The 72089-nt window shown below is 45.8% G+C and overlaps 1 protein-coding gene across 1 annotated transcript in view; it reads left to right on the plus strand.

The window, feature by feature from the left end:
• Positions 1 to 1591, plus strand: part of NSFL1C (NSFL1 cofactor) — a 52296-nt gene extending 50705 nt beyond the window's left edge. Inside the window, exons 8-9 of the mRNA XM_082273051.1 lie at positions 461 to 625; positions 1074 to 1591. Coding sequence (XP_082129177.1) covers positions 461 to 625; positions 1074 to 1236 — 328 coding nt within the window. The 3' untranslated portion in view covers positions 1237 to 1591. The remainder of the gene's footprint in view (positions 1 to 460; positions 626 to 1073) is intronic.
• Positions 1592 to 72089: the final 70498 nt, after the last annotated feature.

The following is a 72089-nucleotide window of genomic DNA, read 5'->3' on the forward strand; positions in this document are numbered from 1 at the left end:
GTTTATTGAAAAACTGTTTTTGTGCCCGGAATTCCGCTTTAAAGCCCAGTTTACGCTGCCATGCACTTTAAAGTCGACATCCCAGCGCGACTTTGGCACAACTTGCATATGACTTCTTTAACAGAAGTCGATGCAAGTCGTGCTGAAGTCAGACCAAAAGTAGTGCAGGAACTTTTTTTCTAAGTCTGAGCAACTCGAGTCTCTCCAATTAGAACAGTTCCATTGCACTTAATGGGGTGCGACTTGTGATGCCACATGTGCTCTCAAAGTCGGAGCACATGTTGCACCAGTGTGAACCGGGCCTTATTGAACAAGCTGAAGTTGGAAGCTGACTGGTTAATCTGCACAGCTGCACTAGATTGAGTGCTCCAGTTTTAGTAACTATACCCCAAGGTATCCTGTGTGATGGGACATTTCTAGGTCCTAAGTCATCCTTACATTGTTTATTTTGATTTCTCAGCACTGCTCCCAATATTCTGAGCTTGGGCTCCCCATCCCAGCAAGCAGAAAACGAGGCTAGAGCCAGTTCTTCCATTACCCTCAATGAGTCTGAGCCCGTCACAAACATCCAGATCCGCCTGGCAGACGGGGGAAGGCTGGTCCAGAAGTTTAATCACAATCACAGGTAAGAATTTTTAGGTCAGGCAAAATAATTCTGTCTTGTCCTGAGCAACAGAGGCTGTTATCACTGAGCTCTTAATCAAAAAATGCTTTTTCCTGGTTGGCATACAAAACTTCTTGCATCCATATTTTTTTTTTTTTTGGAAGTAAATAACTGCAGCCTCCTTATTCCTTTCATGATAGGTTGATAAAAAGTTGTGGTGAGAGGTGCCAGGTGTCTCTGGTCCAGCAGGGGGTAATGTTGTCTGCTTTTGGGGTTTGAACAATACCCCCTGCTGGACTACAGAGGCTGTGCACATTTTGTACTTTGGTAAAACACAGCCATTGCACCCTTGCTTAACAACTGAATAAGTGTAATGTTTAAAAGACTATTTTAAACTGAAATTTCACTTTAAAAATAGTCTGCAGCCAGCACTTTTTAAATAAAAAGGCAACCTGCTTCCCTTTTTCAGGATCCGTGACATCCGCTTATTCATCGTCAGCGCCCGACCGGCAATGGCCGCCACAAGCTTCGTGTTAATGACTACGTTCCCAAACAAGGAGTTGACGGATGAGGACCAGACTCTGAAAGAAGCTAATCTCCTAAATGCTGTCATTGTGCAGCGGTTAATATGAGACCACCCCCCGCCCCATTCCCCCCCCCTACCCCAGGCTTTCTATTCCACTTCCTCCCCATACACTGCGCTCCCCTCCGCTGGTGACATACAGTCATTCTGTCTTGTAGTCCTGGGATCTCAATGCTTTTCAGGTGGACTTCTCTTTAGACGTACATTTTGCAGGATTTGTTATAAGCGTTGGACTTTAAAAAAAGGATAAATAAATAGGAAACAAAATGCCTGATTGCAGTGTAATATTTACGACAAGCGGTAACTTGTTCTGTCCCTTTATCGGCTTTATGGGATGTAAGGAACTCTGAGATTCGTAAAACGTATTGCTTTAAACCAAGGATTAAAATCAACAATGTGTCTGATGTTGTTGCGTTTTTTAATGTACAGTTCTGGGTCCCTTCTCTGGAATGTTTGGAAGGTGGGTGTCCATATTATCAATTGAATGACCAGTAGCTTTAGAAATTAGGGCAAAATACAATCTCATCTCTGTACAGGGAATGGGATATAATAAAGTTACTAAACCCACAACAGTAAAATCAGTCTGTATATGCAGTAAAGCATGCTTGTTATACTCACTGTGGAACCTAAGGGGTTAATCCTCTGCATTGTGTAAAAAGGCTGTTTAAACATGTCCTCTCTGATCCTCCCCTTTTACTGACCCCTAATCCATATGCTGATAGTACAGAGTTTTGGGGGCACTCTGCACATGCTCAGTTTGGTGTGTATTGCTAGAGGCTTTTTTTCTTTCTTGGGAGAGAGCATGTGATCAGCACAGGTCAAATCGGCACTGTCCAGACTAAGTCGGGGGTCATGCAACCTCATAGGACAGTCAGAAGGGAATGAAAACTCCTCCTACAAGCTTTAACCAGACACTGATAGAAGTCACAAGACTGCTATATACTGCTGATAAGAGGTATTTAGCAGTTTATATTTCCTAAAATAAGTGCATTTCCATGTTCTGTGTACTGTGGGGGACCAGATATAGTGACTGCAGAGTCCTGGGGAGACCAGATATAGTGACTGCAGGCTCCTGGGGAGACCAGATATAGGGACTGCAGGCTCCTGGGGAGACCAGATATAGTGACTGCAGGCTCCTGGGGAGACCAGATATAGTGACTGCAGGCTCCTGGGGAGACCAGATATAGTGAATGCAGGCTCCTGGGTTTGGTAACACTTTAATTTATTATTTTGCTGTGCGCTTTGGTGTTGGTGCTGCATTAATGCATCTTTGGTGTCAATCAGGCTTAAGGACTCCCTGTCTCCAGACCATTTCAACACCAATCTTCCCATAAAGTGATATGCACGAGGCTTGCAGTGCCGCTCCAAGCTGAAATGTAAAGGATTTACCTGCTGGTCATGTAGTTAAGGAAGCGAGCAGCTAAGTACCATTTAGAACTATGAGCCTGACATGATGGGGAAAATAAGTCACCGCTCAACCGACCCGGCGCTTGGGCAGTGTAAAGCTGGATACACACTATACAACTTTTGTTGTCAGATTTCCTTTAGATTTACCTTTTCTATGTAGTGCAAGGGTCTGCCAGATTGCATACAAATTGAAAGTGTTTAGGTTTGACCTCATATTCTATGGTTTTGGTAAGTCTGAAGGAAAAAATCTAAAGAAAATTGTATAGTGTGTATCCAGCTTAGATTGTATGAAAAAATCTAAAGAAAATTGTATAGTGTGTATCCAGCTTAAGTGTATGTGACCTCAGCCAACGCCGCTCCAGCCACGCCTCCTGTCATGTTTTTACCCTGCCCTACCGATGGGGTTTGGTCACAAAGGTCTGAGACCTCTGTAACCAAGCCCTGGTGGGTGGAATGAAAAGCGCCAGCTGGCATCGCTTTGGCTAAGGCCACATACACTTACACTACCTAAGCACTGGATCGGTTGATTGGGCGGCATATACTCTTTCAAGTTGGACTCGATCTTCCCATAAAATATACATGCATTTATTGTATTTTTATGCATGTTATTTACCTGTGTAAGCTTCTAAAATCTGTGAGACATCAATGGGTGTAGCCATCATGCATGTGGTGATTGCAGCTCCACCAGGTTCAGAGCTTTAGGAAGTTTAGTCAAAATCGAACTAAGGCTAAACCTACTCTCACCCCCACTCTAAGTCTATTCTACCTAAACCTGTAAAGGAAAAGATCTGTATAATTGCCTATTCTGAAACAGCTCCAGTCTTGTCCCATGATCAACACTCAGCCGTGTAGAAGAGGGACAGCTGACAATAGATGCACCGTAGTAGGTCTATAGGTGATGTTATCTCCCAGGCATATGCAGCTGTTGTCTGCAATCTCTCCTTTACTTAGAAATCTGCCTCTAGAGGGATCATGTAACCAGACCAGAGGGGCTTAAGAATAGGTAAGTATACAGATATTTTCTTTACCGGGCTAGGTGGAATGGGATTGTGAGTAGGTTTTGGCTAACGGGAAACCCACAAAAGGGAAGTAAGGGGTTAGCTCAAATCTCGTCAGGAGGCAATCACGATGATATACAGCCCTTCAGTTGCTAACCCCCCTTGATAGTGAATATCTGTGTCCTGTGGCAGAGTCGCCCCGTCTGCATTCAGTTGTCATGTGTTAATGCAAGCAATTGTCAAATGTGTTTAGGTGGTGTCAGTAATTTCCATGCGCAGACTTAACCCTGTCAAGTGTCCAAATGAATGAATGAAAAGGTGTTTACATGTCGTCTAAATGCAAAATATCCAACTGTCTGGTGTCCAGGGTGGATGAATGAGTGTCAGTCTGGATCATGCAAATGCAAGGGCCCATATTTCATCATAGAATGGGCATAAGCTGAAATAAATATGAAATGTAATAAGACATGTTAATACAATCTTTCAACCCAACCTTTGATCCCAACTTTATTTATAACGGTGGGATCACTTAGAGTCTCTGAATAGCACTATGTGCCCTTCTGGGATATATGTCCAACTATGAATGAGCTGGACATTCTTGACATACCTGGGTTGTGTTTTTGTATGAGTGCATGTCATATTATTGGTAACTGACTTGCATAGAACAGGTGACATTATATTCTAAAGTGTATGTAGGCTGGTGACTTGGTTGTGTGCACATAGGGATATAACTTCTTAGAATTCTATCAAATCAAAAACAGACATGTTCAATGGGGAGGGCCATAGCTTGCAAGAATCCATGGCCTGAAAAATCCAACTCCATATTATGGAAATAAAGTCACTACAAATAGACCATGGCAGCACATACCACCTGTTGACTATGGCATGTGATTTTTCAACATGTCCTAAAGCCTTTGCCAGGAAAGGGCAAAAATAAACCCCCCACATTCAATGGGAGGAAAAAATTCCCTTTCAACCCTTGTCGTCAGAGCGGTCAGACGAAGTCCCTGGCGGTTACAACGTAAAACACTGTCCTTTGTGTCCAATCGGCTTGACTTCGACTGTAAAGTGGAGACATGAATGTCTCGTGTCTCTCTCTTTTCCTGGGGTGAGGATGGGCAAAATGAGGAGAGGTTCACTGGGTTGGTGAGCACATGTTGCAAGTAACCAGACAGTGGCTACTAGTGCTCAGCTTGCTGTAAACAGTACCACTGCTGCAAAAATGGGAAGTTTTCCAGGAGTAGGGATGTCCGTTGGCATTGTACCAATGCCTCTGTCTGGATCCAACTGGAATTCCTCTGGTGCTTGTCACAATCTCCGGTCTGCAGTCGTGGGGTCCAGGGGTGGGGCTTCCGTCTGTCTGGATCCAACTGGAATTCGTCTGGTGTTCGTCACAATCTCCGGTCCGCAGTCGTGGGGTCCAGGGGTGGGGCTTCCGTCTGTCTGGATCCAACTGGAATTCGTCTGGCGCTCGCCACAATCTCCGGTCCGTAGTCGTGGGGTCCAGGGGTGGGGCTTCCTTCAGTCGCGATGCGTGGATCCAAACCGGGGAGTCGTCTGTCAATACCGCTGCTCTGGTCACTGCTTGAACTGTCGCAGGAGGTCCGTAGGGTGGGTCTAGCGACGTCCGCTTATGGAGGGGGGCCTTCACCAGGACTCTGTCTCCAGGCTTGAATGGGTGGGTTGGTGCACCTGTTGGCAAAGGAAACGAGAGCGAGATATCACCATAATCACTGTTTAATTTTTTTATTAATTCTGCCACATATTCCTCTTGCAAAATCTCTAGATATGAGAATAAATGGACTCATGGGGTTGAGACGGGTCTCCCCATCAAAATTTCAAGGGGAGATCGCTTGGTACTTGGTCTGGAGTCATTCTGACTTCAGCAAGAATAGCAGGTAAGGACAAAGACAAGAATACAAGTTTTACAAGAATGGCAGGAGTATTTTGCGGCACTGGGCTTCTGGCCTACAGGCAGGCAGCAAAAATAAATGCTAGTAAAACTACTCGCAGCCCTGGGGTTTAGGGCCTACAGGAAGGCAGGTAATTTTAAGACAGGAAGGATACCTAATGGCACTATTTTGGGAGAACACAGCATGTCTACGCATGCAACAATGGTGAGGGCCCCTGGAGGGGTTGAACTGCCTTTTATTCCTCCAAAGGTGGAGATGGGTTGGCTTGCAGTCCTCTGACTCACCCAAGCAGGCAGCTACCTAGAACTGAGAATCCCTTGCATGGCTAAGATGCTGTGATCACTGAACAGCAGGGAGTGAAATTCAAGCTGTCTTGCGAACATGGACACATAGAGACACACAAAACAGCTAGAAGTAAGTACTCATGCAAACATAAATTTATAAGAGATTGCACAGTTTGCTCAGTGACACCAAGCAGGAAATTGAAAACATATAGCCTTGGAGACACAGGATCTGACTTCAAGGACTATTTATATGCAAAGCCTGGGCAATGAGTCACCTTTAGAATGAAAAGAGATCAACTAATTGAATTCACCACAGGAGGTTACCTTTAAAATTTTAAATCTTTAACAATATCAAAGTAGTAACATATCAAAGTAGTAACGCTGGCATAAATTCATTCTAATTCTTAGCACACTATCAACAAGCCATCCACTTCCATCCTATTTTTTTTTTTTTTTTTTTTTAAGACCAATATACTAAAAGAAAACTTTAAAAAGACCAGAGATGCTTCATTATCTAAAGCATAGCACCTCATTAATGCCACAGCTCATATATGTCAAATTGGAACACATCAAATATCTAACACCCAATAAAAACAGTCTAATCCAGTGGTTCTTAACTTGGGTTCGATGAGTCAGTCTCCGGGGTTCGGCGGGGGGGACAAAGGGGCAATTGCTCCCCCTGAGAAAATATTACTGATTGTGAGGCCGAGCGCACCCCGGGAAATCAGAGCTGCGGTCGGGACAACTCACAGCCATTACACATAGACACTTGACACTCCGCCCCCTGTACCTCCCCCAGCAGGTTTCCAGCCTATCTCCTGCAGGCTGCTTGCTGCGTGAGTGGGCGGGATGGGGATGTACCTGACCACGGAGATCGCGCCCGCCTAGAAGAGGGAAGTGTGAGCAGCTGAGCAGAGGGAGCTGAGTGAATGTTCCTGGAGGTAGGCTCGGCTAGCTGTACATGGTGGATTCGTTTACAAGGACCTCTATGCTACGTCTGCTGAGTTACTGCAGCTTAGCATAGAGGTGCTGTTAGCTGACAGATGGAAATGCATGTCCTTTTCATTTAGCTCAATAAAGCATTGTGAATACCCCCTGGTGTGTGCCCTCCTGACACCCCATGGAATGCTCTCCCAACACCTCCCCCAAATGTGTGCCCTCCTAACACCTCCCCAAAGTGTGTTCCCTCTTGACACCCCATGGTATGTCCTCCCAGCCCCCCCAGTGTGTGCCCTCCTGATACCCCATAGTATGCCCTCCCAACACCCCCCCCCAGTGTGTTCCCTGCTGACACCCCATGGTATGTCCTCCCAGCCCCCCCAGTGTGTGCCCTCCTGATACCCCATAGTATGCCCTCCCAACACCTCCCCCCTCAGTGTGTTCTCTCCTGACACCCCATGGTATGCCCTCCCAACCCCCCCACCCCAGTGTGTGCCCTCCTGACACCCCATGTTTTAATGGTTTTGTTCTTAATGGTTTTGTTTTTGGAGATAGTCGCCAACACTTGCAGGGAGGCCCCAGCGAGATTTGAACTCGCGACCCCTGGTTTACAAGACCAGTGCTCTAACCCCTGAGCTATGGAGCCTTTTTTTTTTTTTATGGTTTTGTTTTTTTATGGTTTTTTGTTCATTTTGTGCACCTATGTATAAATATATACCTAAATATGTATAAATATATACCTATGTTTTGAATTTGGAAAAATCATATTTTATTTTTTCAATTAAGAAGGGTTCGGTGAATGCGCATATGAAACTGGGTGGATTCAGTACCTCCAACAAGGTTAAGAACCACTGGTCTAATCAATCAGAAAAAAAACCAATTTGTAAACAATACTCCCATAAGGTTGAGTTGTCGTTGAAGGCTGTGATTGTTCTCCGTTCTGAAAGTCTCACATTAAATTTTGTCTGAGAAATAAGCATCAAGAAAAATTCAGTAACAAAACATTTCACTTTTACTCCTAAAAATAAACCAACGGTTAGAGGAATTTAGCATACAGTAAGCATGTCAAACATTTTCCTTCCTAACAGTGCACTTCTCTAATACCAAAATTTGTTGATGTCCGATTATTACCACGTGGATTTTCTATATATTTTTTATATTATGGTATACCATAAACTTAAAGAAAAAAATTATTATTGTTCACCATGGTTAAAAAATGAGCAGCTCAAAAATAAACATTAGTAATTTCACATTTGGATACGAGAACCCATACGTCACCATCACCATTCTTCTCACCCATTTGGAACATCCTTCAAAACTGTTTTCCTTGCTTCTAAAAGCTGCCATGACCAGTATAGTACGGATTTGTTACATTTTTCGTGGCAAAATCACATCACTTTAAAACATAAGAAATAAACACAAAACAAATTATTATGCAACCAATATTCATTCAGTGTTATGAAATGCTTTGCTGATACAGCACCTTTAGGAACAGTGTTAAAACGAACACAACATAACGATTCATGGATCTAAGGTTGCCCATACGCAATACAATTTTCATACAATTTTCCCAAACGTAAATTTCATCATTTTTTCGGGATTACCTTGAAAATTTCCCATTATCTAAGCTCAGAATACAAAGTGAGATCAGCTGAGTTTGAAGGTTTATATATATATATATAGAGGGATGGTGAGGTCAGTATTTAGACTTTATTTAAAAACCTAGTTTCCCAACTTATGTGGTTTCCTGCTACTTTCTAATCAGATTTATATACACCCGACTCATGGTTTTCTGTTAACTATCCTTGGTGGGCAAGTGTATACCTTCAAGCTCAGCTTAATATCACATACAATCTCCACATACATCTATACAATGGCATGCAATCTTATATCGACTAAAAATACAGTTAAATGTCTATACAGCAATATATACAAGTTTTAGAGGGAGAATTCACTATCACACACAGTACTGCTTCGTAAACGGGTTTCGGACCCTGGGATATCAGACCCTATCTTATCTTTGGGGCTTCAGGCCCTGGAGTATCAGACCCCATCTTTGGGAATATCAGATTCCTGGGAGGTGCTAAAATTAGCGGTTAACTGGGTACCGTTTATCTGCTCTGACAGTATAGGGTAGTAATAATAATAATAAAAAATATAATTACCCCATACTGTTTTTTGGCAGATCCAACTTTCTGACACCAAAACTGTTAGCTCAAATCTCGTCAGGAGGCAATCAAGATGATATACAGCCCTTCAGCTGCTAACCCCCCTAGATAGTGAATTTCCCCTCATCCGGCCGGGAGTTATGATGACACATAGCACTCAAACTTAGCGCAGTCACAACTGATTTTATTGCAAGTTTCGCTCATATTTAAGGCACGTTTTGAGCGGGAAAGACTGCTCCAAATTGGTTTACAATTCATCAGTCAAATTAACAATAGCACATATCTCACAGAACAGTACATGAAAGGGCCTTTGCTTTCGCCATGCATCTGTGTCAATATGAGGTGTTCCCGTATCTGAATCTGTGTCCTGTGGCAGAGTCGCCCCATCTGCATTCAGTTGTCATTTGTTAATGCAAGCAATTGTCAAATGTGTTTAGGTGGTGTCAGTAATTTCCATGCGCAGACTTAACCCTGTCAAGTGTCCAAATGAATGAATGAAAAGGTGTTTACATGTCGTCTAAATGCAAAATATCCAACTGTCTGGTGTCCAGGGTGGATGAATGAGTGTCAGTCTGGATCGTTACCATGCAAATGCAAGGGCCCATATTTCATCATAGAATGGGCATAAGCTGAAATATATATGAAATGTAATAAGGCATGTTAATACAATCTTTCATAAGGTGAAGCTGGGACTTTCCGGTACCAAAGAGAAGAGTGAATGAACAAAGTGTGAAATAGCATAAAAAAACCACACTATTTTATTACTGAAGTAACATTAATAACAGCCCCCTGAAGCTAGTAGAATACACATGCAAAGATAAATGCATATTAACACGGCTAGAATTATGTGCTATAAGTACAAACGTGTTCTGGTCTACAACAGTAGCCAAGCAAGAAAAAGAACACTAAAGCGCCGTACACACGCACTGATTGTTGGCCGTAAATTTTCGGTCAACGTCCGATCGGCCGATTGTTGGCTTGTTAGTATGATGCTTCCGACAACCGACTTTGAAATTTTTGTTGGCCGTTAACAGAACGGCCGCTTGTTCGTCAGTCTACAGATTTCGGCCGACAAAAATGTGATGATCAAGACTGGGCATGCTCAGTGAAGAAAAAACACACGAAAAGTAGACCAGAACATGACATCACTTCTGCAGTTGGTTGTTGTTGGCCGACAAAATTCGTGTGCAGTCCAGAGCACATTTCAACCAACACAACACTGGACAAAAGACGGCCGATCGGTCGGCCAACAATCGGTGCGTGTGTACGGGGCTTTACTCGTCTCGTTTCAACTTGTAAGGCCTCCCCAGTATCATTAGGATTTGGCATCCCTCAACATTTATTTGGGTATAGAAGCATGTGACATTAGGTTTTGGCTGAACTTCCACTTTTAAAGTGGTTGTAAAAATTATTATTTTTTTATTTATTTATACTTTCCCTGCATTCTTTGCATGAACGTTAAAAACCTGTATGCAGCAGCTGCCCCCCCCCCCCCAATACTTACGTGCGCCCCCTCTAGATCCAGCTATGTCCACAAAAGCCTTGCACTCCTGATTGGCTTTTGGCAGCAGCGGGAGCCATTTGCTCCCACTGCTGCCAATCAGGAGATGGAGGGGGTGGGACCAAGCCGAGGCTCTTTGGGCACCTGGCAGGAGGGAGGAACCAGGAGTGCCGCTGAGGGACCTGAGAAGTGCAGGACTCGGGTTGCTCTGTGCAAAATCTTTACACAGAGGAGGTATAAAAAATTTTTTTTTTTTTTTTTTTTTTTTTTTTTTAAAAAGGCTTTAATATCACTTTAAATGTTACCCTATAGCAGGGATGTGCAAACTGTGGCCCTCCAAGCTTTTGAAAAACGACAAGTCCCATTCTGCGTCTGGGTGTCATGCATGGGGCTGCCAGTCTGGCTATGCCTCGTGGGACTTGTATTTCTGCAACATCTGGAGTGCCACAGTTTGTATATCCTCCCTGCCCTATAGTATTCCCATTTTTGCTGCTCCTCCAGCAAATAAATAAAAGACTATGTAAGAGGGCAAGGGACAGAGCAGCTGGCCCTGCACAAACAGTGTTTTTACAATGGCAATGCGATACTCCCAGAATGATAGAGTGCTATGCCTTCAAAGGAGGAGAGGGTTGTGCTAGGCTAGTCAAATTTGCGAGCTAGTTCTAAAGCATTTTACAAATGAAGAAAATTATTAATGGAATGGAAAATCACTGTGAGTGTTTAAAAATAGTTGATTTTCTGTGTATTTTTATTTATTTTCCTGTTACTGTTAAGGCCTAGTGCTTTCTATTAAGCAGCCACATCAATGCACATAAGACTGCAGCACACAAACGCACAGATGTTTGCTCCTGTGCATGACAATGCAAGTGCATTGCTACAGTGCCTTGCAAAAGTATTCCCCCTCCCCTACTCTTGGACTTTTTACCTATTTTGTTACATTACAGCCTTAAGTTCAATGTTTTGTTAATCTGAATTTTATGTGATGGATCAGGACACAATAGTCTAAGTTGGTGAAGTGAAATGAGGAGAAAAATATATACATAAAACTATTTTTTAAAAATAGAAAACAGAAAATTGGCATGTGTGTATGTATTCACCCCCTTTGTTACGAAGCCTATAAAAAGCTCTGATGCAACCAATTACCTTTAGAAGTCACGTAATTAGTACTCACTTTTGTTGGCAGCGATTTACACATTAATGGCTGTGTGTTGAGTTATTTTGAGGGGACAGCAAATCTACACAATTAATACAAGCTGTACACTCACTACTTTACATTGTAGCAAAGTGTCATTTCTTCAGTGTTCACATGAAAAGATAGAATAAAATATTTACAAAAATGTGAGGGGTGTACTCACTTTTGTGAGATACTGTGTGTGTGTAAATGTATGTATGTATGTATGTATGTGTGTGTGTGTGTGTATATATGTATGTATGTATATATATATATATATATATGTGTGTATGTGTGTGTGTGTGTGTATAGTCAGGTCCATAAATATTGGGACATTGACACAATTCTAATCTTTTTGGCTCTATACACCACCACAATGGATTTGAAATGAAACAAACAAGATGTGCTTTAACTGCAGACATTCGACTTTAATTTGAGGGTATTTACATCCAAATCAGGTGAACGGTATAGGAATTACAACAGTTTGTATATGTGCTTCCCACTTTTTAAGGGACCAAAATGTAATGGAACAGATTAACAATCATAAATCAAACTTTCACTTGTTAATACTTGGCTGCAAATCTTTTGCAGTCAATTACAGCCTGAAGTCTGGAACGCATAGACATCACCAGACGCTGGGTTTCATCCCTGGTGATGCTCTGCCAGGCCTTTACTGCAACTGTCTTCAGTTCCTGCTTGTTCTTGGGGCATTTTCCCTCCAGTTTTGTCTTCAGCAAGTGAAATGCATGCTCAATCAGATTCAGGTCAGGTGATTGACTTGGCCATTGCATAACATTCTACATCTTTCCCTTAAAAAACTCTTTGGTTGCTTTCGCAGTATGCTTTGGGTCATTGTCCATCTGCACTGTGAAGCGCCGTCCAATGAGTTCTGAAGCTTTTGGCTGAATATGAGCAGATAATATTGCCTGAAACACTTCAGAATTCATCCTGCTGCTTTTGTCAGCAGTCACATCATCAATAAATACAAGAGAACCAGTTCCATTGGCAGCCATACATGCCCACGCCATGACACTACCACCACCATGCTTCACTGATGAGGTGGTATGCTTTGGATCATGAGCAGTTCCTTTTCTTCTCCATACTCTTCTCTTCCCATCACTCTGGTACAAGTTGATCTTGGTCTCATCTGTCCAAGGATGTTGTTCCAGAACTGTGAATGCTTTTTTAGATGTTTGGCAAACTCTAATCTGGCCTTCCTGTTTTTGAGGCTTACCAATGGTTTACATCCTGTGGTGAACCCTCTGTATTCACTGGTGAAGTCTTCTCTTGATTGTTGACTTTGACACACATACACCTACCTCCTGGAGAGTGTTCTTGATCTGGCCAACTGTTGTGAAGGGTGTTTTCTTCACGAGGGAAATAATTCTTCGGACATCCACCACAGTTGTTTACCGTGGTCTTCCGGGTCTTTTGGTGTTGCTGAGCTCACCAATGTGTTCTTTCTTTTTAAGGATGTTCCAAACGGTTGATGTGGCCACACCAAATGTTTTTGCTATCTCTCTGATGGGTTTGTTTTGTTTTCTCAGCCTAATGATTGCTTGCTTCACTGATAGTGACAGCTCTTTGGATCTCATATTGAGAGTTGACAGCAACAGATTCCAAATGCAAATAGCACACTTGAAATTAACTCTGGACCTTTTATCTGCTCCTTGTTAATGGGATAATGAGGAAATCACACACCTGGCCATGAAACAGCTGAGCAGCCAATTGTCCCATTACTTTTGGTCCCTTAAAAAGTGGGAGGCACATATACAAACTGCTGTAATTCCTACACCTTTCACCTGATTTGGATGAAAATACTCTCAAATTAAAGCTGAAAGTCTGCAGTTAAAGCACATCTTGTTTGTTTCATTTCAAATCCATTGTGGTGGTGTATAGAGCCAAAAAGATTAGAATTGTGTCAATGTCCCAATATTTATGGACCTGACTGTGTGTGTACACACACACACTCACACTCTCACACTCTCACACACTCACACTCTCACACTCTCACACTCTCACACTCTATCTCTATCTTTATCTATCTCTCTAATATACCATCTTATTCATCCATATATACCTCTCTTAGACAGGGGCGGGCTGGGCAGGGTGGCAATTTTCCCCCGGGCCGATCTGATCCCCACCAGAAAAGTCCGCTCAGTTTCTCTTCATTAACCACTTACCGCCCGCCCGCCGTCATATGACGGCGGGACGGTGCGGCTATTATCCTGGGCGGACGTCATATGACGTGACCCAGTAAATGCACGGCAGGCGCGCGATCGCGGGCGCGCCACCGTGCACTGCCGGTGTCGGCGTGTCCCCGGGACACAGCCGGTCACCGGCAGGGGGGAAACAGCCAATAGGCATGGCTGTTTCCCACGTGATCGGCTGTGTTCCAATGACACAGCCGATCACAATGGAGGCGCCCGGGAGATGACCGCGCATGCGCGATCGGGAGCGCGCAGCGCGGTCATGTCGGTGGCACTGTGTTCCGTAGGAACACAGCTGTCACCGGCGGTAGTAAACAGTCACTGACAGTGACTGTTTACTATGTGATCGGCTGTGAATCCATTCACAGCCGATCACAAAATGTAAACAAAGAGCAGTAACTCAGTGTTACTAGCTCTTCTCTCCTCATACAGCTTCCAGTATGAGGGGAGAAGAGCTAGAAACATTGAGTTACTGCTCTGTACCCCTGTAAAAAGTAAAAAGCACACAAATATAGGTCCCCCACACACAGTCCTCAGCCCCCCCCAATGTCCCCTGTCACCCAACAGTCACCTCATCAGTGCCCAGAAATTGACACCCATAAGGCTACGCTCACATGTGAGAGTAGCAATCGCAGGCAGAATAACCGCGATTCTGCCCGCGATCCGGAAATCATTGCAAATCGCGGGACGCCTGTGCGTTGCCCGTGATTTGCAATAGCACCCCAAACGCTGTGCGATGTTGCCGCCATTTCCGCCTGCCGAATCGCGGTAACATCGCGCAAACATCGCATGATGCCCAAAAAAGGTACAAGAGTTTCTTTGGGGCGTCATGCGTTGTTTGCGTGATGTTACCTCGATTCGGCAGGCAGAAATCGCAGCAACATCGCACAGCGTTTGGGGTGCTATTGCAAATCACGGGCAACGCACAGGCGTCCCGCGATTTGCAATGATTTCTGGATCACGGGCAGAATCGCAGTGATTCTGCCCGTGATCGCTACGCTCACATGTGAACATAGCCTAAAATTCACCGGTCACCAGAGACTGCCATCAGTACCGCCGTGCACCATCGCCCGTCACCTGTCACCCATCAGTGACCATCGCCCGTCACCTGTCACCCCATCAATCACCGTCACCTGTCACCCCATCAAACATCGTCACCTGTCACCCCATCAGTCACCGTCATCTGTCACCCTATCAATCATCGTCATTTGACACCCCATCAGTGATCGTCACTTGTCACCCCATCAATCATCGTCACATGTCACCCCGTCAGTGATTGTCATTTGTCACCCCATCAATCATCGTCACTTGTCACCTCATCAATCATCGTCGCCTGTCACCTCATCAATCATCATCACCTGTCACCCCATCAGTCATCGTCACCTGTCACCCCATCAGTCATCGTCACCTGTCACCCCATCAGTCATTGTCACCTGTCACCCCATCAGTCATCGTCACCTGTCACCCCATCAGTCATCGTCACCTGTTTGTCATATACATGCAATCACTTACTGACCGCCTAACGACTATATGCGTCGGCCATTAAAAGCTAAATACTGGAGTTATGGCAGCAGATAGCCCCCATAACCCCGGTATTTTTTGAAACGGCGGGCGGTCGGCTTTCAGATAAGGGTGGTCCCAGTGGCGGATTCGCCGCGGAATTACCCTTACGGTGCAGGGGAAGAGGTGCCCCCCCCCCCCTCCTGCCGCGTCCCAGACGTTTTCCCAGCTTACCGGACCCGCCGGCAGCGGGGAAAACTATCCGGTCCCGGATCCTCAGAGACAGGAAGTCGAGTGAGGGCAAGATGGCCCTCACTCAACTCTATGGTCTTGGAGGACCGGAGCTACGTCAAAAGACGTTGCCTAGCAACCGGTTTAAAGGGCCGCTTTTTTTTTTGCTTTTTTTTTTTTCCTCTTTCAACAATTTTTTTTTTTTTTTTTCTTTTTTAGTGTAGTTGTGAGGTGTGAGGTCTTTTTGACCCCAGATCTCACAATAAAGAGGACCTGTCATGCTTATTTCTATTACAAGGGATGTTTACATTCCTTGTAATAGCAATAAAAATGATCAAAACATTTTTTTTTTTTAAACTGTGTAAAAATAAAAAAATAATAAATAAAATAAATAGGAAAAAAAAAAAAAAAAAAAAATTAAAGCGCCCTGCCTCCGTTAGCTCGCGCACAGAAGCAAACGCATACGCAAGTCCCGCCCACATATGTAAACGGTGTTCAAACCATACATGTGAGGTATCGCCGCGATCGTTAGAGCGAGAGCAATAATTTGAGCCATAGACCTCCTCTGTAACTCTAAGCTAGTAACCTGCAGAAATTTTTAAAATGTTGCCTATGGGGATTTTTAAGTACCAATGTTTGGCGCCATTCTGTGAGCATGCACAATTTTGAAGCATGACATGTTGGGTATCTAATTACTCGGCGTAACATTATCTTTCATATTATGGAAAAAAAATGTGCTAAATTTACTGTTTTCTTATGTTTTAGTTCAAAAAAGTGAATTTTTTTTCAAAAAAATCGCATTTGGAAGACTGCTGCGCAAATATGGTGTGATAAAAAATATTGCAACGATCTCCATTTTATTCTCTAGGGTCTCTGCTAAAAAAAAATATATAATGTTTGGGGGTTCTAAGTAGTTTTCTAGCAAAAAAAAATGATTTTAGTTTGTAAACACCAAGTGTCAAAAATAGGCCCAGTCTTAAAGTGGATAAATGGACAACTTTGTGTAAAGCGCTACTTGGATGTTAGGCCTATGTATGTGGCCAGGCTGTGAAAAAGTGTTACACATGTGGTATCGCCATACTCAGGAGGAATAGCAGAATGTATTTTGGGGTGCAATTTTTGCTATGTACATGCTATGTGTTAGAAATATTGCATAAATGGACAGCTTTGTGTAAAAAAAATGTGTTTTCATTTTCTTTCCACATTTTCCAAAAACTTGTGGAAAAAAATGACATATTCAAAAGACTCATTATGCCTCAAAAATTATACGTTGGGCTGTTTGCTTTCCAAAATGGGGTAATTTTATGGGGGTTTCCATTGTCCTGGTGCTCCAGGGCCTTCAAAAGTGAGATAGGTTGTCAGGAAATTATATGTGTAATTTGTGCTCCTAGAATGCCGGACGGGGCTACTTGGATGCTAGGCCTCTGTATGTGGCCAGGCTGTGAAAAAGTCTCACACATGTGGTATCTCCATACTCAGGAGGAGTAGTAGAATGTGTTTTGGGGTGTAGTTGCAAGTATACATGTGCTGTGTGAGAGAAATAACCTGTTAATACGGCAATTTGTAAAAAAAAAAAAAAAAACAAAAAAAACAAAATCTTCATTTTGCAAAGCATTGTGGGAAAAAATTACAACTTCAAAAAACTCACCATGCCCCTTATTAAATACCTTGGAATGTCTACTTTCCAAAAAGGGGTCATTTGGGGGGTATTTGTACTTTCCTGACTTTTTAGTGTCTCAAGAAATGAGATAGGCCTTCAGTACATCAGGTGTGATCAAGTGTGATCAATTTTCAATGATTCGCACCATAGCTTGTGGACTCTATAACTTTCACAAAGACCAAATAATATACACTTACTTGGGTTATTTTTACCAAAGATAAGTAGCAGTATAAATTTTGGCCAAAATTTGTGAAGAAAAATTACTAATTTGCAAAATTTTATGACAGAAACAAAGAAAAATGCGTTTTTTTCACAATATTTTCAGTCTTTTTTTATTTATAGCACAAAAAATAAAAAACCCAGTATTGATCAAATACCATCAAAAGAAAGCTCTATTTGTGTGAAAAAAAGGACACAATTTTTGTATGGGTACAGTGTTGCATGACTGAGTAATTCTCAGTCAAAGTGTGAGAGCGCTGAAAGCTGAAAATCGGTCTGGGCAGGAAGGGGGTGAAAGTGCACTGTAGGCAAGTGGTTAAGGGGTCACTCACTCACTCTCAGTATGCATTGCTTTGAAATGGAGTCACTCACTGATTGGCCGCGGCCAGCTGCTGCCCTGGAGACCTCCTGGTTGCTAGATCACCAGCCGCTTAGCCTCTAGCAACCAGTGACGTCACGGTCTCCAGAGCAGAGGACGAAAGCGAGGCCGAGTGGAGAGAGAGCAGAGATGACCCACCAATGCAAAGCGGTCAGCGGAGGGAGGATCTTCCTTCCTCATCCTCTGCACTGATTACTGGCCCCCCACCCACCTCCGGCTCCTCCCTCCCTCCATCCATCTTCCAACGTGGGCCGGCCGATGCAGAAGAGAGGGCTTGGCTGGTAAACGAAAGCTGCAATCAAGAATTGAAGACACTCCGCACTCTGCAGGTGCAGCAGCCAGCAGCAGATCCACCATCCGTAGCACCTCTCCAGTCTCCAATCAACCTGCTGCGGTGAGGTGGTCAGGACTAGAGTCGGAGAAGAGCAGTGGGTGCCAAAAAAAAAAAAAAAAAGTGTCATGTATGGACATGTGGAGCATATTTCCCTGTATTCTGCTACCCCCTGGCACTGTATACATGTATATTGATATCTAGCTGTTCCTGGCACTATATACCTGTCTCATACCTGTATGAGACAGGTATATAGAGCCAGGAGCAGCTAGACATCAATATACAGGCTGTATACAGTCCAGTTAAAGGTATTGGGTCCCATAGGGCTCCCCCTTGTGTCATGGGAGCGTAAGCTGGCCGCAAAGGGGGAGGTCACATGATTAGATCTCAGCCAGGGTTCATGCTGGGACTTGTAGTCCTTAGCTTTTGGGAATGTAACCCCCCCAAAAGTGAAGGACTACAGGTCCCAGCATAAGCCCCTCAGAGCTCAGCATTTGTCACACACCCCCGATCCCCCAACTAGTGAAGGACTACAGGACACACTCTTCCAGCTTAACCACTTCCATATATAGTGTGGCAGGGCGGCCTGGCTGCGCAAAATCACATACTGGTGCGTAATTTTGTGCATGGGTTCTGGGGGGCGCGACACAGCGGGAGCCAATCAGCAGGTCACCCGCAATCATGCAGGAGAATGACAGAATGGCGGTCTGCCTTTATAAACAAGGCAGACGGCTGTTCTGTCACAGGAAGATGGAGATCTGTGTTTCAGCTAAGCGGAAACGCAGATCTTTTTATTTCCTCTAGTACATCCATCCCCCACACAGTAAGAAAGCATTCCCTAGGAGCAAACTTAACCCCTTGATCACCCCTAGTGTTAACCCCTTTCCTGCCATTGTCATTTATACAGTAGCAGTGCATTTTTTTTAGCACTGATCACTGTATTAGTGTCACTGGTCCGCAAAAAGTGTCATAAAGTGTCAGCTTTGTCCGTCGCAATGTCGCAGTCCCACTAAAAAGCACTGATCGCCGCCATTACTAGTAAAAACAATAAAAAATAAAAAAAAGAATCCATAAATGTATCCCATAGTTTGTAGACACAAAAAAATTTGCACAAGCCAATCAATATACACTTATTATTTATTATTTTTTTTACCAAAAATATGTAGCAGAATACATACTGATCTAAATTGATCAAACATTTTATTTTTTATAATTTAATTATGATACCACATTGTATCAAATTTGTCTTGCTATATAAGATGAATATCCGTTTTAAAACCAGGTGGGCATGGATGGTGAGTTGATTCGGTGGTTCAATGGGCCACTTGACTGGACTTGTCCCCCAGGCCTAAGGCTGCCAGCGCTCCCCTGCTCTTAGATAGCATCCTGTAAATCCATATACCATGTCATAAGTCATTTTTCTTCTTCTTCTCTGACGTGTGCTGAAGAGGCTGCACTGATGGGCGCTGAAGAGGCTGCACTGATGGATGCTGATGAGACTGCACTGATGGGCAGTACTGATTGGCACTGATGGGGCTGCACTGATAATCAGGGCACTGACCTTGATTCTCAGTGTAAACAATGTACTTACAGCCTTGCTGTTTATCGGGTCTCCTTTTCTAACACAGTCACGGCATATGAGGAAAGGAAAGATGATAACTGGTAAGTCTGTTTATGTGTAATCAGCTGTCATTGGACATAACAGATCCCATGGTAAAGGGCTGTTGTGACAGGGTGACAGGGCCTGTCACAGAGCTTATACAGTTTGAACCCGTATCTGGCACGCTTGCTGGGGAGAAACTGCTTGAAAGCAAGGCGGCCAGAAAACCTAATCAGGGGACTCATCAACGCAGACAACTTGTTGGGGGGTAAACAAGGCTGCAAACCGCTGATTGAAGTGGTTTACGAGGGGTCGAATTTTGTGGAGCCGGTCATATCCAGGGTCTCCCCGAGGACGACAGAGTTCATTGTCACTGAAGTGCATGAACCGCAGAATTTGCTTGTATCTCCCCCTGGCCATGGCAGCAGAGAACACGCGCATATGGAGGACTGGGTTAGTGGACCAATATGATCCCAGTTCACTCCTTTTAGTTATGCCCATGTTGAGGGATAGGCCCAGAAAGCCCAGAAAAGTTTTAAACTCGGAAACCGTTATAGGTTTCCAGCCGAATGGTCTGGCAAGGGACGAATTTGGATTGGCGGCGATGAATTGACCAGCATATAAATTGCTTTGGTCCACAATAGATCTGTAAGAGATCTTCCGTGAAAAACAGCTCTTTCAAATAAAGAGTGTGTTTGTAGCACAAGATGGTAAATAAAGGTACCGCATCCCTAATCTATATATAATCTATACTGGGAAAGATATCCCAAAGAATGAAACCGACAGCTAAAACCTGAGGTGTACAGGTAAGTGCTGGGGTAAAAAGAAAAAAGGAAAGGTATAGGGAGGGAAGGGAGGAAAGAAAGGAGGGAAGCAGGGGAAGGGAGAGGGATGGGAGGAGCAAGGAAGAGAAAGCGGAAGAAAAGGGACTGGGGAAAGAAACTGGGAAGGACCATACCAACAAACGCCGACTCCAGGAGTCGGCGTTTGTTGGTATGGCGGTCCCACGCGGAATTGCCTAACGGCTGGCCTTTCTTGACCCAGCGATAACAGCATACAAACCCAGTATTTGGGCTCTTTTTCAGACTTCTAGTTACAAACCCGTACTAGAAAGGGCCTATCTATTATTTTTCAGTTCATTACCCTGCGTGTTGGTTCCAATATGGCCGCCATACTTGAGCCTTCCTGCTTTTAACCCTGTCTATTCTGACTATATAAATGAGTCTATCTTATACATCGAATGAGGCACTGTATATTGATATATTCTTACTCCCCTGAAGAAGCGGAGCATTGTTGCCCGTGAAACATGTCGGGATTGGTCTGATGTTCATCATTGGACGCATTCATCCTCATCATTTATTTACTGCCTTATGTCTCATGTATTTGTTCCTTTTGTATTTGTATATGTCAAAATATATGTATCTATGTTACATTGTTGGTCTTTGATTTTAAGATGTTATGTCAATAAACATTTCTAGTTTTTAATCATGTCTTTACCATTTTGAATTACCTGGTACCTTAAAAGTCCCACCAGCCCTCCCATTTTTCTTTTCACTCCATTTGTCCTACAGTTCCCTGTCCTATCCTTCCCCATTTCTTGTCCTTCCCAGTTTCTTTCCCCAGTCCCTTTTCTTCCGCTTTCTCTTCCTTGCTCCTCCCATCCCTCTCCCTTCCCCTGCTTCCCTCCTTTCTTTCCTCCCTTCCCTCCCTATACCTTTCCTTTTTTCTTTTTACACCAGCACTTACCTGTACACCTCAGGTTTTAGCTGTCGGTTTCATTCTTTGGGATATCTTTCCCAGTATAGATTATATGTGAAAAACAGCTCGTAGAAGTCTAGGGAATTAAAATTGGCTGTTTCCACCTGAATTCCGGGTTGGGCAGTGAATAGGGGAAGTACGGGTGCTGTAGAATCTGTGGGCTGCCAATTAAGATATGCCAGCGCATCAGGGAGGACACTATGGGCTCTACGGCCTGTGTTCAAATTCTTGGAGGCTGCGGTCCACAACTTGTGCTAGCCACTGCACCAGCTCTAACTGCACTTATGGGACTCATCACGTCACCAAGTGTTACTGCAGTGCTGGTTTGTCTATGACCAGGGTGTACTAGGCCGCTGGTGCTTGCCAGTTTACCTGACGTTTGAGCGGCACTAGTACCAACACTCTGCTGCATACTAGCACCCTGCGATCTCTGCACCTCAGCAACTCCAGAACGGGGCAGGTACGCCTGACCTTAGCAGGGACCCCTCCGTATTCGAAGCTATCTGTCAGGGAGCCACTGCTCTCTACAGGTTCGTATACTGACCCTGATTCTGCCAGTGAGGCTTCCCCTCATCTGACATGGACAGTATCCTGTAGGCCTCTTCACTAGTGTCAAATAAAGAGAAATATTCACTCTTCACTAGTGTACCTCCGTTTGGACATTTTAGCCACAACATTTATAGGTACTTAGTGTGACTCACAGGTAAAAAAGCACCTGGTTGTCCAGGACTATTTGAAACGCTACAAAAAAAGAACTGCTAGTGCTAGCAGAGATCAGGCCTGACTCTGCTAACGCTGCGATTTTGTGTGTTTTTGGAAGTGACAGTAATCTATTGATTACTGCTCTTGCCTGGGCGGAGGGGCTAAGCGCAGGTGCTGGCAGGTGTCTTGGCCGATCCTGCTACTGCTAATGCTGCATTTTGGGAACCCTAAAACTATTGGGGATGCTAGTGTGTGTATGTGTGTGTTACTGGTAATCAAAGGGTTAAATTATATTTCTAACTATGAGGCGGGGATCTGCGCTGTCCTAGACTGACGCTAACTAGCGTTAATGGTAACTAACATCACCTGTGACACTAATAATAGTGATCAGAAAAAAAATTGCACACTATAAAAGTGACACTGTGACAGGGCAATGAAGGGGTTAACTGGGGGTGATCAGGGGGTTAAATCTTTATTGGGGGATGGTGGGTACCCTAAACCTATTTGGGACAGAAACTGTCGCTAACGCTAAATGAAGTCACAAGGCACACTATTACAGAAATCAGCAAAACCACTATATACTGTATATAGTGTGCAACGTGACAGGGGATGTGGGGGTTAACTGGGGGTGATCGGGGCGTTAAATATGCCTAGCTAGGTGTGTGTATATGTGCTGTTGGTGTACTCAGTTTGATCCTCTCTTCTCTCACGTTGGAATCCAAAAAAGACTCCAGGAGGGAAGGGAGGACCTTTTCCTGTGCCTGTGTTTACATTACACAGGTCGGTCTGTCATTGGTCAGAACCGATCACCAGGTCCAGGCCAAATATCATCATTGGTCTGGACCTGATGACTTATCAGTTCTATACCGAATCAGACCATTGCGGGGACCGAGGGCATGTGGGAGGGCGCCCCATAGCCCCGTAGACCTACGTCGCTTTTCCTGCATGAGCCACCCTGCCGCAGTAAAAAGGCGGTGGGTGGTCAGGAACTGGTTAAAGTAAGGTGCGCATGGGCAGCCAATCAGCAAAATAAGAAAAAATCTACAATGTTTCAGCAATTTGTATTGGATTTATGTTGGATACATTTGCAAATATATCTGAAGCTGCACTGCCACGTCAAGGCCCCTCTGCAAAGTGCAGTCCCTAACTCTACTCTACTGTCATTTCCAAATTGTGATATACAAAGTAAAAAAACATTCAGAGCCTAAACTAGTTCAATAATTTCATTCAAAACAGAGGTTTTGGTTACATATATTTGCAATCATATGTAAAACTACCTTCCATTACAGGCTGTTCAAAACCTGTCTGAGAAAAATACCAGCCTCCAACCTCCCCTTATAGCTGGTCCAACACACACCTGAAAAAATACCTTCCTCCAACCTCCCCTCATAGCCAGTCTAACAAACGCCTAAAAAAAAAACACCGACCTCCAACCTCCCCTCATAGCCGGTCCAACACACGCCTGAAAAAAACCGGCCTCCAACCTCTCCTCGTAGCCGGTCCAACACATCCCTGAAGAAATACTAGCCTCCATCTTCCCTTATAGCCGGTCAAACATACCTGGAAAAAATAACGGCCTCCAACCTCCCCTCATAGCCGGTCCAACACACACCTGGGGGAAAAAAAGTACTGGCCTCCAACCTCCCCTATAGCCAGTCCAACACACGCCTAAAAAAAATACCGGCCTCCAACCTCCCCTCATAGCCGGTCCAACACACACCTTTAAAAAAGAAGTACCGGCCTCCAATCTCCCTTTATAGCCAGTCCAACACACACACATAAAAAGAAAAAGTACCGGCCTCCAACCTCCCCTCCCCTCATAGCTGGTCCAACACATGCCTGAAAAATACTGGCCTTTTTGGACATTTTTCGGTTTTTGTAGCATGGTGCTCTTTCACATTATAAAAATGCTGTTCTGGACGTGTCTTCTCGGCAGTAACCTCCTGCACCTCCTGTTGAATATCTTCTGTCAGCCATTGTTTTGCCTTAGCCAATACATCATCAGAAGAGAAAGCATGGTTTTTGTATCAAGGATTCAAAAGACTTGCAAGCACAACATTTTTAATCTCTTCATGCTTCTGAAAATATATATCAACCAAAGCTCTTTGGCTTGACAGACCATCATTTGAAAGTTGGAGGGTGTTGTGTGCCATGACACTGAAGTCTGACATATCAGCAAGCCTCATTCCTTTCTGCATGTTTGCTCCATTGTCTCGAAGAAGCACAAGCATCACTCAGTCTTTGTTGATTCCCCAGTCTTCAAGCATGCCTAGAAACATTTCTCTACTGTACTCGGTGTGGGATCCGTGCATCACTTTTGTATCCAACACCAATTGGCTTTTTGTCCATCCGCTGTCAATGAAGTGGCATGTAAGAATCGTTAATGACTCGCCTGACTTTTTGTCCTGACCAGCAGTCAGTCGTGAATGAGAGTGAGTTGCCAGCATTCTCTGGTTGCAGCATAGCCTTTTACTTTTTCGACGACCTTTTGTTGAATCTTTCGCAGCATTTTGGTTCGATAATACTTCTCACTCTTCAGTGTGTAGCTTGGCTCAAGTATGGACATCAACCTCTTAAATCCTGAGTCAGACACCATTGTAAATGGCTGGTTATCAGTGACAATCATCTCTGTGATTACTCTGTCCAGCAGTTGGGATCTTCCATCTAAATCTAGACAGTGACACCTGTTTTTTTTCATAAACATATCTGTTATTTACGCTTGGCAGTGTGGGTGGCTTGCTGGCACCCTGTTGTGCGGTGTCTGGCTGCTGTCACCCTGTTGTGGGTCAGTGGCTGACGCCTGGCAGTTTGGGTGGCTTGCTGGTAGCCTGTTGTGGGTCGGTGGCTGACGCCTAGCAGTGTGGGTGGCTTGTTGGCACCCTGCTGTGGGTCGGTGGCTGACACCTGGCAGTGTGGTTGGCTTGCTGGCACCCTGTTTTGGGGTGGCTGGCTGCTGTCACACTGGTGTGGATCGGTGGCTGATGCCTAGAAGTGTGGGTGACTTGCTGGCACCCTGTTGTGGCTGGCTGGCTTGCTGGAACACTTTGGTGGGTGGCTTGCCTGGTGTCACCCTGTTGTGGGTGGCTGGCTTGCTGGAACACTGTCGTGGGTCACTGGCTGGCTTGCTGGAACAATGTGGTGGGTGACTGGCTTGGTGTCACCCTTTGGTGGGTTTCTGGCTTGCTGGAACACTGTGGTGGGTGGCTGACTTGGTGCCACCCTGTTGTGAGTGGCTTGCTTGCTGGAGCACTGTAGTGGGTGGCTGGCTTGGGGTCACCCTGTTGTGGATGGCTTGCTTATTGGAACACTGTGGTGGGTGGCTGGCTTGGTGTCACCCTGTTGTGGGTGGCTTGCTTGCTGGAACACTGTGGTGGGTGGCTAGCTTGGGGTCACCCTGTTGTGGGTGGCTTGCTTGCTGGAACACTGTGGTGGGTGGCTGGCTTGGTGTCACCCTGTTGTGGGTGGCTTGCTTGCTGGAACACTGGTGGGTGGGTGGCTGGCTTAGAGTCACCCTGTTGCTGGTGGCTGGCTTGCTGGAACACTGGTGGGTGGGTGGGTGGGTGGGCGGCTGGCTGGCTTGCTGGAACACTGTGGTGGTTGGCTGGCTTGGTGTCACCCTGTTTTGGGTGGCTGGCTTGCTGGAACACTGTGGTGGGTGGCTGGCTGGCTTGCTGGAACACTGATGGGTGGCTGGCTTGGTATCACCCTGTTGTGGTTGGCTGGCTGGCTTGCTGGAACACTGTGGTGGCTGGCTGGCTTGCTTGAACACTGTGGTGGGTGGCTGGCTGGCTGGCTTGCTGGAACACTGTGGTGGGTGGGTGGGTGGCTGGCTTGCTTTCTGGAACATTGTGGTGGGTGGCTGGCTTGGTGTCACCCTGTTGTGGGTGGCTTGCTTGCTAGAACACTGTGATGGGTGGCTGGCTTGCTGGAACACTGGTGGGTGGCTGACTTGCTGGAACACTGTGGTGGGTGGCTGGCTTGGTGTCACCCTGTTGTGGGTGGCTTGCTTGCTGGAACACTGTGGTGGGTGGCTGGACTGGTGTCACCCTGTTGTGGGTGGCTTGCTTGCTGGAACACTGTGGTAGGTGGCTGGCTTGGTGTCACCCTGTTGTGGATGGCTGGCTTGCTGGAACACTATGGTGGGTGGCTGGCTTGTTGTCACCCTGTTGTGGGTGGCTTGCTTGCTGGAACACTGTGGTGGGTGGCTGGCTTGGTGTCACCCTGTTGTGGGTGGCTGGCTTGGTGTCACCCTGTTGTTGGTGGCTTGCTTGCTGGAACACTGTGGTAGGTGGCTGGCTTGGTGTCACCCTGTTGGGGGTGGCTAGCTGGATTGCTTGCTGGAACGCTGTGGTGGGTGGGTGGCTTGGTGTCACCCTGTTGTGGGTGGCTTGCTTGCTGGAACGCTGTGGTTGGTGGCTGGCTTGTTGTCACCCTGTTGTGGGTGGCTTGCTTGCTGGAAAACTGTGGTAGGTGGCTGGCTTGGTGTCACCCTGTTGGGGGTGGCTGACTTGCTTGCTGGAACACTGTGGTGGGTGACTGGCTTGGTGTCACCCTGTTGTGGGTAGGTGGCTTTCTTGCTGGAACACTGTGGTGGGTGGCTGACTTGTCACCCTGTTGTGGGTGGCTTGCTTGCTGGGACACTGTGGTGGGTGGCTGGCTTGTTGTCACCCTGTTGTCTGTGGCTTGCTTGCTGGAACACTGTGGTAGGTGGCTGGCTTGGTGTCACCCTGTTGGGGGTGGCTGGCTTGCTTGCTGGAACACTGTGGTGGGTGACTGGCTTGGTATCACCCTGTTGTGGGTGGGTGGCTTGCTTGCTGGAACACTGTGGTGGATGGCTGATTTGTTGTCACCCTGTTGTGGGTGGCTTGCTTGCTGGGACACTGTGGTGGGTGGGTGGCTGGCTTGGTGTCACCCTGTTGTGGGTGGCTTGCTGGAACACTGTGGTGGGTGGCTGGCTTGGTGTCGCCCTGTTGTGGGTGGCTGGCTTGCTGGAGCACTGTGGTGGGTGTAGAGATATGCCGGTTTTCGGTAATGCGATATATCGCGGTATCACATACACACGGTATCGTTATTGGGGTTATTTTTAAAATACCATGTTTTTCTGCCCTCCAAGTCTGCCTTTAGAATTGATTATTTTCAGTGAACTGGATAACTCGTTCACTCACTCATTCAATAGAGACAGGTCTGGTAATATGATCCTAGAGTGAGCTTAGCTCCTCCCTGTAACCAATCAGATGGCTCCCAGCACACTGACATGCTGGAAACAACCTATCACAGTTACTTTGCTCTATACTGCAGCCGCATGCTTCCTCATGGGCTCAGGCAGACAGACACAGAGCCACTTGCCTACTACAAGCAAATCTCTGCAAGTACCTACCTATTACCATATACTGTCCTCAGGATTGCCCCCCCCCCCCCCACTAGGAGGTAAGCAAGCCTGGGTCCAGTAGCATATATAGCATATATAGAAGGTGTAAACAGAGCTGTAGTTGGTAAACAAGCTCAGTGAGAATAGTCTTTGATAGACACAGCAAAGGTCCCAGGTTCAAGTTCAGGCCCTGACACCTAGTTTAAAATGTCTTCCAACATTTTGGCCATCTTCACTCCCAAAAAAGCTGCACCTGTCCCATTTAAGTGCATTCCATCGATGCCATAGTGATGGTAGTTGACTGAAAAGTCAGCCCAGTTCTCCATGAAGCCAAACCCCTCCTCCCTGCACCAGTTCCTCAGCCACCTATTAAGCTCCATAAGCTCCTGTTGCCTCTCTGGTGTGGCTCGAGGTACAGGCAGTATTTCTGAAAATACTGCCTTGGAGATCCTTTTCTTCAATATAGCTCCTAAGTCCCTGAAATCACTTTTTATGGCGTTCCATCTTCCTCTAACTTTGTCGTTAGTACCAATATGTACCATGACAGCTGGGTCCTCCCCAGCGCCATCCAACAATCTGTCCATGCAGTCTACAATGTCCCGAACCCGAGAGCCCGATAAACAACATACTGTTCGGAGAGAACGATCTTTGTGACAGATTGCCCTCTCTGTTCCTCTAATAATAGAATCCCCTACCACAAGTATCTGCCTATTCTTTCCTGTATCCTTGCCCCCATCTTCACTGGGGGAGTTGTTCCCAAGGTTCCTCTGGTATTTTGGTGGAGCCTCAACTTGAATTTCTTCCAGCTTTTTGGTCATCTTCTCTCCCAATAGAGCAGCACCCTGCTCATTTAAGTGTAGTCCATCCCTGGTATAGAGCCAGAAACGGTATGAAAAGTCAGCCCAGTTATCCAGAAACCCAAATCCTTCCTCCCTGCACCAGTTCCTCAGCCACTTGTTAAGTGCTGCAAGCTCTTGCTGCCTCTCTGGTGTGGCTCCAGGTATGGGCAGAATTTCTGAAAATACGGCCTTGGAGGTCCTTTTCTTCAGTATAGTCCCTAAGTCTCTGAAATCATTTTGTAGGGCGTTCCATCTTCCTCTAACTTTGTCGTTAGTACCAATATGTACCATGACAGCTGGGTCCTCCCCAGCTCCATCCAACAATCTGTCCATGCAATCCACAATGTCCTGAACATGAGCGCCTGTTAAACAACATACTGTTCGGCGATAACGATCTTTGTGACAGATTGCCCTCTCTATCCTTCGAATGATTTCGTCCCCTACCACAAGTATCTGCCGATCCTTTCTTGTAACCGTGGCTCCAACTTCACTGGAGGAGATGTTCCCCTGGCATTTTGGTGGAGTCTCAACATGAACATCACATTCTGGTGGAGTCGCAATGTGAATGTCGCATGCAGGTGAAGTCGCAATGTGAACATCACATTGTGGTAGAGTTTCGATGGGAATGTCACATTCTGCCGGAGTCTCATTGGGAATGTCACATTCTGCCGGAGTCTCATTGGGAATGTCGCATTCTGCCGAAGTCTCATTGGGAATGTCACATTCTGTTGGAGTCTCATTGGGAATGTCGCATTCAGCTGGAGTCTCATTGGGAATGTCGCATTCAGCTGGAGTCTCATTGGGAATGTCGCATTCAGCTGAAGTCTCATTGGGAATGTCGCATTCTGCTGGAGTCTCATTGGGAATGTCGCATTCAGCTGGAGTCTCAACAGGAACCTCACATTCTGTCGGCGTCTCAACAGGAACATCACAATTTGTCGAAGTCTCAGTGGGAATGTCCCAATCTGCTGGAGTGTCAGCGGAAACGTCACAATCTGCTGTAGTCTTAGCCGGAACGTCACATTCTGCCAGTGTCTCGGCGGGAATGTTACATTGTGGAGAATTATCAATGTGAACAACACATTTTGGTGCATTCAACATTTTTTCCAACTTTTTGGCCATTTTCTTTCCTAACAGAGTTGCACCCTGCTCATTTAAGTGAAATCCGTCCCTGCTGTAGAGCAGGTAATAATTCATTGAAAAGTCAGTCCAGTTCTCCATGAAGCCAAAACCCTCCTTCTTGCACCAGTTCTTCAGCCACCTGTTAAGCCCCATAAGCTCCTGCTGTCTCCTTGTTGTGGCTCGAGGTACAGGCAGTATTTCTGAAAATACTACCTTGGAGGTCCTTTTCTTCAATATAGCCCCTAAGGCCCTGAAATCATTTTGTAGAATGCTCCATCTTCTTCTGATGTTGTCGTTGGTGCCAATATGTACCATGACAGCTGGGTCCTCCCCAGCCTCATCCAACAATTTGTCCATCTGTTCTGCAATGTCCCGAACCCGTGCATTCGGGAAAAAACATACTGTTCGTTGATCACGGTCTTTCTGACAGATTGCTCTCTCTGTCCCTTTAATAACTGAATCCCCTACCACCAGTATCTGCCTCTCTATTTTTGTAAGCTTGCTCCCATCTTCACTGGAGGAGGTGATCCCATGGCTCCCCTGGTATTTTGGTGCATTCTCAACATGAACGTCACATTGTGCTGTAGTCTCAACATGAACATCACATTGTGCTACAGTCTTAACGTGAACATCACATTCTGGTGGTGTTTCAAAGGGAATGTCACATTCTGGTAAAATCTCAATGTGAACGTGACATTCTGGTGGATTCTTTTCGTGAACCTCATATTCAGGAGAAGTCTCAGTGTGAACCTCACATTCTGGAGGTGTCTCAGTGTAAATGTCACATTGTTTTGGAGTTTCAATGTGGACATCACATTCTTCCGGAGTGTCAGCGGGAACATCACATTCTTCCGGAGTATATGAGGGAACATCACATTCTGTTGGAGTCTCAGCGGGAGCGTCACATTCTGGAGGAGACTCATTGTGATGATGAAATTCGGGAGACGTCTCATTGTGAACTTCACATTCTGGAGGAGTACCATTGTGAACTTCACATTCTAGAGCACTCTCAATGTCAACGTCATATTGTGATGAAGTTTCAACATAAACGTCTCTTTCTACTGTAGTCTCAACGGGAACGTAACATTCTGGTGATGTCACAACAGGAATGTCACATTCAGCCTGAGTCTCAGTAGGACTATCACATTCTTCCTGAGTCTCAGCAGGAACATCACATTCTGGAGGAGACTCATTGTGATGATGAATTTCTGGAGAGGTCTTAATGTGAAAGTCACATTCTTGATTAGTCTCATTGTAAACATCACATTCTGGAGGAGTACCATTGTGAATGTCACATTCTGGAGCAGTCTCAATGTGAACTTCATATTGTGATGAAGTTTCAACATGAACGTCTCTTTCTTCTGCAGTCTCATGGGGAACGTCACATTCTGGTGATGTCACAACAGGAATGTCACATTCTGCCTGAGTCTCAGTGGGAATGCCACATTCTGCTGAAGTCTCAACAGGAACGTCACATTCGTCTGCAGTCTTAATGTGTACATCACATTTTGGTTGGCCCTCAATGTGGATGTCACGTTGTTGCTCACTGGGGAAGGCCTGCTGCGTGGGATCCGTCTGCAATAAAATTCTGCCTTCATCTGCAATAGAAAAGAAGAATTAAATTTAGCACATTCATCTACATTTCATATATATTTTCTTCATAAAACATCAAATTATACAGAGAATAATTCAGTGCAAGGAACAATAAATAAACCCAACATGACAGGGACACAGGGATGACTACTGTTGGCCTTCGTATAAAAATGCTGGTTGCCTGGGAGTTATGCCAACCCACTAAATTTCAATGACTCAGGAAGCTGGTAACAAGTATTTTTAGTGGTGTGGTGATGCGCTTTCATGTTTAAATGAGTGGGTGGGTCACAAAAGAAGTTGCAACAGGAGGTATTGGTGTCACTTGCTTGGCTTTGCATTGTGGTAGGGGCTTGTGAATCACCAGACCAGCTAATCAGATGCTTTGTTAACTGTCAGTTTTGCCCAGAAAGCTTGTCATTTATCAGCCCTGAGATCAGACAGGAGATGGGTCACTTGCTATGGGGGTCATACACCAGCTGATAGGTTTGCATTGGCCGGGAGAGAAAACAAGTGACTAATGTAGTAGGAATAGTAATGTATGGTTTCCTATATTCTTATCATTGTTTTAAAGATATTCATGCTGTTCCTTCAATTGCTATATATTAATTATGCTTAACCCCCCCTTTGACAGAATCTTTACCCCAGTAGGGGGAGGGCAGGAGGGACCAGCCAATCACAGGACTGATTCTGTCATATGAGGGGCGTTTTATGAAATCGGTGGGCCTGTGTGCAAAATCATAAGTTGGGCTCGGCTGCTTAATTAAAAATAAAAAAAGTGGTGTACTTAGTGTGGCGCAGTGAAGAGTAAGCATGGCGTTCATTGTGCCAGGGGTGGTGCTAGGATTGTAAGAGACCTGGGGCACCTTTGGGCACACCAAGTAGAAGAATAATACGGTTCACGTAGCATGTCGTGGTGAACAGTGGGTGTGGCCAAATTATGTTAATGGTAGGAGGGGTTTGAAGGGGTGGTTACATAAAACAGAACATGCAAGAGTCCCACAGACATGTATAAACCTCAGCACAATTATTTAAAAATAAAACTCTTCCATTATGTCTGATTTTCTGTATATTGAATATAAATGGAGAGCTGACACTTCATCTGAGCCGACCATAAAGGATTATTTCGCCTTTTAGCGAAGAATAATAAATGGCAATTTTTTAGCAGGTAAGAAATCGTAGATTTACTTTTCCTGTAAAGCATTGCACTGAGATTAGCAGATCCCGGGTACCATGCCGCTCTCCTTCACACTGACAGTTTAAAAAAAAAAATCGGTTGGCAGCGAACAGGTGTGGAGAGAGAGATGGGGGAGGGGAGACTTGGCTCCAAGATTTACAGTTTGTTTCTCTTGATTTAAAAATCTGCAGATTGCTGATTACAAGACAAAAGTCAGCAACGTCCATGGCAACCCCTATACATGTTTTTATATTGGGGGGCGGTGTGACCTGTCATCAATGGCAATCCCTATACATGTGTACATATGGGGGGGGGGGGTGTGACCTGTCATCAACGGCAATCCCTATACATGTTTACATATGGGGGGGGGGTGACCTGTCATCAATGGGGTGGAAGGATCCAATGTAAGAGTGTCAGTTATTTTGTATCTATTAATATCCACAACACTTACCAATCCCAGTGTCGGTATTTCGGGGCGGTCCATTGGCTTTACGGCCGGAACCAATACATCTAAGAACGGCTCTGGCGCAGCCGCGCACAAAAGCCCGAGCCCTCTTCATTTTGGGGGGCTTCTTGGTTGGGGTATCTGCAGGATGGTCACTGATACCTTCTTCCATAGCTGATCTTCCTATGGTGGGTTTCTCTTTGGTGTTTTTCAGAGAAAAAAGCTGTTTACATTTAAATTGGTTCATTATTAAGAATAATGAAACACGCTTTAAACGTACAACAATGAAATCGCAATGAAATTGAATTCAAATGAAATCAAATCCAATGAAATCGCAAGAAATATCTCAGCAGAGATAAAGACAGGTCTTCACTGGTCGGTGTCAACACTTGTCTCAGTGATTTCCCGCTCCTGCGGCTCCTTATATAGGCCCAGCCTCATCTGGCTCCTCTCATTGGTCATGTGACCTTTTTTTTTTTTTTAAATCTCATGATGACTCAGCAAAAAAAATAACTGACGATTTTTCTTAAAGGAGCCTCGTCCTTGTTTGTGAGCTGTGTGAATTCAGGCTGTAGGCTCAGTATACGGATCTAATAGGGATACAGCTCCTGTAATAACATGTTTTTCTGGAAGTTACAGTTATTTTCACTGACATTTAACCCTTACAGTCCCATGGCTGAAATAAAGATCTGTATTCCTAGCCAATTATTTTTCCATATTTAACCCTTTAACTGCCAAACCATTTTTTTTTTCCTTTCAGCTTTTAACCCTTTCAGTACCAAACTATATACTTCATTTTTTTAAACCCTTAACTGTAAAACCAATGCTGGCCCCCTTTCATTTATTAACCCTTTCACTGCCAAACCAAATAACCCCCTCCACACAAACTTTAACCCTTTCACTGCCAGATCTTTTTTTGTTTTTTTAATTTTTTTTTCCATTTTTAGCCCATATGTTAAAATATAAATAAAGGTAAACATTTTTAGTTTTAGTTTTGGATGGAGTGGAGAGGGATTAGAACACCTGTTAGGTTTTTATCGCTGTGTGCGCCCCCTTTAGGGATATTCACCCTCTTTGTGTTTCATGTTTACCATTATCACCAAAAGTGAAAGAAAATTCCAATATTTGGGTTGTCACCAGAAGCAGAATTAGAGGGGAAATCTTCCAATGGGGACACCCTGGGATTATGTCACTTTGGGGGATTTCTCTAACTTCTGTTTTTGTTTGGGACAGGAAGTGAAGGGAAATCTCCCCAATGGGGACACAGTTGGCAAAGAAAACCTGACAGAGGTTCTATCCCTCCCTTATTCTATTCTAAATGGGGAAAAACAACATTGTCTTTAGTTCAATTTTAACTTTTCACTTGTTTGTGGGGGGTGATGGGGAGTCTGAAAGAGGGTGCAGCATATTACACATGGGGCTCAACGGGGGTGGAGTGTCTGCAGACACGAGCAACTGCTACTTTCAGAGACGGGGAGGGGAGAGCTCTCAGATGGTCATTTTAACCCTTTCACTGTTGGACATTTATTTATGTATTTTCATTTTTCCAATGTACTAATTGCTAATTTCTGCCTTCAAAGCATTCCATAGTTTGTGAAGTGATGAAGGCTCCGCCCAGTCACACTTCTTACATACACCTGGATGGGAAACGCCCATTTTTTCAAGTGTTTTTTTTTTTTTTACCCAACAAGCATAGAGCAGTCTATTCATTTCAATGGGCCGCCTTATGTGCGATAAACATGGCAAAGTAGCGCATGGCGTGTTCCGGGTCACTTTTTTTTATTGTTCTCGATCAATTGTTCGCAGGGATACCTCACATGTGGGGTTTGAATATCGTTTACATATGTGTGCGCGACTTGCACATGCGTTCTCTTGGATGTTAGAGACCTTGCGCTCCTCCACCTTCCGTTTGAGGATGTCCCACAGATGCTCAATAGGGTTTAGGTCTGGAGACATGCTTGGCCCGTCCATCACCTTTACCCTCAGCTTCTTTAGCAAGGCAGTGGTCATCTTGGAGGTGTTTGGGGTCGTTATCATGTTGGAATACTGCCCTGCAGCCCAGTCTCTGAAGGGAGGGGATCATGCTCTGCTTCAGTATGTCACTGTACATGTTGGCATTCATGGTTCCCTCAATGAACTTTAGCTCCCCAGTGTTGGCAGCACTCATGCAGCCACAGACCATGACACTCCCACCACCATGCTTACTGTAGGCAAGACACACTTGTCTTTGTACTCCTCACCTGGTTGCCGCCACACACTCTTGACACTATCTTAACCAAATAAGTTTATCTTGGTGTCATCAGACCACAGGACATGGTTCCAGTAATCCATGTCCTTAGTCTGCTTTTCTTCAGCAAACTGTTTGCGGGCTTTCTTGCACATCATCTATAGAAGAGGCTTCCTTCTGGGATGACAGCCATGCAGACCAATTTGATGCAGTGTGCGGCGTATGGTCTGAGCACTGACAGCCTGACCCCCCATCCCTTCAACTTTTGTAGCAATGCTGGCAGCACTCATACGTCTATTTCCCAAAGACAACCTCTAGATATGACACTGAGCACGTGCACTCAACTTCTTTGGTTGACCAAAGCAAGGCCTGTTCTGAGTGGAACCTGTCCTGCTAAGCTACTGTATGGTCTTGGCCACTGTACTGCAGCTCAGTTTCAGGGTCTTGGCTATCTTCTTATAGCCTAGGCCAGCCGTTATTAAATGGTAGCCTGCGGTCAAAGAACGGACTGCACAATGCTTCCACCCAGACCGTCAGGCCGCCACTATAAGCAGTCATTGGTTTGCTGGGACCTCGCGTGTCCCAACAACCAGTGACGTCCCGTGTATGCGCCCCACCCCACTGCTTCTTTCTACCGCTCCCGACTCACTCCCAGTCAGGCCGCGAGTTGGGGCGTGATGTCAAGTGCACGCCCGCCCCCCTGCTCCTAACTGCGGCTCCTGACTCTCACTCTCAGCCGGGCTGCGAGTTGGGGCCTGACATCACGTGTGCGCCCCGCCCCCCTGCTGTTTGCGGCTCCTGGCTCTCGCATTTTCTGCCCCCAAAGGTATGTGGGTCACATTTTTAAGGGGGTTGCTTATTTTATAAAGTGCAGACTGATGGGCATATTTTATGATAAGGGACATGCTGATGGGCACATTTTATGTTAAGAGCAACGCTGATGGACACGTTTTGTTTTGCCCAACAGAGTGCCCTCTAACATAAAATGTGCCCATCAGCGTGCCCCTATTTTATGTTAAAGGTTACACTGATGGGCATAATTAATGCTAAGGGTCATGGTGATGGGCACATTTTATGTTAAGGGACACGCTGATGGACACGTTTTGTTTTGCCCATCTTTCTGAGTCATAGCACAGACTTGAGATTCAGACCTCGGCCCAAAGAAAATTTTAGAGGCCGGACCTCCTTGAATGTTAATTCATTACCCCTGGCCTAGGCCATCTTTATGTAGAGCAACAATTCTTTTTTTTCAGATCCTCAGAGAGTTCTTTGCCATGAGGTGCCATGTTGAACTTCCATTGACCAGTATGAGACAGTGAGAGCGATAACACCAAATTTAACACACCTGCTCCCCATTCACACCTGAGACCTTGTAACACTAACGAGTCACATGACACCGGGGGAGGGAAAATGGCTAATTGGGTCCAATTTGGACATTGTCATTTAGGGGTGTACTCACTTTTGTTGCCAGCAGTTTACACATGAATGGCTGTGTGTTGAGTTATTTTGAGGGGACAGCTAATTTATACTGTTATACAAGCTGTACACTCACTACTTTACATTGTAGCAAAGTCTCATTTCTTCAGTGTGAGGGGTGTTCTTACTTTTGTGAGATACTGTATAAACCTCAGCACAATTATTTAAAAAATAAAAATAAAACTCTTCCATTGTGTCTGATTTTGTGTACATTGAATATAAATGGAGAGCTGACACTTCATCTGAGCCGACCATAAAGGATTATTTCACCTTTTAGCGAAGAATAATAAATGGCAATTTTTTAGCAGGTAAGAAATCGTACATTTACTTTTCCTGTAAAGCATTGCAGTGAGATTAGCAGATCCCGGGTACCATGCCGCTCTCCTTCACACTGACAGTTTAAAAAGAAAAAAAAAAATCGGTTGGCAGTGAACAGAGAGAGAGAGAGTTGGGGGAGGGGAGACTTGGCTCCAAGATTTACAGTTTGTTTCTCTTGATTTAAAAATCTGCAGATTGCTGATTACAAGACAAAAGCCAGCAATATCCATGGCAACCCCTATACATGTTTTTATATGGGGGGGGGGGGGACCTGTCATCAATGGCAATCCCTATACATGTGTACATATGGGCGGGGGAGGGGGTGACCTGTCATCAATGGGGTGGAAGGATCCAATGAAAGGCTGTCAGTTATTTTGTATCTATTAATATCCACAATACTTACCAATCCCAGTGTCGGTATTTCGGGGCGGTCCATTGGCTTTACGGCCGGAACCAATACATCTAAGAACGGCTCTGGCGCAGCCGCGCACAAAAGCCCGAGCCCTCTTCATTTTGGGGGGCTTCTTGGTTGGAGTATCTGCAGGATGGTCACTGATACCTTCTTCCATAGCTGATCTTCCTATGGTGGGTTTCTCTTTGGTGTTTTTCAGAGAAAAAAGCTGTTTACATTTAAATTGGTTCATTATTAAGAATAATGAAACACGCTTTAAATGTACAACGATGAAATCGCAATGAAATTGAATTCAAATGAAATCAAATCCAATGAAATCGCAAGAAATATCTCAGCAGAGATAAAGACAGGTCTTCACTGGTCGGTGTCAACACTTGTCTCAGTGATTTCCTGCTCCTGCGGCTCCTTATATAGGCCCAGCCTCCTCTGGCTCCTCCCACTGGTCATGTGACCTTTTTTTTTTTTTTTTTTTAATCTCATGATGACTCAGCAAAAAAAAATAACTGACGATTTTTCTTAAAGGAGCCTCGTCCTTGTTTGTGAGCTGTGTGAATTCAGGCTGTAGGCTCAGTATACGGATCTAATAGGGATACGGCTCCTGTAATAACATGTTTTTCTGGAAGTTACAGTTATTTTCATTGACATTTAACCCTTACAGTCCCATGGCTGAAATAAAGATCTGTATTCCTAACCAATTATTTTTCCATATTTAACCCTTTACCTGCCAAACCATTTTTTTTTCCTTTCAGCTTTTAAACCTTACAGTACCAAACTATATATTTTATTTTTTTAAACCCTTAACTGTAAAACCAATGTTGTCCCCCTTTCATTTATTAACCCTTTCACTGCCAAACCAAATAACCCCCTCCACACAAACTTTAACCCTTTCACTGCCAGATCTTTTTTTGTTTTTTTAATTTTTTTTTTCATTTTTAGCCCATATGTTAAAATATAAATAAAGGAAAACATTTTTAGTTTTAGTTTTGGATGGAATGGAGAGGGATTAGAACACCTGATAGGTTTTTATCGCTGTGTGCGCCCCCTTTAGGGATATTCACACTCTTTGTGTTTCATGTTTACCATTATCACCAAAAGTGAAAGAAAATTCCAATATTTGGGTTGTCACCAGAAGCAGAATTAGAGGGGAAATCTTCCAGTGGGGACACTAGTTCTGGTGACACCCTGGGATTATGTCACATGGGGGGATTTCTCTAACTTCCGTTTTTGGCTATGGGACAGGAAGTGAAGGGAAATCTCCCCAATGGGGACACAGATGGCAAAGAAAACCTGACAGAGGTTCTATCCCTCCCTTATTCTATTCTAAATGGGGAAAAAACAACATTGTCTTTAGTTCTATTTTAACTTTTAACTTGTATGTGGGGGGTGATGGGGAGTCTGAAAGCGGGTGCAGCATATTACACATGGGACTCAGCGGGGTGGAGTGTCTGCAGACACGAGCAACTGCTGCTTTCAGAGAGGGGGAGGGGAGAGCGCTCCTCAGATAGTCATTTTAACCATTTCACTGTTGGACATTTATTTATGTATTTTCTTTTTTAAATGTGCTAATTGCTCATTTCTGCCTCTAAAGCATTCTATAGTTTGTGAAATGATGAAGGCCCCGCCCAGTCACACCTCTGACATACACCTGTATGGGAAACGCCCATTTTTTTCAAGCGTTTTTTTTTTTTACCCAGCAAGCATAGAGCAGTCTATAGATTTAATTGGGCCGCCCTATGTGCGACAAACATGGCAAAGTAGCGCATTGCGTGTTCCGGGTCACTTTTTTTATTGTTCGCAGCGATACCTCACATGTGCGGTTCGAATACCGTTTACATATGTGGGCGCGACTTGAATATGCATTCGATTCTGCGCGCCAGCACTGAGGGATCGGGGCACTAAAAGTGTTTTTTTTCCTATTTATTTTATTCTTTACTTTACACGGTCGCCTTCATTTTACTCACTTTTATTCCTATTATAAGGAATGTAGACATCCCTGGTAATAGAATATAAGGATAAGGATGACCAGTCCTCTTTTTGGAGAGATGTAGGGTCAAAAAGACCCCAAATCTCTTCTTTACCTTTAACCACTTCCCCCAAATGTACGCCCCGTACGTCCTCGTGCTTCACTGGTAATACCGGGATGGTGGGGGCACCTACAGGCATCATCTCCGTATCATTGTTTGCAGCCAGCGAATTCTCTACAAGGCAGAAGTGATCCGAGGGGCCAATTAGCCACTGGATCACTTCTGCAGGTGGCAGAAGGAGGTCCCCTCCCCCGCCCCCGTCTCTCCAGTCCCATAGCAGAGGCCGGGAGCGGTGTGGCCGGTGGCAGTGACTGCCCTGTACAGAGAGAGAGGAATTGACGTCATTCTCCTCTCTCTGTAACTCTGGAAACCGGGAGCGACGAGTGTTCATCACTTCCCTGCTCCGCCCCCTTTGTTTACCTGTCCACCAGCGACCAGAGAAGCAGCCGATCGGACCGATCTCAGTCTGTTCTGGGGGGGGGGGGGTCAGAGGAGAGATTTGGGGTCTAACCCCAAATCTCTCCATAAAGAGGAGCTGTCAATGTCCCATGCTGTCACAAGAGATGTTATTCATCCCTTGTGATAGCAATAAAGTTATTATAAAAAAAAAAAAAAAGTATAACTTTTTTTTTTTTTCAGAAAATAAATAATAATATAAAAATAAATAAAGCGCCCCGTACCGCTGTGCTTACGCGCAAATGGGAATGCATACGTTATTCCCACGCATATATGTAAATGTTGGGTATTGTCGCGAACGTCAAAGCGAGAGAAATAATTCTATCACCAGACCTCCTGTGCCCCTCTAAACTGGTAACCTGTAAAGGCATTTAAAGCGTCGCCTATGGAGAATTTTAAGCAATGTAGTTTGCCGCCATTCTACGTGCAGGCGCAAATTTAAAGCCTGACATGTTAGGTATCTTTTTACTCGGCATAACATTATCTTTCACAGTATACAAAAAAATTGGGCTAACTTCACTGGTTTATTGTTTTTTTATACTTGAAAGTGTTTTCTTTTTTTTTTTAAATTGCGTTTAAAAAACCGCTGTGCAAATACCGTGTGACATAAAAAATTGCAACACACACTATTTTATTCTATAGGGTCTCTGCTAAAAAAAATATATAATATTTTGGGGTTCTAAGTAATTTTCTCGCAAAAAAAAAGTGTCAGAATAGGTTTGGGAAGGAGGGGGTTAACCACTTGCCGTCTGCTCACTCGAGCACTACTGCGGCAAAGTGGTTCGTTATCGTCTGGTGACGTAGACCTACGTCGCCTGGCACTTCCCTCTCTCGGCGGCTCTCGTGCGCCGCCGGAGGCTCGCCCCCGCTGTATTCAGTCACAGCGGGAGTCGGGCCAGGGGAGGAGCTGCTGCTCTTCCCCGATCGTTTGGGAATCTAGTTTGGAGATCCGCCCGCTTGTGTAAACAGAGCGGGCGGATCTCCTCATTGACAAACAGTGACAGATTGCAGGGTTCAGCATAGCTGAACATGTTATCTGTCCTTGTGTCACTCAGTCACCTCCCCCCACACACGTTAGTAAGCACCAGGCATACATTAACCCCTCCCTCTCCAATAAAATTAACCCCTTCCCTGCCAGTGTCATTTTTACAGTAACAGTGCATATTTATAGCACTGATTACTGTAGTAATGTCACTGGTACCCCCAAAAGTGTCAAAAATGTCAGTCAAGGGTCCGATCTGTCCGCCGCAATGTCGCAGTCCCGCAAAAAAATCGCAGATCGCCGCCATTACTCGTTAAAAAAAAAAACACCAAAAATGACATAAATCTTTCCCTTAGTTAGTAAACGTAATAACTTTTGCGCAAACCAATCAAAATACGCTTATTGTGATTTTTTTTTACCAAACATAGGTAGCAGAAAACAAATTGGCCAAAAATTTAAAAAAATGTTGATTTTTACATTTTTTTGGGGGGAATTTCATATAAAAAAATTTAAAAAATATTATTTTTTCAAAATGTACGCTCTTTTTTTGTTTATAGCGCAAAAAGTAAAAATCGCACAGGTGATCAAATACCACCAAAAGAAAGCTCTGTTTGTGGGAAAAAAAGGACGTAAATTTCGTTTGGGTACGACGTAGCACGACCGCGTAATTGTCAGTTAAAGTCGCACAGTGCCGAATCGCAAAAAGTGGCCCAGACGTAAGACAGCAAAATCCTCCGGTGGTAAAGTGGTTAAAAGCAAATGATAACAAAAATGTATTATTTTTTTGCTTTCAAAAAAATAATAATTTTTACTTCCAGCCGGGACTGGAAGTCACGTCATGACGTCTCTCTGGTCCTCCAAGGTCATAGAGTGGATGAAAGAGTACTAACTGTTTGATGGGTTATGGGAGCAGCCGGCGGAAACGGTAAGCCCGGGGAACACCGGCGAGTGTTTCATGAGCCGCTTGGAGCGGTTCCATGAGAAAGCCGGGTACTGGGGTTATAGGGGATATTTTCAGCTATAATCCCGGGAAACCACTTGCAGATCACAATGGATATATACCTATTGCGGTTGGCAAGGGGTTAAAGTAGATCTCATATAAGCTTTAAAATGCTAATTTCATGTTATGCAGCTTTCATTAACCCCTTACTTACTGGGCACCTAAACCCCTTCCTGCCCAGGCTAATTTTTAGCTGTCAGCGCTGTCATGTCATGTCATGATGAATGACAATTGCGCAATCATGCTACTTTGTACCCATATCACATTTTTATAATTTCTTTTTACACAAAAATAGAGCTTTCTTTTGGTGGTATTTAATCACTTCTGGGGTTTTTATTTTTTGCTAAACAAACAAAAAAACAAAAAACTGTTTTTATAGTTTGTTATAAAATTTAGCAAATAGGTAATTTTTATCCTTCACTGATGTGCGCTAATGAGGCTGCACTGATAGGTGGCAATGATGGGCACTGGTGGGCAGCACTGATAGGTGGCACTGAGGAAGAGGCACTCATTTCCAGCATTGATGGGCATTGATTGGTGGCAGTGGTGTGTGACCTGGTGTCATCCTGTGTACAGCATGGCTGGAGTGTGAGAAGAAAGAAGCAGCACAAGCAGCCAATCAGTTTATCTGCTGACAATGGCATGACATGCTGATAGGAGGAGAGAGCATAGTGACAGAGAGATGAACCCCCGTGTTGCTTCTCATTTCACTGTTTCTAGGGGCAGATTCAAGACAACCTGCACTCATAGGTACAGTAAACCCCCCTCCATTGCGGGGGTTACATTCCAGACCCACCCGCAATAAGTGAAAATCTGCGGAATATAAATCCCCTATTTAAATACACCCTAGGCAGGTTTTTATAACTTTTACAGTACTTTTAAAAGCATTTTAAGGTCTTTAAACACACTTTTAAAAACAATAGAAACTCATTTAAACACATTAACGATATTGAGAGACAGAGCAAGAGCTATGGAAAACACAAAAATATTGAATTACCAAAGATTTATTTAATAAAACAATATTTTTTTTCCGTTATTTTAACCAACTGGGCCAATTCTGACATTTCCCTCCTACATGAAAAATATAGACTTTTTTTTGCTAGAGAATGTTTAGGACCTCAAACATTATAGCAGAGGCCCCTATAGAATAAAATGACGGGTGTTACAATATTTTATGTCACAGGGTATTTGAGCAGCGTTTTTTTTCTAAAGCAACTTTTGGGGAAAAAATAAATTTTCATTTTATTGCACACAAACACAAAATAATACCTCATTTTTATATAAAATATAAAAAGTGATGTTACGCCTTGTAAATAGATACCTAACATGTCCCGCTTTAATTGTGTCCACCCGTGGAATGGCGGCAAACTACGCTACTTACACTTCTCTATAGGGGACACTTTAACCACTTCCTTACTGGGCACTTTATCCCTTTCCTGCCCAGGCCAGTTTTCAGCTTTCAGCGCTGTCACTCTTTGAATGACAATTGCGCAGTCATGCTACACTGTACCCATATGACATTTTTATATATTTTTCCTACTAATAGATCTTTCTTTTGGAGGTATTTAATCACTGCTGGGGGTTTTATTTTTTGCTAAACAAACAAAAAAGACCGAAAATTTTGAAAAACAAATAAATAAAAACAGTTTTAATAGCTTGTTATACAATTTTGCAAACAGGTAAATTTTCTCCTTTATTACTGATGTGCTCTGATGAAGCTGCACTTATGGGCACTGATAGGGCGGCATTGGTGGGCACTGATAGGGCGGCATTGGTGGGCACTGATAGGTGGCACTGCTGAAGCGGAACTGGTGGGCATTGTTTAGGAGGCACTGATGAGGCTGCACTGTTAGGTGGCACTGATGGGTACTGATAGGCACTGATAGGTGGCACTGATGATGAGGCACTGCTTTGCGGCAGTGGTGGACATTGATATGTGGCACTGGTGGGCACTACTTAGCAGTACTGATATGCACTGATAAGTGGCACTGATGAGGCAGCACAGGTGGGCACTGATGAGGCTGCAGTGATAAGTGGCACTGATGGGCACTTATAGGTGGCACTGATGGGTACTGATAGGTGGCACTGATGGGCACTGGTAGGTTACACTGATAGGTGGCACTGATGAGGAGGTACTGATTGGCAGCACTGTATGGTGGCACTGGTGGGCACCGGTAGGTGCCACTGCTTAGCAGTACTGATGTGCACTAGTAGGTGGCACTGGTAGGGGGCACTAGTGGGCACTGCTTAGTAGTACTGATATGCACTGATAGGTGGCACTGATGAGGCTGCAGCGATAAGTGGCACTGATGGGTACTGATAGGTGGCACTGGTAGGTGACACTGATGATGAGGTACTGATTGGCAGCACTGTATGGTGACACTGGTGGGCACTGGTAGGTGCCACTGCTGGGCACTGCTTAGCAGTACTGATATGCACTGGTAGGTGGCACTGGTGGGTACTGCTTAGCAGTAGTAGGTGTCCGTGTGCGGGAACGATGTCCCATTTACACAGGATGGTAATCGGTTTCTGTTTACATTACATGATCAGCTGTCATTGGCTGACAGCTGATCATGTAGTAAAGAGCCGGGATTGGCCCCTTACTCCCATCTGTGATCAGCCGGGTCTCATGGACTCGCTGATCACATAGCGCACCCCCCGTGCCCCGCAGGGAGCATACAGGCAGCACATGCATGGGAGAACGTACATGGACGCCTTCCCGGCAATTTAGGCCCATGTAGCCGTTTTTCAGCTATAACGTGGGCAGGAAGAGGTTAAACGCCTTTACTGGTTACCAGTTTAGAGATACACAGGAGGTCTGGTGATAGAATTATCGCTCTCACTCTGACGTTCTCCACAATACCTCACATATGTGTGCGGGAGTAACGTATGACTTCGCTTTGCACGGAAGCACGAGGGAACGGGCGTGCTTTACATTATTATTATTATTTACCGTATATTTATTTTATCCAAAACTTTTTCTTGGTAATAACTTTATTGCTATCACAAGGGATGAACAACATCATGTATTACAGGGAATCGCCAGCTGAAAATTCTCATGCAGGTGCAGGCATCATCCTGCTATATCCACTGCAACCCGAGGACGTCCTATGGGCGGCAAGGGGTCAATGGGCCATTCATTTTGTACCTTTTTATTGGTGGGTGTTCTGCTTTTTGTCTGTCTTGAATGTATGATAGAGAAGAGGCTGGCAGCTTGTAGACTGGGCAGCCGCCTGTGTCCTGAGCGATGACAGTCTCCTGTCCAAAATGCTTTTCACTGTGTGGCCAGACAGTGTCACTACATGTCTTTACTTGTTAATGCAGTCATGGTGTCACTGAAGTGTATGTAGTGTTTCTGTAAACTACAAGGCTCTCCTCTTATTACTTTTGCAGTGAGTACTTAAGCCGGTCATTCGAATCTCGGCCGGTGTTCTGCCGAAAACTCCAACTCATCAAAATCTCCAACCACGTCCCTTCAGGTGGCTTTACAGCAGCCATTATTGGAGATTTCATGAGTTGGAGTTCTCACAGAACACCACCAATGTATACACTATGGTCAGGGGCAGACTGGCAACTTTCAGCCCAGGGGGCAAGTACAAACCAGAGGCCCATGGTACAGCGACTTGGCCCCCCTCCCACTCTCCCTCTTCCCGGCCTCCTCCTGACCTCCATTCCAGGCTGAAGCTCCGCTCCAGGTACTCTCTACCCACCGGCTGAATCCGAGTTCCCAACCTGGCCAGCAGGGGGCACTTTGGGGGGAACTAGAACAGCTCGGTTGGGGCTGGCCAGGGGAGAGAGTCTCTAGTGGGGCATGGAACCGGCCTCTGCTCAGACACAGTTTACACCATCCATGCTGGGGGGTGCCTGTGCTGTGTCCTTGTCTTCTATCCGCACTCAGTAGGTCAGCAGCAGGGACTTTTTACTTCTTTTCACCAGGAATCCTTTAGGCATGTCTTTGGCAGACGCGGTGCAGCCTTTTTATGGGGCATCAGAGTGCCCCAGGGGGCTATTGCCCCTCTGTGCCCTGGTCTAGTCCCCCCTCGAATATGGTACACTATGGTACAAAAAAAAAATGAGTGGACATTGTTAGCCCGCGCACTTCTAACCAAAAACATGGCTGCCTCCAAGGCTCCTACAACTTTTTTCCTACTTACCCGGTGTTCTGTCAAAACATTCAACTCATCCTGTACCATAGTGGATAGGCTGCCGGTGTTCTGTGAAAACAGCAACTCGTCCAAATCTCCAATTATTGCTGCTGTAGAGTCACCGGAAGTGATGTGGTTGGAGATTTTGGTGAGTTGGAGTTTCCGGCAGAACACCAGTTCAGTAGGGACCGGCCGAGATTCAAACCATGTATGGGTAGGCTGATTGTACCCATGTTGTGATCGATTGATCAATATAGGTACAATCAGCCTGTCGGATTTTTCATGCGATTATTGCACGCGGCTGCAGCCATTAGCAATAATTACTGTGTGTTCTCCATGCCGGGACAGCTCCCCCTGACTCCCCCCACTGGGAGAACACAATAGCTTTGTGGGAGGGTTTCCCCCATCAATACTGACTGTGTTGATGGGGGAATTGAGCGATTTTCTTTCCTGCAACCCATAGTTGCTCTCTGCACTACTCCCGGCGCCTCCCTCTGAGTTCACAGGAGCTGGAACTACAGATTTGGCATTGGGTATCAATGCGCACTGACAGGATTTAGCTTTAGCTGGTTTGTAGAGGATGATGGGGACTCAGTCTAAAAGAGGGTGCAGCTTATTATGCATGGGGCACAGTAGGGATATAGTGTCTGCAGACACAAGCATCTGTTACTTCCAGAGAGGGGGAGGGGGAGTGCTCAAATAGTTATTTTGAGGGTCATTTTAACACTGCTGGACATTTTTTTTTCATGTTTTCCATTTTCCATTTTTTTCCAATGTGCTATTTGCTCATTTCTGCCCTCAAAGCATTCCATAGTTTGTGAAATGATGAAGGCCCCGCCCAGTCACTCCTCTGACATACACCTGAATGGGAAACACCCATTTTTTTAAGGGTCTTTTTTTTTTTTTTTTGCCCAACAAGCATAGAGCAGTCTATTGATTTCATTGGGCTGCCCTATGCGCGACAAACGTGGCAAAGTAGCGCATGCCATGTTCCGGTTAGTTTTTTTTTTTTTTTCTTACCACACATTTTGCCACATTTGTTGTGTGGTTTTGCGTGTTGCAAGCATGCATTAGCTTCTGGCATTCGAGGTGCCATTTACAATAAATAGCGCTACCAGCGTAACGCACATTATTTTTTGCATGTTCCGGGATTGTGTGGAAACGTGCATTTCTGTGCACATTAACTGAACACGCAAATGTGAGCGTAGACTAACTGATATGATGAAAGTTTGTCACAGCGGCATGCGGTGTTCCACCATATTTCTTTTTTTTCCCCTTTGTTTCCTGTTCCAATTTTCACTTTTTCACCAAGTATCGGCTGAGTGATTGTACATACAGAGCAGGAGATCTATGGACGGGGTGAAGTGTGTTCAGTAGATCAGGGGTGGGGAACTTACGCCCAGCATTACCCACAGCAGTACCCACAGCAGTACCAGCCAGCAGTACCAGCCAGCATTACCAGCCTGAGCCAGCAGTACCAGCCAGCAGTATCCACAGCAGTAGCAGCCAGCAGTACCAGCCTGAGCCAGCAGTACCAGCCAGCAGTACCCACAGCAGTACCAGCCAGCAGTACCCACAGCACAGTACCAGCCAGCAGTACCAGCTAGCAGTACCCACAGCACAGTATCAGACAGCAGTACCAGCCTGAGCCAGCAGTACCAGCCAGCAGTACCAGCCTGAGCCAGCAGTACTAGCCAGCAGTACCCACAGCAGAGTACCAGCTAGCAGTACCAGCCTGAGCCAGCAGTACCCACAGCAGTACCTGCCAGCAGTACCAGCCTGAGCCAGCAGTACCAGCCAGCAGTATCCACAGCAGTACCAGCCTGAGTCAGCAGTACCAGCCAGCAGTACCCACAGCACAGTACCAGCCAGCAGTACCAGCTAGCAGTACCCACAGCACAGTATCAGACAGCAGTACCAGCCAGCAGTACCAGAATGAGCCAGCAGTACCAGCCAGCAGTGCCCACAGCACAGTACAGCACAGTACCAGCCAGCAGTACCAGCCTGAGCCAGCAGTACCCACAGCAGAGTACCAGCTAGCAGTACCAGCCTGAGCCAGCAGTACTCACAGCAGTACCAGCCAGCATTTCCCACCAGCAATACCAGCCAGCAGTAACCACGAGCAGTACCTGCCAGCAGTCCCCACCAGCAGTACCAGCCAGCTGTACCAGCCAACAGTACCAGCCAGCAGTACCCACCAGCAGTTCTTTTCAAAACTTACCTCCGCAAAGAGTCGACTGTGCTGCAGACTGGCTGACGCAAACCTGGAAAACCAGTTGCAAGTAGCAACATCAACAATACTAGCTAACAACATTACACACCTCACCAAAGAGAAACAGTTCCAGCCATCACATTAGGGGTGAGTTAATTAAATGTTTGACCAAATATAACAGGTACATTTTTAAGCTGATAACTTTGTACGGCCCCCGAATGATGTTATAAATATCCAAATGGCCCTTGGCAGAAAAAGGGTTACCCACCGCTGCAGTAGATCAATAGAGCATATAACTGGAAGCAGGGACAGGACAAGGGGGGGAAGAAGGGTCACATCACCCGGGCACTATGCTCGGGGGCAGGGCACAGGTGACAGCTGCAGGCTCCTGCTCCTATCACCTCCCCCACAACACTACAGTAGAGGAATTACATCATACTCCTCCGCCCCTCCCCTAACTATTCTGCTCCACCCACTCTTCAGTCTGAATTCTCCTATCTTCTTTCATAGGCCGAGAGATTAGAGGAGTCTCCTCCCACATAAAGTCCCTGGCTCCACCTCCTGCACTGGCTCATAGGTTCATAGAGCCTTCACTAACATGGTGGACCGCCCACAAGTCCTGGTCCAGTGAGCAGCAGTCATTGGTTGCTAGGGATGCCGGCGTCCATAGCAACCAATGACTTCACATGTGTGCTGTGTGCCCTGCAGCACGTTTCTCCTGCTAGTTCCTACCTCCTGCCTGCCAGGTTATAGGGACTTCTCCTACAGTTACACTGAGCACTGTGATGGAGCAACTGATCTATGGGGGTACTCGGATGGGGGCAACTAATCTATCGGGACACTGTGATGGGGGCAACTCATCTATGGGGGTACTCTGTTGGGCGTCAACTGATCTACAGGGACACTGTCATGAGGCAACTAATTAATGGGGACACTGTGATGGGGGCAACTCATCTATGGGGGTACTCTGGTGGGCGGCAACTGATCTACAGGATAAACCAAAAGGAAAATGGACCGCACTCAGGAGTAAATTAAATTAGAAGTATCCTTTATTCCTCATGAAGGATCAATACAGACAGTGCATCACCGGGACATGTGTCAGGTTGACGCGTTTCACGATACAGAAGATCGCTTACTCATAACCACACTTCATTTACTCCTGAGTGCGGTCCATTTTCCTTTTGGTTTATCAAGTTTTGGATGGCGGATCCGACCTGCACCTGAGTGCTTTGTCTCACCTGAGCGGTTTTCCTTCTTAGCTTTTGTATTTCTAACTGATCTACAGGGACACTGTCATGAGCCAACTAATCAATGGGGACACTGTGATTGGGGCAATTAATCTATGGGGGTACTCTGATGGGGGGCAACTGATCTATAAGGACACTGTGGTGAGCCAGCTAATCTATGGGGGAAACTTTGATGGGGCATTATGATAGGGCAATTGATCTATGGGGACACTGTGACGAGGGCAACTACTCTATGGGGGCAATGTGATTGGGGCAACTAATCTATGGGGAGACTGTGATGGGGCAATTAATCTATATATGTACTCTGATGGGGCAACAAATTGATGGGGGTACTGTGATAGGGGCAACTGATTTGTGGGGACAACCTAACTTATTGGGAGACTGTAAAGAGGGAAACTAATCTATATATACTATATTGTCAAAGTTTTGGGACACATGACTTTGCACACATATAAACTTTAATGTCATCCCAGTCTTTGGATGACCAAGTTTGGGGTGGAGGAACTTGACTGGTCTGCACAGAGTCCTGACCTCAACCCGATAGAACACCTTTGGGATGAATTGGAGCGGAAACTGTGAACATTAGCACCTGACATCATAAATGCTCTTGTGGAAGAATGGGTCAAACATTCCCATAGGCACACTCCTAAACCTTGTGGACAGCCTTCCCAGAAGAGTTGAAGCTGTTATAGCTGCAAAGGGCGGAGCCAACTCTACATTGAACCCTACAGACTAAGACTGGGATGCCATTAAATTTCATGTGTGTGTAAAGGCAGGCGTCCCAATACTTTTGACAATATAATGTACTCTGATGGCTGCAACTAATCTAAGGGGACATTCTGATGGGGTAACTGATCTATGGGAGCACTGTGATGGGGCAAGTAATTTGTGGAAGCACTCTAATGGGGGAAACTGATCTATGGAAGTATTTTGATGGGGCAACTGATTTATGGGCGTACCCTAATGGGGCAACTGATCTATGGGAGTACTCTTATTGGGGAAATATTATATGAGGGTATTTTGATTGGGGTTCCTGATATAAGGGGGCACTGTGAAGAAGAAGACCTAATGTAAGGGGGCACACTCATGGGGGTAACTGATCTATGGGGATGCTCTGTTTGGGATAACCAATGTATGAAGGTATTCTGATGGGGCTCCTAATTTACGGGGTACTTAAGATGGGAACACCTTATGTAAGGGGGCAGTCTAATGGGGCAGCTAGTCTATGGTGAGGTTGTATTACGGGGGTATCCTTATGGGTTATTGATATATGGGGGCGCATTAAAGGGGGCAACTGAAATATGAAGGTATTCTGCTTAGGGTTTTGGATTTCTAGGGGTACTTTGATGAGGACATCTGATGTAAGGGGGCACTGTTATGGGAAAACCTGATGTAAGAGAGCACTGTTATGGGGACACCTGATGTAAGGGGGCACTGTTATGGGGACACCTGATGTAAGGGGACACTGTTATGAGGACACCTGATGTAAGAGAGCACTGTTATGGGGACACCTGATGTTAGGGGACACTGTTATGGGAAAACCTGATGTAAGGGAGCACTGTCATGGGGACACCTGATGTAAGGGGGCACTGTTATGGGGACACCTGATGTAAGGGGATACTGTTATGGGGACACCTGATGTAAGAGGGCACTGTTATGGGAAAACCTGATGTAAGAGAGCACTGTTATAGGGACACCCGATGTAAGGGGGCACTGTTATGGAGACACCTGATGTAAGGGGGCACTGTTATGGGGACACCTGATGTAAGAGGGCACTGTTATGGGAAAACCTGATGTAAGAGAGCACTGTTATGGGGACACCCGATGTAAGGGGGCACTGTTATGGGAACTCCTGATGTAAGGGGGCACTGTTATGGGAAAACCTGATGTAAGAGAGCACTGTTATGGGGACACCTGATGTAAGGGGACACTGTTATGGGAAAACCTGATGTAAGAGAGCACTGTTATGGGGACACCTTATGTTAGGGGACACTGTTATGGGAAAACCCGATGTAAGGGAGCACTGTTATGGGGACACCTGATGTAAGGGGGCACTGTTATGGGGACACCTGATGTAAGAGGGCACTGTTATGGGAAAACCTGATGTAAGAGAGCACTGTTATGGGGACACCTGATGTAAGGGGGCACTGTTATGGGGACACCTGATGTAAGGGGGCACTGTTATGGGGACACCTGATGTAAGGGAGCACTGTTATGGGGTCACCTGATGTAAGGGGGCACTGTTATGGGAACACCTGATGTAAGGGGGCACTGTTATGGGGACACCTGATGTAAGAGGGCACTGTTATGGGGACACCTGATGTAAGAGGGCACTATTATGAGGACACATGATGTAAGGGGGCACTGTTATGGGGACACCTGATGTAAGAGGGCACTGTTATGGGGACACCTGATGTAAGAGGACACTGTTATGGGGAAACCTGATGTAAGGGGGCACTGTTATGGGGGACACCTGATGTAAGGGGGCACTGTTTTGTGGACACCTGATGTAAGGGGGCACTGTTATGGGAACACCTGATGTAAGGGGGCACTGTTATGGGGACACCTGCTGTAAGAGGGCACTATTATGAGGACACCTTATGTAAGGGGGCACTGTTATGGGGACACCTGATGTAAGAGGGCACTGTTATGGGGACACCTGATGTAAGGGGGCAATGTTATGGGAACACCTGATGTAAGAGGACACTGTTATGGGGACACCTGATGTAAGGGGGCACTGTTATGGGGACACCTGATGTAAGAGGACACTGTTATTAGAACACCTGAGGTAAGGGAGCAGTGATATGGGAACACCTGATGTAAGGGGACGCTGTTATGGGAAAACCTGATGTACGGGGGCACTGTTATGGGGACACCTGATGTAAGGGGACGCTGTTATGGGGACACCTGATGTAAGGGGACACTGTTTTGGGGACACCTGGTGTAAGGGGACACTGTTAAGGGGACACCTGATGTAAGGGGACACTGTTATGGGGACACTTGGTGTAACGGGACACTGTTATGGGGACACCTGATGTAAGAGGGCACTGTTAAGGGGACACTGGATATAAGAGGGCACTGTTATGGGGACACTGGATGTAAGGGGGCACTGTTATGGGGACACCTGATGTAAGGGGACACTGTTAAGGGGACACCTGATGTAAGGGGGCACTGTTATGAGGACACTGGATGTAAGGGGACACCTGATGTAAGGGGGCACTGTTATGGCGACACTGGATGTACACCTGATATAAAGGGGTACCTTGATTGGGGTAACTGATCTAGGACAATATTCTGTTGGGGCATCTGATATGTGGTGGCAACTGATTATATAAAGGTACTCTGATTGGGGTTCCTGATTTATGGGGAGACACCTGATGTGAAGTGGTTCTATTTTCTTTCACTTGAAATATGGATGTGATTGGCCTACTTTTATGTTTTAATGAAGAGTTATTTCTTTGTCTTCCATCTTGTTTCTGGTAAAGATAGTTGTTTGTGGAAGTGCAGAATAAAAGGGCACAGCCAATGAAGGTGCAAGAATAGGAATGATCACAGGAAGGAGAAGAGACACGCTGCATCTGATGGCAGGCGACGGTGGCAAGGGACACGCTGCATCTGTGGGTAAATGACAGTGGCATACTGCTTCTGGTGGCAGGCAACGGTGGCAAGTGACACGCTGCATCTGATAGCAGGCAACGGTGGCAAGTGACACGCTGCATCTGATAGCAGGCAACGGTGGCAAGTGACACGCTGCATCTGGTGGCAGGCAACAGTGGCACACTGCATCTAGTGGCAAGTGACAAGCTCAGGGTTCCCACTGATTCTGTATTATGGTGAGTTGAAATATTTTATTATATATTACAATGTAATAATAGAAATAATGTGCTTCAGTCATCCTGACACCATATCAAGCATGGTGTCAGGATGATTTAAATGCTTACAACAGCCATTTGCCCGACAAATCACAGCCACCGAATTCCCCGTCAACCTTGAAACTACATTCCCCTCCTCGAGTCCTTGGAAAAGTTTTCTTCTACAAAATCAGTCCCCCATGTCAAAAAGGTTGCGGACTGCTGCTCTAAAGTGACATTACTTCCTGCTATGGAGGGGGCAGAGGAGGACATTACTGTGCGGGGAGGGGGTGAAGGGGGCAGAGGAGGACACTGATGTGGAGAGGTGAAAGGGGTACAGCAGGACACGGCAGTGGGGGGTCATGATGTGAAGCGAGCAGAGAAGGACACTACTTGAGGGGGCAGAGGAGGACATTACTGTAGGGGAGTGTAAAGGAAGGAGGCAGAGGAGGACACTATTGTGTGGGGCAGTGTTGCCAACCACCCGTTAATTTACAGGCTGTCCGTAAATGTCTGTTACTGGCAGCGGCACCCATAAAAAATATGGCTGTCCACAGCCTCTAACCATCTCTTGTACCATATCCGCATCCTCTAGCCATCTCCTGTACCATTTCTGCAGCTTCTGACCATCTCTTGTATCATGTCTTCAGCCTCTGACCATCTCTTGTATCATGCCTTCAGCTTCTGACCACCTCTCCTGTATCATGTCCTCAGCCTCTAACCACCTCTCCTGTACCATGTCCTCAGCCTCTAACCACCTCTCCTGTATCATGTCCTCAGCCTCTAACCACCTCTCCTGTATCATGTCCTCAGCCTCTAACCACCTCTCCTGTACCATGTGCTCAGCCTCTAACCACCTCTCCTGTATCATGTCCTCAGCCTCTAACCACCTCTCCTGTACCATGTCCTCAGCCTCTAACCACCTCTCCTGTACCATGTCCGCAGCCTCTAACTATCTCATGTATCATGTCCGCAATCTCTGACCATCTCTTGTCTTTTATCATGTCTGCAGTCTCTGAGGGGGAGTCTGGAGAGGACTCAAGAGTGGGAGCGGCATCGGGATGGGGGTCACGGGAGAAGTCAGACATGTGTGGACTGTGGAGAAGAGACTATAGGATAAAACCAGAGCCACTGGAGCGAACTGGAGCTGACTGACTGAGCCCTGCAAGGTGCACCTGAGACCGTGCTGCCAGGCCAGTCTGGGGGTGGCGTTCACTGATGTAAGGGGGAGCGAATACAATAATGTAAGGGCACACTGATATAAAGGTTCCCCCTTATATCAGGACCCTCCACCTTAGTGCATTCACTCTGTGGAAGGTGGTCTCTGGTCACCAGAGCCCCCCTCCCCCCCACATCAGAGTTCCCGGCATTCCCCTTTACATCAGTCTGCAGGATTTCCCCTTACAGTGCAAGAGGGAACTCTGTGGACGCTGATGTGAAGGGGAACTCTGATGTAAAGGGCAATGCTGCAGACCCTGATGTAAGTGGGAACTCTGACGGAAAGGGGAACGCAGTGGACTCTGACATAAGGGGGTTTCTGGTCACCAGAGCCCCCCTTATATCAGAGTTCCCCTTTAGATCATAATCTGCAGCATTCCCATTCCCTTGTACTGTAAGGGGGAATTCTGCAGACTCTGATGTAAGGAGGAACTCTGTGCTGGCTGGGTTATTTTAACCTGACCTTCATGTAAATGGAGAAATATGTTTTTTTACTTTTTTTAACTTAAACACATTGCCAATAGCGCTATCTACATGTTTATAGTTTAAATAATGATATTTGCACTGTTTAGCACAAAAAAATTGCCATTTTTAGGTACTTTCTTGGTTGAGTTCCCACATTTTTTTTCCCAGGACTTGATCCCTGGGTACAGGCAGTACTTCCCATATGGTCAGCAGGGGGCGCCAACAGAAGCTGCCTGTGGATAGGTGGGGGGTGTCTGGTCAGCTCTCCAGTGCCCCATCATTTCTAATGGCAGCCCAGCCTAGCCCTGTCATCTGTAGTCAGCCATTTTCTCCCTTTCACATCATTGGCTGAACACAGACAGCAGCCAGCTGTGCAGAGACGGCGACCGGACAAATGTGTGATAAGGATATGAGAATATCTGACCCTTTCATAGGGTGGTCCATTCCTCCTCCAAGTGGGGGGTCTGCACACCCGGAGGACTGGAGGTTACACTCATTAGTTCTGATCAGCCTCCATTTCTGGAATGTGGAAATGTGGAAATTGTATTGATACAATGGAAACATCGGACACACTTCTATAGAGATGTAGTGATGAGACCTGAATGGATCCCAACACTCACCATTATTACTCTTCCAGGAGATTTCTATCAAGATTTTATTCTTTACAAATGAAAGATCTCTTTTCTATTTTTATAAAGATTTCTCTGATTTTTAGAACCTGAAAAGTCCTGAAGTATTACATAGTAGTTCTGATCCTTCAAAAAGCTGCTGACCCTGAAAACAGCATAGAAAGCAAACGGCGGGGAATAATGGGGAATGTATTCAGCATGGAATCCAGGGAGAAATCTTCACCAATAGGCCACACCTTCAGGATAAACCTTGATTGGGTGAGAGCCGCATACTTTACCATTGTGTCATTCCTCATCCACTGATCTCATTCCTGTCTTTCCCACCATCATGTGCATTAGAACATCACTAAAGAACATCTAAACCCCAACACAAAAATGTAATACACTACAGCTGACCACTCCTTAGATATGGTGGCTGCATTCGTTTTCTTTTTCCTTTGTTTTCACCTTGTGTTTCTGCCAGTAACTCACTTCCTGTCCTAGGGTGACAACACTCACTGTACTGAATCTATGGAGAAGCTGTGTTGTCACCCTAGGACAGGAAGAAGTACTACAGAATATTTCCCCCTGTCTATACCATAGTGAGGTGATGTTTTGTAGTGCACATAGAGAACTGGGAACAATGCTGACTGAAAACAGTCCACAGGCAATGAGACCAGAAAGTTATCAGCTCTTTATATTTACTGCAGAACCAAAACTTACATTTTTGCACCTACAGAACGGATATAAGAATACGGAATGTTTATTCATTCATTCATACACTATCTTACCAAAAGTATTGGGATGCCTGCTCTTTGCAGCTATAACAGCTTTAACTCTTCTGGGAAGGCCGTCCACAAGGTTTAGGAGTGTCTATGGGAATGTTTGACCATTCTTCCAGAAGCGCATTTGTGAGGTCAGGCACTGATGTTGGAGAGAAGGTCAGGCTCACGGTCTCCACTCTAATTCATCCCAAAGATGTTCTATCGGGATGGATGTGCAGGCCAGTCAAGTTCCTCCACCTCAAACTCGCTCATCCATGTCTTTATGGACCTTGTTTTGTGCACTGGCCCAAATCATTTGGATTATGGTGTGGGGGTGTTTTTTCAGGGGTTGGGTTTGGCCCCTTAGTTCCAGTAGTGAAGGGAACTCTTAAGGTGTCAGCATACCCGTGCAACGGCAACAAACAACGTAAATGTTACTGTCCATAGGTGAGGCTTTAAAATCCTTTACAGGTTACCACTTTCTATCTACAGAGGAGGTCTAGTGCTAGAAATACTGCCCATGATCTGACGTTCGTGGTGATACTTCATGTGTGGGACGATCACTGTTTGCACGCTAACATGGGGACGGGGGCACTTTGAATTTTTTTTTTTTTATTAATAAATCATTTTTTTTAATTATTCATTAAATTTTTTTTAAATTATCAATTCTTTTTTTTTTTTTTAAACTGTTCTTTAACATTTTTTTGTCACTTTATTGCTGTGAGAAGGAATGTAAACATCCTTGTGATAGCGATAGACATGTGACGGGTACTCTTTATGGGGAGATCGGGGGTCAATATGTCCCCAAATCCCTCCTTTGCACTGGTGCCGATGACAGTCAGGTAAACCGGAAGTCATTTCATGTCATCGCTTCCAGGTTACTATAGCGGAGACCCAATCAAAGCTGATTGCGGTTTTGTATGAGTCTCCGGCCAGCCGGCGGACGTGTCGGCTGGTAGCTTGTGCCTCCCTGGGGGATGGGAGAGCCCAGGAGCTACAGAAGGGGGTGGGAGCGGGGAAGCTCAGGGGCGTATCATGAAATCAGTGGGCCCATGTGCAGGATCAAAAGTGGGCTCTAGGCATTGAGAGAAAAAGTGCCTGCGAAAAGTGGGCGTATCTTAAAGGGGGCGTGGTTTAATAAAGATGACTTACATAGTGAAGATTTTGGTGATAATAAATAGTGAATTTACAGTGCAGAACAAGGTTGCAAAGATGCCAATCCTACCATAAATATACAGTATATACTCTATGTTACCAAAAGTATTGGGACGCCTGCCTTTACACACACATGAACTTTAATAGCATCCCAGTCTTAGCCCGTAGGGTTCAATATTGAGTTGGCTCCGCCCTGTGCAGCTATAACAACTTCATCTCTTCTGGGAAGGCTGTCCACAAGGTTTAGGAGTGTGTCGATGGGAATGTTTGACCATTCTTCCATGAAGGGCATTTGTGAGGTAAGGCACTAATGTTGGACGAGAAGGCCTGGCTCCCAGTCTCCACTCTAATTTATTCCAGAGGTCAGGCCAGTCAAGTTCCTTCACCCCAAACGCACTCATCCATGTCTTTATGGACCTTTGCTTTATGCACTGCTCCAAATCATTTGGTGGAGGGGGGATTATGCTGTTTTTTTTTTTCTCAGGGGTTGGGCTTGGTCCAGTGAAGGGAACTCTTAAGGTGTCAGCATACCAAGATATAACATAGTAACATAGTAGCTAAGGTTGAATAAAGACAATAGTCCATCTGGTTCAACGCGTGTAGGTGTGTGTGGACGTATTTATTTCCCATACCCCCGGATGTTTTTATCCTTCAGATGTATGTCCAAGAGTCTTTTAAAAGTAGCCATACTCCCCGCAGTAACCACCATTTGTGGTAGAGAATTCCACAGTCTTGTAGCCCTCACTGTAAAGAACCCACTGCGTAGTCTGAGGTTAAATTGCTTCTCCTCTAATCGCATTGTATGTCCTCGTCTCTTCATACATTCATATTTTAGACACTTTTATGCTCCCAACTTTGTGGGAGGAGTTTGGGGATGGCCCTTCCTGTTCCAACATGACTGTGCACCAATGCACAAAGCAAGGTCCATAAAGACATGGATGATTCAGTTTGGGGAGGAAGGAAGCTGACTGGCCTGCACAGATCTCAACCCGAAAGAACACGTTTGGGATGAATTAGAGGGCAGACTGTGAGCCAGGCCTTCTCTCCAACATCAGTGCCTGACCACACAAGTGTGCTTCTGGAAGAATGGTCAAACATTCCCATAGACACCTTATGGACAGCTTTCCCTTAAATGTAGAAGCTGTTATTGCGGCAAAGGGTGGGCCAACTCAATATTGAACCCTACAGACTAAGACTGGGATGCCATAAAAGTATATGTGCGTGTAAAGGCAGGCGTCCCAATACTTTTGGCAGGATAGTGTGTGTATACAGTATCTGACAAAAGTAAGTACACCCCTCACGTTTTTGTAAATATTTTATTCTATCTTTTCATGAGACAACACTGAAGAAATGACACTTTGCTACAATGTAAAGTAGTGAGTGTACAGCTTGTATAACAGTGAAAATTTGTTGTCCCCTCAAAATAACTCAGTACACAGCCATTAATGTCTAAACCGCTTGCAAGAAAAGTGAGTACACCCCTAAGGGAAAATGTAAAAATTGGGCCCAAAGTGTCAATATTTTGTGTGGCCGCCATTATTTTCCAGCACTGCCTTAACCCTCTTGGGCATGGAGTTCTCCAGAGCTTCACAGGTTGCCACCGGAGTTCTCTTCCACTCCTCCATGACGACATCACTTTGCTGGTGGATGTTAGAGACCTTGCGCTCCTCCACCTTCTGTTTGAGGATGCCCCACAGATGCTCAATAGGGTTTAGGTCTGGAGACATGCTTGGCCAGTCCATCACCTTTACCCTCAGCTTCTTTAGCAAGGCAGTGGTCATCTTGGATGTGTGTTTGGGGTCGTTATCATGTTGGAATACTGCCCTGCGGCCCAGTCTCCTAAGGGGGGGATCATGCTCTGCTTCAGTATGTCACAGTACATGTTGGCATTCATGGTTCCCTCAATGAACTGTAGCCCCCCAATGCCGGCAGCACTTCTGCAGCCCCAGACCATGACACTCCCACCACCATGCTTGACTGTAGGAAAGACACACTTGTCTTTGTACTCCTCACCTGGTTGCCGCCACACACAATTGAACCCATCTGAACCAAAAAGGTTTTTCTTGGTCTCTTTAGACCACAGGACATGGTTCCAGTAATCCATGTCCTTAGTCTGCTTGTCTTCAGCAAACTGTTTGTGGGCTTTCTTGTGCATCATCTTTAGAAGAGGCTTCCTTCTGGGACGACAGCCATGCAGACCAATTTGATGCAGTGTGCGGCGTATGGTCTGAGCACTGACAGGCTGACCCCCCACTTCTGGGACGACAGCCATGCAGACCAATTTGATGCAGTGTGCGGCGTATGGTCTGGGCACTGACAGGCTGACCCCCCACCCCTTCAACCTCTGCAACAATGCTGGCAGCACTCATACCTCTATTTCCCAAGGACAACCTATGGATATGACGCTGAGCACGTGCACTTAACTCCTCTGGTTGACCATGGTGAGGCCTGTTCTGAGTGGAACCTGTCCTGTTACACCGCTGTATGGTCTTGGCCACTGTGCTGCAGCTCAGTTTCAGGGTCTTGGAAATCTTCTTATAGCCTAGGCCATCTTTATGTAGAAGACAAGAAAAAAACTAGCGCAAATTCTTTTAGACCCAAATCTAGCAGAAATAGCTCTTTAGATAGACCAAATAATCAAAATATGATGCTTTAAAGTGCCAGTGCAAGGTATAATATTTTCTCTATATTTGATGTGGAAAATATACTATGACCTAAATGAAAAAACTACCAACAAGTTAACCTAGTTTAATAAAGTGCAAAAAATGAAAAAAAAAATGAAAACAGTCCTGCACGCCGGAAAATGTATGCTAAAGTGCAAAAAGTATGTGTTAAAGTGCAAAAATATATTATGAACTAAAATCATAAAAATGGTTAGTTCCCCTGACATATACAGTATTGTGCAAATAATATATAATGATGTAGTGATAGAACAATTATACTATTCTGAAGTGTAATGTGCAAAAATAGCAAAAGTTCAATAAATGTGCCTAATTGTTGTAAACTAACTGACCACTAGATGGCAGTTTAATAACAGAATAAATTAACCACTTAAGCCCCGGAAGATTTTACCCCCATTCCGACCAGGGGGTATTTTGCGATTCGGCACTGCGTGACTTTAACGGACAATTGCGCGGTCGTGCGACGCTGTACCTAAACGAATTTGGCGTCCTTTTTTTCCCACAAACAGAGCTTTCTTTTGGTGGTATTTGATCACCTGTGCGATTTTTTGATCACACGCTATAAACAAAAAAAGAGCGTCAATTTTGCAAAAATAACAATATTTTTCACATTTTTTTATATGAAATTCCCCCCAAAAAAATGCAAAAATCAAAATTTTTTAACATTTTCGGCCAATTTGTTTTATGCTACCTATGTTTGGTAAAAAAAATCGCAAAAAGCGTATTTTGATTGGTTTGCGCAAAAGTTATCGCGTTTACTAACAAAGGGAAAGATTTTTGTCATTTTTGTTGTTTTTTTTTTAACGCGTAATGGCGGCGATCTGCGATTTTTTTTGCGGTACTGCGACATTGCGGCGGACAGATCGGACCCTTGACTGACATTTTTGACACTTTTGGGGTTACCAGTGACATTTCTACAGTAATCAGTGCTATATATATGCACTGTTACTGTAAAAATACACTGGTAGTGAAGGGGTTAACTTTATTTGGGAGGGAGGGGCTGTGTGTGTCCCTAGGGGCGTGCTTTCTACTGTGATTGGCTGTGGCTTCAGCTGTAAGGACACTGATCAACGGATCTACATAGTAGATCCATGTGATCTGTGTCTTTGCAGCGAGGAGAATGACAGGCAGCTTGTTTACACAAGCTGCCTGACATTCTCCCTCTCCCCCGCCGATCGCCGAGTGACCGGCGGACATCGGGTCCGCTGGTCACACGCGCGGGGGGGTCCGTGACCACGCGGGAGCGCGCCTCCAGGGGCGCGCGCTCGCTCCCTAGACCCTCACAAGCAAGCAACGTAGCCCTACGTTAGTTTGCCTGTGAGGGGCTGACCGCCAACGTAGATAGTCGTGCGGCGGTCGGCAAGTGGTTAAAGTGACTGAAGTGCATAACAACTATGAAATAACTTGTATGAAAAATTAATAGATAATTAATATAAGTGACCATCCCTTATGCGGGAAATCGTCTTTTTGGGGACTCCCTGGACGAATTGGTTAAGGGGGTCACTGGGGGCAAGAGCACTCTGCTGCCCCAAGCTCCCAAGGGTACAGTTTTCCGCGGTAAGTGGGGCCCTTCCTTTAAACCAAATCAGGGGTCCTTTCATGCCTTTAAGGCACAGGACAAGGGCAAATCCTTCAAAGGCCATGGTGGCCAGAAGAAGCCTTGGGCGGGCAACAAAAGTATGTGTTAAAGTGCAAAAATATATTATGAACTAAAATCATAAAAATGGTTAGTTTCCACTGACATATACAGTATTGTGCAAATAATATATAATGATGTAGTGATAGAACAATTATACTATTCTGAAGTGTAATGTGCAAAAATAGCAAAAGTTCAATAAATGTGCCTAATTGTTGTAAACTAACTGACCACTAGATGGCAGTTTAATAACAGAATAAATTAAAGTGACTGAAGTGCATAACAACTATGAAATAACTTGTATGAAAAATTAATAGATAATTAATATAAGTGACCATCCCTTATGCGGGGAATCGTCTTTTTGGGGACTCCCTGGACGAATTGGTTAAGGGGGTCACTGGGGGCAAGAGCACTCTTCTGCCCCAAGCTCCCAAGGGTACAGTTTTCCGCGGTTAGTGGGGCCCTTCCTTTAAACCAAATCAGGGGTCCTTTCATGCCTTCAAGGCACAGGACAAGGGCAAATCCTTCAAAGGCCATGGTGGCCAGAAGAAGCCTTGGGCAGGCAAGTCCAAAGCCGCCCACGCTGGCGCATCGGCCCAGTCCGCCTCGACCTGAAGGGACGCCCTCACCCGTTCCAGGGGTGGGGGGACGTCTGCACAGTTTTCTCGAACCTTGGCTGCTCCAGATTCCGGACAGGTGGGTTCAGGAAATCATTCGATCAGGTTACAAGATCGAATTCCTTTCGCGTCCAGGGGACATGTTCTTTCCCTCAAATCTTCGTTTGACCCCAGATCGTTTGCAAGATCTTCAACGGGCTGTTCAGGATCTCCTCGCCCAGGGGGTGATCGTACCGGTGCTGCATCGGGACAGATTTCGGGGTTTTACTCGAATCTGCTCACTGTGCCCAGAAAGGAGGGCAAGGTACGTCCGATAATGCACTTGAAGGCTCCGTGCGGGTTCAGAAGTTCCGTATGGAATCCCTCCGTTCAGTGGTTGCCTCTCTGAGCCCGGGAGATTTCCTGGCTTCAATCGACCTCAAGGATGCGTATTTGCACATCCCCATATTCAAGGGTCATCAGAGGTACCTCCGATTCGCAATCGAGGAGGAACACTATCAGTTTGTGGCGTTACCTTTCGGTCTCGCTTCAGCTCCAAGGGTGTTTACCAAAGTGTTGGCTCCTGTTCTGGCCCTGTTACGGGTGCAGGGAATTGCAGTCTTGGGATACTTGGACGATCTCTTGTTAAGATCGAGTGCCAGCCCGAGTCTGTTGCGCGATCTGTCAACCACGGTTCAGACGCTCCAGGAGTTTGGGTGGACCATCAACGTTCAGAAGTCGACTTTGTCCCCTTCTGTTCAACTCCCTTACTTGGGGATGGTCCTGGATTCCGCCCAAGCAAAAGTCTTTATGCCGGAGGACAAGCTCCGGACTCTACAGGACGAGATCCGGACAACGAATCCTCATCACTCAGGACCTGCATGCGGTCCCTGGGGTTGATGGTGTCGGCCTTCGATGCCATACCATTTGCACAGTTCCACACACGATCTCTTCAAGCGGAGATCCTGGCCAGATGGGACGGGTATCCTCATTCTTTGGAAAGGAGGATATCTTTGAGTCACCGAGTCAGAGAGGATCTTCAGTGGTGCCTCCAGTCTCCGGCTCTGATGGAGGGGAAATCCTTCCGGCCATTGTTGTGGACGGTGATCACCACGGACGCCAGCCTGTCGTGCTGGGGTGGTGTTTTGGGCACTCTTCCCAGGGCACTTGGTCGGATGAGGAATCCTCCCTGCCAATAAACATCTTGGAACTGCGAGGGATCAGACTGTGCTTACTCCATTGGTCGGATCATCTTTGGGGCCACCCTGTGCGGGTGCAGACGGACAACGCCCCTGCAGTGGCTTACTTCAATCACCAAGGGGGCACCAGGAGTGCCCGGGCGGCCCAGGAAGTGACCAAAATTCTGTCTTGGGCCGAGACGCAGGCCCTGGCGATTTTGGCAGTTCACATTCCAGGTGTGGAGAATTGGCAGGCCGATTATCTGAGCCGCCAGATGCTGGACCAGGGGGAATGGTCCCTACAGCCGGAGGTGTTTCTGATGCTGTGTGCACGATGGGAATCCCCGGATGTGGATCTGTTCGCATCTCGGCTGAACAACAAGGTGGGAAGGTTTGTGGCAAGAATGCGCGATCCTCTGGCAGACTCCTCAGACGCGTTGGTAGTGCCTTGGAATCGGTATCACCTGATTTATGCCGTCCCCCTGATTCAGTTGTTGTCCAGGTTCCTTCGCAGGTTGGTCTCGGAACCAAAGTTGGTGATTCTGGTGGCCCAGGACTGGCCGCGCCGGTCTTGGTATGTGGACATCATACAACTGGTCGTCGAGCCTCCCTGGCGGCTCCCGTTACGAGAAGATCTACTGTCTCAGGGGCCGATCTTCCATCCTGCTTTACAGTCGCTGGCTTTAACGGCATGGCTGTTGAAAGCCAGGTCCTGAGAGATTGGGGTCTCTCTTTGGCGGTCATTCCTACCCTGCTCAAAGCTAGGAAGGCCTCGTCCGGTAAAATCTATTACCGTACCTGGAAGACTTATTTTTCCTGGTGTGAATCCAGGGGCGTCCATCCTCGCTTTCGGTGGAGAGGGTGTTAGCCTTCCTGCAATCTGGTGTGGATCAGCGTCTTGCGCTGACCACGATTAAGGGTCAGTTGCCTGCACTGGCAATCCTTTTCCAGCGCCCCTTCGCGTCAAACTCTTTGATACGCACCTTTATTCAAGGGGTGCGTCATTTGGCTCCTCCTCGGAGAGCGCCTTTGCCTCCTTGGGACTTGAATTTGGTTTTGTCCGTTTTGCAATGTCCTCCCTTTGAGAACATCAGGGAGATTCCTCTGTCTGTGCTGTCACGGAAGGTTGCCTTTCTGGTGGCAATCACATCTGCCCGCAGAGTGTCGGAGTTGGCGGCCCTCTCTTGCCGCTCTCCTTACCTGGTTGTTCATGAGGATAAGGTGGTCTTGCAACCTCACCAATCTTTTCTTCCTAAGGTGGTATCCGATTTTCAGCTTAACGAGGATATTGTCTTGCCTTCGCTGTGTGCGAATCCTAAGCATCCTAAGGAGTTTGCTTTGCATTCCTTGGATGTAGTTCGGGCGATCAGGGTGTACCTGTCGTCTACTGAATCCTTCCGTAGGTCGGATTCTCTTTTTGTCCTTCCCGAGGGCCCTCGGAAGGGTACGGCTGCGTCTGCGGCAACCATTTCAAGATGGATTAGACAGACAATTGTGCAGGCCTACTCGATTAGAGAATGGGTACCGCCCTTCCCTGTCAAGGCGCACTCTACCAGAGCGGGGAGTGCGTCCTGGGCCTTCCGGTATCAAGCTTCAGTGGCCCAGGTGTGCAAGGCAGCGACTTGGTCGTCCATGCACACCTTTTCCAAATTTTACAAACTTGACGTTTTGGCATCGGCAGATGCCTCCTTTGGCCGCAAAATGTCCTGTGCGCGGCCGTGCCTTGAGGGGGACATGGCGTTTACCTGTCCCTGTCTGTTGGGGTTTTTTTCCCCTTTGTTGATTTGCTTTCCTGGGTTTGTTGCTCCTATTGAGCTTTCTTGTTACCCAGAGTTTACCTTTCTGGTTCAGATAAGGTTCCTTTCTCTGACCTGGGTGCTGCGTTGCCTTTGTGACGGTTGCGCTTCCCACTCCTCATGTCTATACTGCTTTGGGACATCCCGTTGGTGAAGACTATTTGAGGGGCGGCGACTGTCAGAGGACGTAAGAGAAAACTGAATTTTTGTAAAATCTTACCGTAAAATTCCTTTCTCTGAGTCCTCTGACAGTCGCCGCCCCCGCTCCTCTCTTGTGGGGTTTTTGGACTATCTACTGCTTGCTACCAAACTGAGTTGGAAATGCTGATAGCAGGGGGATATTGGACCAGTGGGACAGCACCCTACAGGTGTGTCTATGCAAATTGTTTATGTTTTTTACAAGTCTTATATAAGCCTAGCTTGCTCCTGTGGATAAAAGGTCAATACCCATTTGTGAAGACTATATGAGGGGCGGCGACTGTCAGAGGACTCAGAGAAAGGAATTTTACGATAAGATTTTACAAAAATTCCGTTTTCTCTCAGCGGGGATCTATCTAAAGATCCCCGCTGAGCAGGCGGATGACAGCTCCGTCTCCACTCTGTGTGCGGAGACGGAGGTGTCAGATTCCCACTGTCCTCTATGGGGGAATCGGATGAGAACGGACCGCCTTTCCGTTCTCATCCGATCCGCCAGACGGATGGAAAATAGGGTTTTGATCATCCGGATTTGAGGGACAGGATCGGATTGGATGTCAGCAGGCATGTCTCCGCTGACATCCGCTGCCCCATAGGGATGCATGGGGTATCCGATCAGGTTCGCCTGAAAAACTGACAGGCGGATCTGATCGGACCGTATGTGTGAAAGGGGCCTTAGGGGTGTACTCACTTTTGTTGCCAGCGGTTTAGATATTATTGGCTGTGTGTTGTTATTTTGAGGGGACAGCAAATCTACCCAATTTATACAAGCTGTACACTCACTACTTTACATTGAACAAAGTGTCATTTCTTCAGTGTTGTCACATGAAAAGATAGAATAAAATATTTACAAAAATTTGAGGGGTGTACTCACTTTTGTGAGATACTGTGTGTGTGTGTATATGTATATACAGTATATGAGTATATATATATATTGTGAGGATTCACTCATTGGTAGGCGTAGATGACTCCTTGGGGGGTGCGTTTTCACAGAGAAATAGCCCAAAAGTGCTTGCAAACAACAGGTTTATGGTTTATTCTTCCAATTTCTTCATACCAGTGCATGCAGCAAAACATCAAAATAAAATAAAACAAAATAAATCCTTGCCTCTGTGGGCGGCTACCTTCTCACAGCTGGAACCTGCCTGAGAAGTCTTCCCAACCTACTGTTGGGCCGACACTGCTGATCCTACAGCAGACACTGAAATGTCCATTTGTTTGCTTTTCACACAGCACAAACATTGTCCATTGAACATGTCCCTTTGTTTTCTTTCACACAGAAACACTTCGTCTTCTCACCTTTGAGACGTCTTCACTCGTTTTTACCCTCCTGAGCGCACACCGCTTCAGGAGGTCTTCCCCATGCTCACTCAGCTTTCAGGGGGCACACAGGACTGTCCTCTACCCACATGGCGTCAGGATGCAGCCGTTTGTCTGCCTTCCTCTCCCAGCCCACATGGCGACAGGAGGCAGCAATGCATAGACTTTCTTTGGACAAATTATAGAGGCCTTAATTTCCTCATTCTGAACAGCTGAAGGCCTTTCAACTTCTTTACACCTTCCTGCTGCCTTTGGCAGCCGACACCCTATAGTAATTACTGAACTTTTCAAAGCAGGTGGGAATGTGTCTCCTCTCAGTGACTACATTCCCAGATTTACCTGACTTCCTGTCACATACCCCCCCCTCTTGTTTCAACCCTAGGGTTGGGACACATATTTCCAGGCACGCATGTGTCAGGCACTGCTGACTCACTGATAAGCCTCCTATTATCCTCAAGCTTCCGGATGAAACTGTTTTGTCATCTTCATTGACAGATTTCTCATAAATGCCACACAGTTTGTCTCTCATCTCATATACACATTCTTCAACTGCATTTTTGGCATCATTTTGCTCCTTCTCGTTTCTGTCATCTTCATTGACAGCTTTCTCATAAATGTCAGACAGCTTGTCCCTCATAACCGTCTGTCCAATCCACCATGGAGGACCGTGATCCATAGGCAACTCAATTGGGCTAGTCTTAATGTCTTCAACATTCTTAAGACGCCTCTCTCTGCAATCCATAAATGTTTTCCACAAAACTTTGAGAACCTTTGCTTCACTAAGCTTTGTTCCAAGTAGGGACTCTTGACATCCCTCTGTGACTTGAGTTGCCTCTCCATACAGCTGTACACAATCATTGACTTTTTGTTGTAAAAGGGAATGATCTTCCTTCTTGAGCTTTGCTTGCTCTAAGATGCTGTGCAGAGGATTTTCCAATTGAGACAACAGGCTGTCACACATTTCTTCAAAGTGACCCCTGTTCCTTTTCCCAGAGATATCAATATCATTCAAACATTTCATATTCATAGGCAGATCTGAAGCATTTGCACTCATCAACTTCTTAAACTTTTCGCCCTCCTGAGCGAGTCGCAGTAAAGGCCTACTATTTGATTTGATATTCAGTTTATATTTCTTGCCAAACTCTTCACAGAAGTAGCCAACCAGAACATCATCAACTTTCCTTCCACCAACATAGGGGTTAAAGGCAACAACACAGTTGAACCCAGCGATCTGGGTGGTATCCATTATAGACCTCCTCTCTGCATCAGTGAAGAAGCATGGAACTGCAACACATTCTTTTACAGGTTTCTTCAATGCACTTTCTGCTGAACTATTTGACCGCTCAAGGTCACCTAGTTCCTTTTCTCTATCTGAATTCCACATGGAATGTATCTCAAGATCACGATCAAATTTCTGCCACCTGTCTTTCACCAGTTCCATTTTGGAAATATTCCCTGAAAGGCACTTGAACTTAATTTGCTTCACGTTTTCATCAACAGCCTTAGTTTTCTCCACTAGGTGGCGTTTGCTTTTTTCTCCCAGATTTATATCACTTACTTTAGTTTTCTCCGCTTTAGTTTTCTCCACTAGGTTTTCAGCCTGAACTGAGAAAACATCACATTTCTTACACAGCTCCTTTGTTTGCTGAAGTTTTTGAAGGAACGGTTTATTCCACAGGGGTGATTCAAGCCACATGTCATCACATTTCTGAGGCTCACTCAGGACAGACCCCAAAACTCTGATCCTTTTAAAAACTGCATCAGGCACACTATCCCCTCTTTGGGACAGATCCTCTGTTGCCTGGAATTCCTCTTCCAGTTCCTGCAACGGAATCTTCATCTCTTCTACTTGCTGTTCTAAGGCTCGCTTAGACTTTTCTAGCTCCTGAACTCTTTTCACAACATCATCCTTGGAGCTGACCAATTCTTCCATTTCTGTACGCAGCTGTTTGTTAACACTTTCTAGTTCAGCCTTACACTCTAGAGCTTCCTCCAAAGAGCGAGCCAAGAACAGGGCTTTGCTCTCGTTATCACGCGCCTCCGCTTCTGCGCGGTCGCGTTCTTCTGCATATTTTGCAGACACAGTCTTCTCTTCACCAAGCATCTGATCAAACTTCTTTTTCACATCTTCAACACACTGTAATGAACCAACGCTTTCTTCCATGCGTTTTTTCATATCCGCTATCTGAGCTTGCAATGTTGCGACTTGCTCTGATAGGTTTTTCTTTGCTTCCGCCTCCTCTTTTAATTGTTCCAGGAAGCCATTTTTCTCATCTTCCATTTGTTTGAGCTTTGTGCTAAAACTCAGCCTTTGACACCTCTCTTCCTGTAAGAGTTCCTGCGTGTCTTGCAGCTGCGATTCCAAGATAGAAAAATCTTCCGCAATTTCTCTAGATTTGCTGTCTGCTTGAGAAAGCCGATTTGTGACACTGTCCAACTCAACCTGCAATCGGTTTGCCTTCTCTGACAGCTTAGCACACAATCGGTCACCTTCTGACACCTTGACTTGCGATTCCAGAAGCTGTGCCTCTACTTTTTCCCTCTTATGTTCACAATCTCCTTTTCCCTGCATAAGAGCTTTCACCTCACTGGCTAGCATCTGGGAATAAGAATGTAATTCTGCCACACAGGCTTCTTTCTCCTTTAACTGCTGCTGGACACGTTGGGCTTCATCTTTCCAACTTTCACAGTCCGCACGCAATTCATCTACCACATTGCTCAAGGTAGTGAGCTCATACACAGTACTCAGTATTTTTTTCTCTCTCTCACTTTTCTCCTTGTTGCTGAGAGACAATGTCGTTTTCAGAGCAACACTCTGTTCCTGCGACTCCTGCAGGTCTATTTTTGTAGCTCCCAAAGACTGAAGACTTTTTTCCAACTGATTACGCAACTCCAACATATCAGCCATACTTTGCTTCTGCAAAGTCTGAATTTCACTTTCCTTTTCCATGAGGATGGTATCTTTCTCCATTATAGTCTCTCTGCGTTTTTGCAACTCGACCAAAAGAAGAGCAGTGGATTCTTCCCACTGTAACACATGAGACTTGAGTAGTTCATTCGTTTCCTGCAAGTTTCTATGCTCCATTTTAAGCAATTCCAAGGCTTGTTCCTTTTCTTCCAATTTCCGTTGCAAGGCATCCAACTCAGCCCTGCACACATACTCGGTTTCCTCCAAACCGATGGCCTCCATTGGCTGCTGGCGTCTCTGTTTCCAGCCTGCCATGCTCTCTTGGTGATCCTTTTGTTGAGCTGCAAAGCTCTGCTGTTTCAGCATCTCCCCCATTTTCATCTGAGAACCCTGCGTCTCCATAGCAGTTTCATTTGCCCCAGTGTTGCTAGGGACAACAACTTTTCTCTTTAGCCGATTCCGTTCAGGCATGGATGGGGCTGGTTCAAATGGTAGCATCCCCTCCATCCATAGAATTCGGTCTCTCATTTCATCTATCTTTGCATTTTTCAGGCGTTTGGATCGCCCCATCTTCAATAACTCCACAAACAAATTTTTCACAGTCCAGCAAAAAAAATTTTCAGACCACTGTCTCTTTAACACATGTAGTTGTTCTCTCTCTTGCAAGATCTCTTTTCCTGCGCACACAGTTTGTGCAGTCACTTGCACCAGACACAACAAAGTTCATCAAATAATTTTGAGACCGCTGTCTCTTTAAAACACTTTTTTTTTTTCTGTCAGGATCTTCTCTCCTGCACACATAGATTGTGCAATCTCATGCACCAGATAAAGTTCATCAAACATTTGCACTTCCTTGCAGGGATCTCTGCTTATGCCCACTGCATACCTCCACCATATGGGAGGATTCACTCATTGGTAGGCGTAGATGACTCCTTGGGGGGTGCGTTTTCACAGAGAAATAGCCCAAAAGTGCTTGCAAACAACAGGTTTATGGTTTATTCTTCCAATTTCTTCATACCAGTGCATGCAGCAAAACATCAAAATAAAATAAAACAAAATAAATCCTTGCCTCTGTGGGCGGCTACCTTCTCACAGCTGGAACCTGCCTGAGAAGTCTTCCCAACCTACTGTTGGGCTGACACTGCTGATCCTACAGCAGACACTCAAATGTCCATTTGTTTGCTTTTCACACAGCACAAACATTGTCCATTGAACATGTCCCTTTGTTTTCTTTCACACAGAAACACTTCGTCTTCTCACCTTTGAGACGTCTTCACTCGTTTTTACCCTCCTGAGCGCACACCGCTTCAGGAGGTCTTCCCCATGCTCACTCAGCTTTCAGGGGGCACACAGGACTGTCCTCTACCCACATGGCGTCAGGATGCAGCCGTTTGTCTGCCTTCCTCTCCCAGCCCACATGGCGACAGGAGGCAGCAATGCATAGACTTTCTTTGGACAAATTATAGAGGCCTTAATTTCCTCATTCTGAACAGCTGAAGGCCTTTCAACTTCTTTACACCTTCCTGCTGCCTTTGGCAGCCGACACCCTATAGTAATTACTGAACTTTTCAAAGCAGGTGGGAATGTGTCTCCTCTCAGTGACTACATTCCCAGATTTACCTGACTTCCTGTCACAATATATATATATATATATATATATACACACACACACACTCTATATATCATCCTGCACATCCATATATCTCTCTTATATACCATCCTATTCATCCATATACCTCTCTTATGTACTATTCTATTCATCCATATATACCTCTCTGGGCAGGGTGGCAATTTTCCCCCGGGCCGATCTGACCCCCCCCCCCAGAAAAGGCCGCTCAGTTTCTCTTCATTAAGGGGTCACGCACTCACTTTCAGTATGCATTGCATTGAAATGGAGTCACTCACTGTCTGGCCGCGGCCGGCGACTGCCCCGGAGACCTCCTGGTTGCTAGATCACCAGCCGCTTAGCGTCTAGCAACCAGTGACGTCATGGTCTCGAGAGCAGAGGACGAAAGCGAGGCCGAGTGGAGAGAGCAGAGAGGACCCACCAATGCAAAGCGGTCAGCGGAGGGAGGATCTTCCTTCCTCGTCCTCTGCGCCGATTACTGGCCCCCCACCCACCTCCGGCTCCTCCCTCCCTCCATCCATCTTCCAACGTGGGGCCGGCCGATGCAGAAGAGAGGGCCTGGCTGGTAAACTAAAGCTGCAATCCAGAATTGAAGACACTCCGCACTCCGCAGGTGCAGCAGCCAGCAGCAGATTCACCATCCGAAGCACCTCTCCAGTCTCCAGAGTCAACCTGCTGCAGTGAGGTGGTCAGGACTCGAGTCGGAGAAGAGCAGTGAGTGCCAAAAAAAAACAAAAGTGTCATGTATGGACATGTGGAGCATATTTCCCTGTACTCTGCTTCCCCCCTGGCACTGTATACATGTATATTGATGTCTAGCTGTTCCTGGCACTATATACCTGTATTATACAGGTATGAGACAGGTATATAGAGCCAGGAGCAGCTAGACATCA

The sequence above is a fragment of the Pelophylax lessonae genome, assembly GCF_965119305.1.
Source record: "Pelophylax lessonae genome assembly, chromosome: 11".
NCBI classification, from domain to species: Eukaryota; Metazoa; Chordata; class Amphibia; order Anura; family Ranidae; genus Pelophylax; species Pelophylax lessonae.